Here is a 60,948-nt window from a genome sequence, read left to right on the forward strand (position 1 = left end):
AAGGGCCAATCTGGGTCCAATTCCGGTAACACAATTTGGGAAAGTGGGGAAATCCCCATCCTTTTTGCCTGCAGAAATACATAATGCTAATGGCACCACCTAGGAGCCGAAAGGCACTATTGCACAGGGGATTTTGGACTATTTTCACACGGAGGTTTTCCTGCAGATTTGGAAACCCGCAACAGTGTGTCTCCAAGCTTCCTCGCATCCTCATTTTTCATTTGTTGTCTTTCATTGTTTCCCTCGTTGTTTCCCCGTGCTTTCACAAACTGCTGCCGGGCGGGCTTGAGAAAGAAGGGGGAAATGACATTTGTAAAATGTCCAGGAGGATCTCCTAAAACTGAGTGAGTAGGAAACAATGTGACAAATGAAATTCAATGTTGTTTAAGTGCAAGGTGATGCCCATTGGGACAAAAAGAAATAATCCCAACTTCAGCTATAGGCTAACGGAGTCTGATGTTGCTGAGAGTAAGAAGGAAAGAGACCTTGGGGTCGTAGTGGACAGCTCAGCATGTCAAACCAGTAAGCTGCAGCAGTGAAAAAGGCAAACTCTGTGTTGGGGGTTATTTTTGTCAAAGGGATTGAAAATTAAATGGCCAATATTATATTGCCCCTGCACATATCTCATTTGGAATACTGTGTGCAGTTCTGGTCCCCGTATCTCTAAAAGGACTTGGAGGAGGAAGAGGAGGAAGAAGGGGAAGAGGAAGAATTGGTTTTTATATGCCGACTTTCTCTACCACTTGAGAGAATCAAACCGGCTTACAATCACCTTCCCTTCCTCTCCTCACAACAGACACCCTGTGAGGTGCAGCTGAGAGAGTTCAGAGAGAACTGTGACTAGCCCAAGGTCACCTAGCTGGCCTCGTGCGCAAGAGTGGGGAAGTCAACCCGGTTCACCAGATTAGCGACCGACCACCGCTCACGTGGAGGGGTGGGGAATCGAACCGAGAGGATTAGGGGGTTTGAGCACCTTCCCTATGAGGAAAAGCTGTAGAGTCTGGGACATTTCAGTTTGGAAGAGAGACGACTAAGAAGGGACATGATAGATGTTGATAAAATTCTGCACAGGGTAGAGAGAGTGGAAAGGAAGAACTTTTTCTCCCTCTCCCAAAATACTGGAACTCAAGAGCATCTAACGAAGCTGATGGGCAGCAGATTCGGGACAGACAAACAGGAAATACTTCTTTGCACTAATGTTAAGGCCCTACGAGAACCAATGTTAAGGCTGTTTACTCTATCCGTAGTTTATTATTTAATGGCCGCTTTGAAGATATGCCAAAAGTTATAATCAAGTTACGCCTCAATGCTCATTGGCACACAGATGCTCTTTTTGCACTGGAACTTCTTTACAATGAGTGATTAAAATGTGGCATTTGCTGGCAAAAGATGTAGCGATGGTCACCGGCGCAGGCAGCTTTGAAAGGGAATTAGGCAGATTCATGGAGAACAGGTCTATCAGTGGTGACTAAAGGGAACCTGCATGTTCAGAGGCAGTAAACCTCTGACTCCAGGTGCCAGGAGGCAACATCAGGGGAAGGCCTCGGCCTCTATCCCCTGTTGTTGGGCCTCCAGAGGAACTGATCGGTCACTGTGCAAGACAGGATGCTGGGCTAGATGGACCACTGGTCTGATCCAGCAGGGCTCTTCTTAGGATGCTGGACTAGATGGACCACTGCTCTGATCCAGCAGGTCTCTGGTTATGTTCTTAGGATGCTGGACTAGATGGACCATTGGTCTGATCCAGCAGGGCTCTCTTTATGTTATTATGCAACTTGTTGGGCAAAAGTGTGCATGATGTGTGTGCGTATATAAAAAACTGACAAAATAGTACATTATGTTATGTGCATAAACACACTGATAACATATGCATGAGTGCTCTTATTATTTTAAAAATATGAAATGCATTATGTATAAGTGTACAGTTTTTGTCAGAATTGCATTAGGCTGTTCTCAACATTTCTAGCATTTTCTGAATATTCGGAAACTTTCTACTTAATACCATGAAGGATATTTCTTTTCATATACAGCATCTCTGGTACAGCATCTCATCTGGCTTTGCTCTTTATTATGTGTGGACATCTGCAGCAGTTGAAGTTACTTTAATGCCACATGTGAAGTAGACTATATTTACACAGTGCCTCTTGCTTTAAAATAGCATTTGAATGACCCAGAAGGGCCACCGTTCTTCAGAAACTATGGTTTTCAAATAAATGGAATGGTATTGCCTTCACCAAATAAATGCAAGCCACTGGCCTACAGAAAAGGTGGATCTATCCAACTATAGCTAGGTTATCTGCTTCTCCCACAACACAAACTCCCGTTAGAAGGAACCAAGGCCACTGCAGAAGGCAGACAAGAACGACATCTAGTAAAGCCAGATTTGAAGATCTGTAAAACTCACAGAAAAACCCACTTTCCAGATTCTGGCTAAAATAACATCTAGAAAATAAGGGCAACATGCACAGGGAGAATGAGGCAACCTCTTATGGGTGGAAAAGGCACGCATAATCAAAAGGAAGCCCCGAAGCAGTTGTGGGGGGGGGGAGTGACTGCGGGGAAACATCCCTGCATAAAAGGGCTATAGGAGCAATCTGAAACAGAGTTATACCTTTCTAAGCCTATTATCTTCAATGGATTAAAGCTCCCTTCATCAGATGTGGACTTGTCAGCTCACTGGGAGTGCTGCTAGGCATTATTTCCATTGGGGGAAAATAATGTGTAGAGGAAGAGAAGGAGGAGAGTTGGTTTTTATGTGCCGACTTTCTCTACCACTTAATCAAACCGTCTTACAATCACCTTCCCCTCCCCACAACAGACACCCTGTGAGGTAGGTGGGGCTGAGAGCACTACGAGAGCTGTGACTAGCCAGAGGTCACCCAGCTGGCTTTGTGTGTAATAGTGGGTTCACCAGATTAGAGTCCACTGCTCTTGACCACCGCTCTTAACCACTACACCACGGTGGCTCTTGAGGCTGGCGAGCATCAGGCATGCTTTAAAATTCCAGTGTCCAATTTTACTTCTGGATGGTTTGTGCAGCTGTATTGGCTTCTCTGTGTCCATTCAGAGAACAACAGTGACCCACCCATGGTTTACATACACAAATGACAACTACCTATAACATACATCAGCATAATTTGTGGCACAACGCCTAATAGCAATTTCCCTAAAGTCCATAAGTCTGGCACAAAATCTTTGGCCCAAAGGCTACTGGTATCCAGGCAGGAACTGTAAGGGTTGCAAGCTGTGAGCTGTATCAAAAGGGGTTTGCATAGGAATACATGCAATATGGAACCAAAGAAACAGCAAAGAACGAAAAACAACTGAAGAAGTAGTCTGTACGAAATGGCTTGAATGCCTCCGGAGGATATTTTCCGTCTCGTGCATGTTCTTTGTGCATGTTCTTGTGTGTGTGTTAAGTGCCGTCAAGTCGTTTCCGACTCAGGACGACCCTAAGAATCAATGTCCTCCAAAGTGTCAGCCTTGTTCAGATCTTGCAAATGGGCCGTGGCTTCCTTTATTGAGTCAATCCATCTCTTTTCATGCTGCCTTCAACTTTTCCTAGCATGATGGTCTTTTCCAGTGACTCTTGTCTTCTCATAATATGTCCAAAGTACGACAGCCTCAGTTTAGTCATTTTAGCTTCTAGGGTCAGTTCAGGATTGATTTGATCTAGAATCCCGATTTGTTTTTTTTGGCAGTCCACGGAATCCGTAACACTCTCCTCCAACACCACATTTCAAAGGAATCTACTTTCTTCCTATCCACTTTCTTAATTGTCCAGCTCTCACACCCATACATAGTAACAGGGAATACAATGGCATGAATTAACCTGACCTTGGTGGCCAGTGACACATCCTTACACTTCAGAATCTTTTCTAGCTCCTTCATGGCTGCCCTTCTCAGTCTCCTTCTGATTTCTTGGCTGCACTCTCCCTTTTGGTTGATGAATGATGTTCTTGGTTGATGTTCTTGGTTGATGTTCTTGGACTGTCTTAAATAAGACTTTGGACTGATTTGGTTACATATATAGGCTTTGAGTCATTAGTGGAGATTTTGTGCCAGACTTATGGACTTTTGGAAAATTGCTATTAGGCATTGAGCCACAAATTACGCTGATGTATGTTATATGTAGTTGTCATTTGTGTATGTAAACCATGGGTGGGTCACTGTTTATGTATGTGTTCTGCACATGCAGAATATATATTTTGTTACAATATTATGGCAGTACTGTGCGATTTATTGTCACCTTGTAGTAGTGCATAGATAGGTGTATAATTTTTGTCATTCAGAGGACAAGGCAACACCTTTGGGAAAACAGTGCCTCTTGGAATGAACTGTGCTAGGTCTATCCATAAGATCTGCTGCCCAGTGAAGCTTGATGAATTTTTACAAGTTGTACGATAAGCACTTGGGCTGGCTCCACACAGCAAAGAGAGACGGAGCGGTGAGGGGGGACAACCAGAAGTACTCCACCACGCTGTACTGCACGTAGCCCATGGCCAGTCCAAAGATCACATCAGTCACGTGGTGTCTGCCCAGCATTACCCGGGAAATCCCCACGACGAGGGCCCAGAGGACCACCAGGACTTGCAGAGGGGCAGCCATCGTAAGGTGGTGGAGAATGAATCTGGAAACCATGGCCGCTCGGGTGGTGTGGCCCGACGGGAAGGAATATTTGTCTACGGAGACGGTGGCAAACATGTCCATCTTGTTGTAGGCTGGGCGCTTCCTTCTTACCAGCCCTTTCAGCACCCCCACCAAAATTAGATCGAGCACCAGAGCTGGGAGACAAAGGGATAAAGAGATTTCAGATGTTTTAAAAGAGCGACATTGTAAGCAACAGGAGACTGACAGGGCAATCCTAAAATGAGTCACACCCTTCTAAACTTACGCACTTCAGTGGACTTAAAGGAATTAATTCCACTTAGGACTGCTATGGAGCAAACTTACTGGCCTTTTGTGCATGGCTATTTCCCTCGCAGTCACCCGCCCCGACTAGTTCGGGGCTTTGCTTTGATTTTGTATGCATTTTTCGACCGTCAGAGGTCGCCTTGCTCTCCCCGTGCATTTCTGCGCGTTTTGCCTGTGTTTTCTGGACACTGGCTAAACAACAAAACATGGACAAAATGGGCAGGGAGAGTGAGGTGACCTCTCACGGTCAGAAAATGCATGCATAATCCAAACAAAGCCCCAAAGTAGTCGGGAGGGGGGGGGGAGGTGAGCAAGAGGGAAACAGCCATACATAAAGCCCAAACCATAAGACAGCTCCTACTTGTTGGATGCTAGAAAGCTCTTTCCAATGAAAGCACAGAACATGGTATAGGACAGTGGTGGCGAACCTATGGCACACGTGCCAGAGGGGACACACAGAGCCCTCTCTGTGGGCACGCGCGCCGTCACCCCAGCACATCTAGAGAGTTGCAAATCCAAGACAAAACCTCCCGTGCGTTTTGGCCATTTGGTTCCCTCCCCTTGCCCGCCGGCTGCGCTAAGACCCTGCGGGATCCGCCCAGGCTGCCTCCCGCCTTCCTTTCCCCCCTGCTTCCCGGAGCCTCCCGATGGGCCTCCAAGCGACTCCAGAGCAGCAGCAGCAGGCGGCAGGGCGGGCATGGAGCAGCGATACAAAATTTCAAATGGCTCCTAACCACACTCGTATTGCTGGATATTTGGAGCAGGTTTTGTGATAAATGGATAGTACTTTTTTGATCAGAATAGTAGTGTGTATGCAATAGATTAAATTATTATAGTACATTGACTAGTGAGGAATAAAAGGAGATACAGATCAAAGCATAGATAAATTTGAAAGAAGATAATAAACATAGCAATTACTCTTTATAAATTAGGGAAATGATTAAATATAAGTCTGGTTTTGCAAGGCTAGAGGGGAAATATCAGTGATCTCTCCAAAATCAGAGGAGCATGCCGAATATATTAGGAGCTGTGGAGCACAGGCAGGATGGTGCTGCTGCAGTCTTGTTTGTGGGCTTCCTAGAGGCACCTGGTTGGCCATTGTGTGAAGAGACTGCTGGACTTGGTGGGCCTTGGTCTGATCCAGCATGGCCTTTCTTATGTTCTTATGATGTTCTTAGAATAGATTATTAATTAAATAAATCTTTACTCAAATATAGATAGTATTAGAAGGCAATATATATACCGATGCCTTTGGAAGTTAGATTATGCTGTATGTATGAGTTAGTGTGACTGTTTTGATCTTATGCAATGTATAATTTTTCAATAAAATATTTAATATAAAAATTTAGGATATTTCTATGCCGCTTCTTCAGAGTCGTGCTTGAGGCAGCTTACAATTAAATAAAATAATGTAATGATAAAATTGCATGACGATAAAATGATTAAAAATGATAAAATAAAATAATGTAATGACAAGCCATTAAAGACAATATGAAGTGGCAGAGAAGAAGAGGAGGAGTTGGTTTTTACATGCCAACTTTCTCTACCTGACAATCGCCTTCCCTTCCTCTCCCCACTACAGACACGTTGTGAGGTAGGTGAGGCTGAGAGAGTTCAGAGAGAAGTGTGACTAGCCCAAGGTCACCCAGTTCTCCAGATTAGAGTCCGCCGCTCATGTGCCAGTTAGCCAGAGGACAGCGTGCCCCGAGATCAGAGTCCGCCGCTCATGTGGAGGAGTGGGGAATGAAACCCCGTTCTCCAGATTAGAGTCCACCACTCGTGTAGGAGTGGGGAATCAAACCCAGTTCTCCAGATTAGAGTCTGCCGTTCATGTGTAGAAGTGGGGAATCAAACCCGGCTCTCCAGATTAGAGTCCACCACTCTTAAACACTACACGCTTTTAACCACTACACACAAGGGAATCAAAAGCAGAATAGAACAGCTAGATTTGAGTCCAGTAAAGACCAACAAGAAAGCTCCCTTTGCCTGATATGTCTGACAAAGGGACCTTTGATTCTCAAAAGCTTATACCCTGAAAACCTTGTTGGTCTCTGAAACACTACTGGACTAAAGTCTAGCTGTCCTTCTGCAGAGCAACATGGCAACCCTCTGAAACAATCTTCACGGATAACAGAGAGGCCAAGTGCATCAGGAGGTCGAGGGGACGAGGATGTCTTACCAAAGAGCAAGTTGATCAGCACCTCTCTGCCTGCCGGACTATCACTTATGTAGAGGCCACACGCGGTGCCAGCTAGCCAGAGGACAGCGTGTCCCGAGACCTCTAAGATCCTCATGAGTGGACGGGCACTAGCCCAAGCCGAATCCTCTTGAGCGCACACCCCCAGCTGTTTGGAGGCCCAGAGGTCGGCGGCCAGCAAGGAACGCAGGAGAGCAGACACAAAAGATGGGTTTGTATGGTCCTCTTCGGGTAAAGCTTGAAGGGAGGTGCTGACAGAGGCAGAGTCTTTGGGAAGAGACGGGCTTTCTGGGGTCACCAAATTCCTCGGAGGCATCGGTGATTCCCCCCCGGTGCCCTGATTTGGTTTCTCACAACTAACCTTTGGGCTGCTCCTCAGGCCGGGCATGGCAGCGCTGACCTAGGAGACAGAAAAGGTTGTCAGAAAAGGACACCAAATTATTTAGGGTGGTTAAAACAAAATCGGACTGTGAAGAGCTCCAGAAGGATCTCTGCATACTGGAAGAATGGGCATTAAAATGGCAACTGAGATTCAATGTAAGTGTAAAGTGATGCATATTGGGACAAAAAATCCCAACTTCACATATACACTGATGGGATCTGTGCTGACAGCGACAGATCAAGAAAGGTATCTTGGGATGGTAGTGGATAGCTCAATGAAGATGTCAACCCAGTGTGCGGCTGCTGTAAAAAAGGCAAATTCCATGCTGGCCATAATTAGACGAGGAACAGAAAATAAAACTGCTGATATCATACTGCCCTTGTACAAATCTATGGTGAGACCACACTTGGAATACTGTGTACAGTTCTGGTCACCACACCTAAAAAAGGATATTACAGAGCTTGAGAAGGTGCAGAAAAGAGCAACCAAAATGATTAGGGGACTAGAGCAATTGTCCTATGGGAAGCGATTAGGAAGCTTAGGGCTGTTTAGCTTGGAAAGAAGGCAGCTAAGGGGAGACATGATAGAGGTCTATAAAATTATGCATGGTTTGGAGAGAGTGGACAGGGAGAAGTTTTTCTCCCTCTCCCATAATACTAGAACACGGGGTCATCTGCTAAAGCTGGAGGGTAAGAGATTCAAAACAGATAAAAGGAAGTATTTTTTCACACGACGCATAGTTAAATTGTGGAACTCCCTGCCCCAGGATGTGGTGATGGCTGCCAGCTTGGAGGGCTTTAAGAGGGGAGTGGACATATTCATGGAGGAGAGGGGTATTCATGGCTGTTAGTTAGAATGGATACTAGTCATGCTGCATACCTATACTCTCTAGTATCAGAGGAGCATGCCTATTATTTTGGGTGCGGTGGAACACAGGCAGGATGGTGCTGCTGCAGTCGTCTTGTTAGTGGCTTCCTAGAGGCACCTGGTTGGCCACTGTGTGAACAGACTGCTGGACTTGATGGGCCTTGGTCTGATCCAGCAGGGCCTTTCTTATGTGGCAGTCTGGATGATTGCAAAGTTCCAACCACAGAGTTATGAAGCTCATCAGTTACCAGCGTGGCGTAGTAGTTAAAAACAGTGTGTTAAGAAAGCCAGCATGGTGTAGGAGTTAAGAGCGATTGTTTGGAGCAGTGGACTCTAATCTGGAGAACCGGGTTTGAGTCCCCACTCTTACACATGAGCGGCGGAGGCTAATTTGGTGAACCGGTTTGGAAATATATTCGTAATATCATTCGAATATATTCGTAATATCATTATTGTAATGTTATTTCTGTCATGCTTGTGCTACTATATTATATTTGTAACCTATTCCTTTAAGACGGTTTCTTGCAATCGCTTGCAATTGAACCTGCTGCCAATTACTGCATAAAATAGAGGCAGTTTCATATTGTAAGTAAGATCGCTAGAAGCTATCCCTTGATCTGTATGCTACATGCTTTTCAGTGTTGGTATGTAAAATTCGTTATATTGCCTTTCTTTTACATTGGAATATTGTATATACATTGAATCCTCTTATATTTGTATTATAGAGGTAGGCGCCATCTCTCACTGTATTTCACTTTCCCGATGGATAAAGCCACGGCGAAATGGGTCTTACCGGTCTCCCATCTCGGGATAAAGTAATTCCTAATATCTTTTGCGGCTAAAATTGATGAACTGTTTACTGTGAACGGAACTACACAGTTGAGTGGTTAACACGATGAAAATCCACTCCGGGTTTTCCATCATTCATCCAGAGAGCTGACTTGCCTCCATTATGACAGCAGCCGCTTCGCTAACTGTGCCTTACTTGTTCTGTAAATATTACAGTTGTCGGGTTCATTCTTGTAATTATATTATATTGAAAAGGATATTTTCATTACATATACTTTGTGCCATCAGTGCTTGTTCTTGTTTGTTAACGTCCTAATTAAGCACGAGGTCTTGTTTAGATAATAACCTCCAGGTACTAGCTGGAGATCTCCCGCTATTACAACTGACCTCCAGCCGATAGAGATCGTTCACCTGGAGAGGATGGCTGCTTTGGCAATTGGTCTCTGTGGCATTGAAGTCCCTCCCCTCCCCAAACCCCAACCTCCTCAGACTCGGCCCCAAAAACCTCCCGCAGGAGACAAAGGACCAATATGCCGATAAAGGTATTGAAATTTGAATTTGACAAAGGACCTGGCAACCCTAGGCAAACTTCACCTTTCCACCTCCAACCTGCTGTCCTCACCCCTTTCCTGCTTGGAGAGTTATTGACAGACGTTTTGCAATCCCATTCCTTGCCCCTGCAGTCGTTTCCAGCAGTGCAAACAGATAGGCAGCCAGACCGACAGATTCCCTTTCCCTTCTGTAGATTCCTCGCACCCAGACCCCTGCCCCATGTTGCACTATCTCCCGTTTTTATCCGGTGCTGCTACCAAGCAACCTTGGAACCTTCTCCTCCTGCTGCAGACTCAGCCAAGCTTCCGCGTTCTGACACCCCACGGGTTTGCCAGGGCAGAACGAAGCCAGGCAGGGAACATGCGCTCTCGGGCAGGGGAGTGCGGTCCGAGGAATAGCTCTGCCAAGGGTGTTTACCGTACCTTTGCAGGCGGCTTTCTGATTCCGTCCTCCGGCCTGGAAGTTTCCTAGCTCCGCAGCCAGAGTCGGCAGCCTGCTCTCTCAGCCCCACCTACTTCACAAGGTGCCTGTTGTGGGGAGAGGGGAAAAAAAAGGTAAAGGTCCCCTGTGCAAGCACCGGGTCAGTCCCAACCCATGGGGTGAGGTCACATCCCGACGTTTACTAGGCAGACTTTGTTTGCGGGGTGGTTTGCCAGTGCCTTCCCCAGTCATCTTCCCTTTACCCGTTGTTCTCTGGCTCTTCTTGCAAAGCGATTGTCTGGTCTCCAATAAAGTTAGCTCAGACTTCAGACCTCGTGTTACCTTTGGGCGAAGAGAGTCGTCAGCAAGGGAAAAGGCATGTTCTGTCTCGGATCCAGCACCTGTCGCAGATGTGGCAAGAGTTAAAGGGAGCTTGCCTTTGGCGTTTCGGTTTTCCCCATGAGAAGCCCTGGAGTTGCTGTCTGTAAGCTTCGGCAGCACCATATTTAAAAAGATAATGCCGGGGATTTAGGTCATGCAAGTCTATTTATACACCAGGGAAGGCAGACTCAGGACCAAGACCAGCTAAGCATGCTTTGCCACCTCAGAGGACACCCTCGTTGCCTTGGGCCAGTCACACAATTTCAGCCTAACCTACCTCGCAGGGTTGCTGTTGTGAGGATAAAATGAAGAAAGGGAGAATTTTGTAATCCGCTTTGGGGCCAACACTGGGGACAAGAACCGGGTACAAATGAAGTAAGTAAATAAATAAGTTAAAAATATTTCACACCACTGGCTCCGAGCCATTTCAAAGGACCTTTCTTTTTTACAACGTATGCTGAAGAAAACCAGAGGCAAACTTAGGGTTGCCAACCTCCAGGTACTAGCTGGAGATCTCCTGCTAGTGCAACTGATCTCATCAGATCTTGGAAGCTAAGCAGGGTCAGCCCTAGTCAAGACTTGGATGGGAGACCACCAAGGAAGTCCGAAGTTGCTATGCAGAGGCAGGCAATGGCCAACCACCTCTGTTCATGGTGTAGTGGTTAAGAGCGGTGGACTTTAATCTGGGGAAATGGATTTGAATCCCCACCACTCCACATGAGCAACGGACTCTAATCTGGTGAAGCAGGTTGGTTTCCCCACTCCTCCACATGATGCCTGCTGGGTGACCTTGGACTAGCCACAGCTCTCTCTGAACCCTCTCAGCCTCACCTCCTTCATGAGGTGTCTGTGGTGACGAGAGGAAGGGAAGGAGATTGTAAATTGGTTTGACCAGAACCAACAGGTTAAAATTAAATCAGAAGAGTTTCCATCTAGACATCAGGAAGAATTTTCTAACAGTTAGATCTGTTCCTCAGTGGAACAGGCTTCCTCGGGAGGTTAAAAACCTTCCCTGGAGGTTTTTAAGCAGAGGCTAGATGGACATCTGTCAGCAATTATGATTCTATGAACTTAGGCAGTTCATGGGAGGGGGGGCATCTTGGCCATCTTCTGGGCACTGGGGGTGTGTGGGGGAGGTAGTTGGGAATTTCCTGCATTGTGCAGGGGGTTGAACTAGATGACCCTGGTGGTCTCTTCCAACTCTGTGATTCTATGATTCTCCTTAAAAGGTAGAGAAAATCAGCATATAAAAACCAATTTATTGCCAAATCGTACATCAAGGTCCTATCTACAGAAGATAGTAGCAAAGGAATTGAGTGCAAAGTTAGAGTGCAAAGGAATTGAGAAGATCCAACCGGGGACGGGGGGGGGAGACAAGTGGTTAGCCAGATAGGGCTGTTAGGCCAGAGATCTTTCCATTCTACCCAAACTTCTTGTCTGTCCTTAGACTGCTATTCATACGCCTAACAGCCTGCTTCTTCTCATAACTCTCTCATCAGTTAGTCAGAAGCGCGCTCTCTTTGCTTTCTACTCTAAACATATTTCAACAATAGAGTAACTTTGTTTAATCAGTGAATCTGGAACATCTCTGCGTACTTTGCCAACACTATTAAATGCCTGGACAGAGTGCTTAACAGTGCAACCACATGGATCCTGCAAGTTTTTTACATAGTGTCCCCCTTTATATTCAAGACCAAAACACAGATCACATCCACGTCCATTTCTTGCATCACAGAAACCATGGATCTACCCCCTTTGTGACATCGGCATGGATCTGAAACACGGGTTCTCATGGATTCTAATGGTTTTTCCACATGGTGTTTTACATGAAGCCCTCAAGTATCCATTGTTAATTCATATATCACCACTGAAACATGGATTCTCCATTCTGTGGACTGCCATGATGCAAAAAAGCATGGATCAATATGGATCCTTGTGATTCTGAATCCTGCCCCCCATACACATACTGCCAAATCAGACATCACATTCATTTTGATAGAAAAGCCCTTAAGAAACTTTGCATGATTTTTGCAAGGGCGTCCACCATCATTCACTCCCAAATTGGACATCCACAGTTTGCTCCACAAAATATTTAGATCCACAGATTTGCGGCACCCCCACAGAGCAAAAAGGAAATTAACCCCCCACACAGATCTTCATAGTTTCATGATTTTCATTATTTCCCCAATTTATTGTGGTGAGAGCGAGGCAGCCGATGACAGTCAGAAAACACAAGCATAATCAAAGCAAAGTCCCAAACTAGTCGGCGGGGTGACTGCAAGGAAACAGCCATGCATAAATGGGCACCGTCTCCCTTCCAGATTTACCAACTATTTTATTTTTACTTTATTTATACCCCACCTTTCTCTCCTAAGTGGCTTAAATTGTTCTCTTTTCCATTCTGACAACCACCCTGTGAGGTAGGTTAGGCTGAGTGTGTGTGACTGGCACAAAGTCACCCAAGCAAGCTTCCATGGTATGAGTGGGCATTTGAACCCAGATCCTAGTCTGAAACTCTGACCACTAAACCACACTGGCTCTCCAACTATGAACCCAAGCTTTAGTAATTCCAAATACAAATGCCTCAGAGTTCATAATATGCACTCATGCAATTTTTATATCTGCACATAGGACTTTGCATAATTTGATGCAGAATTATTTTGACAGTTCTCTTTCAACATAAAAGAACAGCATGTGGGGTATAGGAGATTTGCCAAACAGTTTATCTCAAAATCAGTTCATCTGAGACAGTGTGGTGTAGTGGTTATGGTACCAGACTAGGATCTGGGAGACTCAGGTTCAAAACCTCACAAGGCCAGGGGTAACCTTGGGCCAGTCACACACGTTCAGCCTAACATATCTTTCAGAGTTGTTGTGAGGATAAAACTGAGGAAAGGAGAATGATATAAACTGATATGGGTCCACATTGGAGAGGAAGGCGAGAAATAAATAAAAAAGTAAATATTTGAGAATAGATTCCCCTACAAGTTCACATTCTTACAGTGCAGACCTAAGGAGAGTTACCCCAGTCTAAGCCCATTTAATTTAATGGGCTTAGACTGCAGTAACTCTGCATAGGATTGCACTGGTAGTTTATGGATTTAAAAAAATTAAATCACGTTTTAAAAATGGGCAAAGTCTAAGTTTTGGGTAGGCATAATTTATACAACTACGGAGTTCTACAAAACTGCTTAAACACAATCATAGAGTTGGAAGGGGGCAGACAGGCCATCTAGTCTAACCTCTTGCTCAATGCAGGATCAGCCTAGAGCATCCCTGACAAGTGCTTGTTCAGCCTCTGCTTAAAGACTGCCAGTGAGGGGGAGCTCGCCACCTCCCTAGGTAGCCCATTCCACTGTTGAACAACTCTTACTGTAAAACATTTTTTCCTAATATCCAGACAAATTTCCTAATTTCCACATGCAATTTAAACCCATTATTGCGAGTCCTATCCTCTGCTGCCAACAGGAACAGCTCCCTGACCTCCTCTAAGTGAGAGCCCTTCAATAACCTAGGCAATAATGAAAACGACAAACGATTAATGTTGCACAAGGTACATCCCTTTATTACTGTAATCACAAAAATCTTGATTATGTACAGGAATGTGTATGTGAACATTAATAAATGCAAATTGCTTCATAAAGATCAGGTCGACAGAACAAACATATACCGGAAAGAACAAAAATAACCTTCTGGCCTCGCATCGCACCTTCGAGTGCAAATATTAAGACACGATAGTGTTCAATTCAGCAAGTATTGCAGAATGTCATGCCACAAGAGAGGCAGGACATGCAGCTGCTGAGAAAATGCCGTGGTATATAAAAAAGCCACATGTTAATTCATAAAATATATAGTGGTTTATTTGGATGATTTTATAGTGATTTCACTGTGGAGTTTAGCTCGGTTGGGACGGACACCCAGAGAGTCTTCATACGAGAAACGGTCTTCTTGCTAGGCGATGGCTTTGGCTTCAGGTAGGAATGCCTCCCAATATTTTATGAGCTTGGGGGAGGGGAAAAAAAGAATGCAGTAAATTACAGGTATGCAAGATACTATTAAGAGGCTGTAAGTATTAATTTATTTGTTTTTATTCAAACATTTATATCCCGCCTTTCCTCTTGATTCAAGGTGGCTTACTATAATAGGCACTAGGGTAGGGGTGTCAAACATCCAGCCCGGGGGCCGGATCTGGCCCCTTGAGAGCTCTTATCTGGCCCATGAGCCAGCCAATCCTCCCCTCCCCAGCCCTGATCTGGGCTGGCGAGCCTGGTGCGGGCTTGCCAGCCGAGGCAGCAACCCACCCAGTTCCGATCTGGGCTGACGAGGCATGGCCCGGCCAAGTGACATTTATGTCACATCCAGCCCTCGTAACAAATGAGTTCAACACCCCTGCGCTAGGAGGTTCTTTCCTGCATCTTTTACATTTCACGTTCTCTTTAGAAGATTTCTTTTCATTCATAGCAGAAGCGCACAAAACTAGGATTGAAGTAAGTTGCTTCTTTTCCCTTCTTCAAAAGAAGAGACTAACGGAGGTGGTCTGTCATTGCCTGCCTCTTCGTAGCAACCCTGGACTTCCTTAGTGGTCTTCCACCTAAGTACTAACCAGGGCCAACTCTATTTTTCCCCATTTATTAGAAACATGTAATCTTATAATAAAAGAAAAAGGAAAAAAACTCCTAGATATAACAATTCTTAAAAAAAAAACCACTGGTAATACAAATGATAAAAAAAAAACTAAAACAGCGCTAATATAACTAAAATACCCATAGCACTTAATCAAATAATACTGTATTTATCTATTTAACTAAAATCCGCATTATTATTATATTATTCCCTCTTTACAATTTACACATTAGAATGCTTTCTCCAGCCTTAAATTTGTTGAATTCCAGCAAGCGTCAAGTTCTTCGGTATTTTTATCGTTATTAGAGTACGTCAGCCTAATTAAAGCACAGGTTTCTTTAACCTTGTCGAGCCAATTCTTTAAGTCAGGGAATTTATTGATTTTCCAGGGCCAACTCTAATGAGATCAGGCTAGCCTGGCCCATCCAAGTCAGGGTTGGCTGTAAATACTCTGAACTTATGGAAGATACAGCTATACATTTTCTCTTGGTGGTAGAAAGTGCCGTCGAATCACAGCCAACTTATGGCGACCCTGCAGGGTTTTCAAGGCACATTCAGAGGTGGTTTCTCCTTGCCTGCCTCTGCATAGCAACCCTGGGATTCCCTGATGGTTTCCCACCTAAGTACGAATTAGCCACAGCCAACTCTGCTTAAAGTTTGAGAGCTGACGAGATCAGGCTAGCCCATCCAGATCAGGGCAAAGAGGAAGTTAGGATACAAACAGATTGTAATCTGATGTAACAAACTTCATTTACACAGCAGTGTCCTGACATTTATTGGTATCAGCTGGTCACACAATTACACTAAGAACATGATTCACAGTGGGTAGCCGTGTTAGTCTGTCTGCAGTAGTAGAAAAGAGCAAGAGTCCAGTAGCACCTTAAAGGCTAACAAAAATATTTTCTGGCAGGGTATGAGCTTTCGTGAGCCACAGCTCACTTCTTCAGATACAGCTAGAAAGCGAATCCATCTGTCTTTAAGTAGAGGAGAGTGAATTCAGACAAGCATTAGTATGTAAATGTTAACAGTATGTAAATGTGAATAGCAGGCGTGATGGGATTAGGTGTGGTTAGCGTAACAACCTAATCCCATCATGCCTGCTATTCACATTTACATACTGTTAACATTTACATGCTAATGCTTGTCTGAATTCACTCTCCTCTACTTAAAGACAGATGGATTCGCATTCTAGCTGTATCTGAAGAAGTGAGCTGTGGCTCACGAAAGCTCATACCCTGCCAGAAAATATTTTTGTTAGTCTTTAAGGTGCTACTGGACTCTTGCTCTTTTCTACCATTAAGAACATGATATTTCAAAAATAAAAATACATTTTACCAGGGTTTTTATGTTAAAAGTTAAAGAACGTCTTCATGCCAAGTCAAACACTAATGAAGCATATTAAAAAATGCTAAAATTATTTGCCCGCTCCCTACTGAATTGGCAGTTTCAGTCACTGATGTGCGAAAGGCAACATGTTAGAAGCAGAGGCTACAGAGCAGAAATACTGGTCATTGCCCTCCACCCCCCAAAAAAAAGCCTTGCTTTGCTGTAAATTTTTATCTGACTATCTGTTAACTTAGGGTTTTCACATTCATCCCTAACGGTGTAAACTGCCTGGCGACCTATAAAATGAACGATAAATCCCTGAGAAGTTAGCTTACCTGCTGTTGTGTTTGTACTAACGATTCCAAATACTTGATTATAACAGTTTTGAAATCTCTCACACGGTCTTTCTGTGGGTGAAAGTGAGAAAACATTTACCTACAATACAAAGAGCACATTTGCCGCCAATCAGAAATCGAGAGCATTTAAAATATATACGTGCCTCGAATCTTCCTACTTCTTTACGTATTGTTTTGGAGATTTGTTCAAAATCCCGCTCTCCTTGTTGAACCTTGGATTCCCACTGAAGAAAAGCAAAAACAAAGCAAGTAAGGCTTTCTACTTTGGGAAACGGCGTACAGCTCCCAACAGTGTAACATTGGTTCCATTCAAGGTAATTCCCTATCCCTCAAGCCAGAAGTACTTGAAGGGCTGTCATAGACAGGATGGTGCCGAGTTGTTTTCTGTTGCCCCAGAAGGTCGGACCAGAACCAACAGGTTGAAATTAAATCAAAAGAGTTTCCGTCAAGACATTAGGAAGAATTTTCTAACAGTTAGAGCGGTTCCTCAGTGGGACAGGCTTCCTTGGGAGGTGGTGAGCTCTCCTTCCCTGGAGGTTTTTAAGATGGCCATCTGTCAGCAATGCTGATTCTATGACCTTAGGCAGTTCATGAGAGGGAGGGCATCTTGGCCATCTTCTGGGCATGGAGTAGCGGTCCCTGGGGGTGTGTGGGGGAGGTAGTTGTGAAATTCCTGACTTGTGCAGGGGGAGGGACTAGATGACCCTGGTGGTCCCTTCCAACTCTATGATTCTATGATAATGGGATTGTTTCAGAGGGTAGCCATGTTGGTCTGCAATGGAAGAGCTAGATTTGAGTCCAGTAGCACCTTACGCACCCACAAGATTTTTGAGGTATGAGCTTTCAAGAACCAAAGGTATCTGAGATGGAAGCTTTGATTCGATAGCCCAAACCCAAAAATCTTATTGGGTTGTATGGTGCTACTGCACTCGAATCAACCTCTAACAATGTGATTTTTCTATACTTTCATGTGGAAATTTAAAGTAATGTGGTACAGGTTGAGTATCCCTTATCCAGACATCGGATATCTGGGCTGACCTAAAAACTAGACCTTTTGAGCGGGCATGTATGCAGATACGTTCCGCCCAGAATAGGGTACAGAGGAGACAGGAAGGAGGATGGGAATGGGTGGGGAGACTAAAAATAAAGAGGGAAGCCAGCTTTCCTTCCGGGGAGGAGACTACTGCTGGCATGCCTGCTAGAAGCTGCTAGAAGTTGCTTCACTCTCTCTGCCTTAGGCTGGGGACCAGATATTCCAAAATCCGGGAAGAGCCGATCTACGGACCACTTCTGGTCCCAAGCGGTCCAGATAAGGGATACTCAACCTGTATGAACCTGGAAGCCCTTGGTTCAAAAGTCTCAGCCAACTCCCAAAGTTGCTACAAGCAAGCCCTTGGTCCAATGTGCCTCCCCCCTCCGATTTCATTACAGTATAGTTGAGCTATTTTTAGAACAGCCATTGCAATGATTACTGAATATGTGACCAGCCAGGAACAAAATGCTACATCTATGCCCTACACATGCGGCAGAATTTCGCAGTGATAATGCCAGCAGATACACCTTCCAACGGTGGATCCTTCGAAGTCCAGCTGAGCCTGAAAACCTGTTTGTCACATAAATGAAATGTACACAAGAACTTTAGAGAACGCCTACTAGGGTGCTTCCGAAGAGTTCTAGGAAAGGCTGGTATGTGACAATGAGCCTAAAGCTCAAATCTGTAGAGAAGGGCTTTATTGCTTTGGGAGTCCAGTGAAGCAAGTGACAGCAAGACACACAAATGGACAATTACCAGATTTAGCGTACATTCAAGTTATCTTGTCAGATTCATGAATATTACAGCATTAAGCCTAAGTTTGGAAAGGAAGTAATATAACAGGCTGCTGGAAAAGTACCTCGATGCTTGGCATTATCATATATAAGCTGGCCCCTTGAGAGCTCTTATCCGGCCCACGAGCCAACCGCGGCAGCCACCCCTCCCCCCTTGATCTGGGCTGGCAAGGCATGGCCCGACCCGACCAAGTGACATTAAAGTCATATCCAGCACTCGTAACAATTGAGTTCGACACTCCTGTACTACGCCATCCAATTTAAACCAGACCTTGCATATTAGTGTGCACATGCACATAGCTTGAGACCAGTTTTTCTAGGATTGTTCCGCAGTTTGTCTAGGCCGTGGCTCTACTCAAGCGTACGCACAGAGTTCCTGTTGATACAACTGGAATAGGCAAGGGGGCTGAATGTTCCCTTCTCCTACCCACCTCAGTGTGACATCAGCGCTGATGTCAACCATTTAGTCATTGTTCAAGTTAATTAAGGTACACGGTGAATCACGGTAGCAGTCTCCGAACTCTGGTTTAAGGTGGAACCATCGTGAGCTTACTATGTGCCAGTCCAATGCTTCAATGTGATTAACCCCAGAAGGAAACTATCGTTATCCTCTAGACCAGACGTTCTTGAACTTTTTCCACTTGCGATCCCTTTTTGCCCAGGAAATTTTTACGCCACCCCAAGTATATAGGTATATAAAATAGGTATACAAATCAAACATTTACTAATAATAAATCATAAAGAAACTTATCTTAAAACAATTCTTTTGTATACATGATTTTACCATTTACTGCTGCCAAATTTTTCACAACCCCCACATTCAGTTACTCTACCCCATATGGGGTCGTGACCCACAGTTTAAGAAGCTTTGCTCTAGTCCACCCCCGTTCCTTAACTAGAGTTGTGCAAAACCGAACATTTCTGTGTATACCAGCTCAATGAGAGCTGCCGCTTATAGAACTGTAGGGAATTCAGGCTCACTGACTGGAGGCCAGACCAAGAAGAAGGAGGAGTTGGTTTTTATATGCCGACTTTCTCTGCCTTTTAAGGAGAATCAAACTGGCTTACAATCTCCTTCCCTTCCTCTCCCCATAACAGACACCTTTTGAGGTAGGTGAGGCTGAGAGAGTTCGGAAAGAACTGTGACTAGCCCAAGGTCACCCCAGCCAGCTTCATGTGGAGGAGTGGGGGAACCAACCCGGTTCACCAAATTAGAGTCCGGCACTTATATGGAGGAGTGGGGAATCAAACCCAGTTCTCCGGATTAGAGTCCGCCGCTCTTAGCTACTACACCACGCAGAGAATAGCCTTAAGGAATTTATTGTGTATCGATACACAAGGAGACGTCAGTCCCACCAGGGTGGCTAGAGGAAGAGTTCTCACTGTACTGCAGATTTCATAAGCATTTTATAGCATGAGATAAAACCAACTGCTGCAATTTCATAAAATCCTTGCAACAGAGGACATTTGGGCAGCTACTACATGGTGTCTCTGTCTCTTGTAGAATTTTGGTACTGTCTAGCGTCTGCCCAAGCTGGAAAGTTTACCCAACCTTTGAATACAGGGTGACCCATTTTATCATTAACCCTTGTTTATACATGCAAGCAAGCTCAGAAGCAGAAACGTATGCCTGGCAAATGTGTGTCATAGTTTACTGTAGACAGTGATGGTCTGATGGCTAACTTTGGCCAAGTCAGAGGCCTGGCTTTTATTAGGCCTGCTTCCTTAAGTTTCCTCAGGGTTTTTTTCTTCCTTCCCCAACAGAGGCACCAGGCAGCCCACAGGACTCGCACTGGAGAAGCTATTTTGCTAACATTTTTCATTTTACAGAAGACTGCCATAGTATTTCTTACGTAAATTATTGGTGCAAAACTCAACTACTCTGCGCTAACACAACAGCTGGAACAGGGAAAAAAGCAATATGGAAGTTACCCTACCTCTTCAATTTCCTTAATGAAAGCATGACAGAAAGAGTGCATAGGTTATGGCAACTTCAAAACGTTTTGACAGTTTTATGGAAGTCGTACCATCACATACGCACAAACACACGCATGCACACACAGAAGAAACGGTCACATGATTAAGTAAAACATTGGTCTGATTGTGTATCATGATTTTACACATTTCAGTGAGCTGGATCCTGCCTTGTGGTTCTGCCAAATACAGTACCCTCTGACAGAGCCAGAAGAATGTTCTACATTTAGCTGGTCGCAGCGGTAGAACCCAATTCAACGTACTTTGGAACTAAGAGTTGGTTTTTAAATGCCAACTTTTCCTACCTTTTAAAGGAGAATCAAACCAGCTTACAATCACCTTCCCTTCCTCTCCCCACAACAGAACACCTTGTGAGGTAGGTGAGGCTGAGAGAGTTTGGAGAGAACGGTGACTAGCCCAAGGTCACCCAGCTGGCTGCATGTGGAGGACCGGGGTATCAAACCCAATTCTCCAGATTAAAGTCTGCTGCTCATGTGGAGTGGGGACTCAAGCCCGGTTCTCCAGATTAGAGTCCCCCGCTCTTAACCACTACACAGCACGCTGGCTAACTGCCTAGCACAATAAACCCACCTCACTCACTACTTTCCCGTTTGTGTTACAATTCCCCACTCAGTATATCAGAACGACAAGATACATTTCAGAATTCATGCAGACGACTCATGAGCAACAGTAGAAGAAGAAGAGTTGGTTTTTATATGCTGAATTTCTCTACCACTTAAGGAAGAATCAAACCGGCTCTACAATCACCTTCTCTTCCCCTCCCTACAACAGACACCCTGTGAGATAGATGGGGCTGAGAGAGCTCTAAGAGAACTGTGACTAGCCCAAGGTCACCCAGCTGGCTTTGTGTGTCAGAGCGGGGAAACAAATCTAGCTCACCAGATTAGCCTCCGCCGCTCATGGGGAGGAGTGGGGAATCGAACCCGGTTCTCCAGATCAGAGTCCACCGCTCCAAATCACCGCTCTTAACCACTAAACCACGCTGGTTCTCACAGAACCGAACCACTCACCGTTCTAAAGTCACAAGCCAAGATTTACAACCCACGACAAAGTAAAGCATGAAGCCCAAGGAACAGAGAAAGAGGGACAGCCCCAAAAAACACACGGCGCTCCGGCTGCTGGTTTTACCTCCTTGATTTCATCCTTGGCTTGCTGCAGCTTGTCCGGTTTGTTGGCCAGCTGGAGCTTCGCTTCGGCTTCCCGTTTCTTCTGCAGCATGACCTGCGCGTCCTGCCACTTCTGCCAGCACTTCATCCGGTGATCGAACACCCCCTGCAGAGCGGGACACAGGGCAACCATGAAAAGGCTGATGGGCCCTTTTAAAAAAAATCTAGCAGACATTTCTCTTGAAAGGCAAAACACGCCGTGTGAGTATGAAACTGAGCTTTTTTTGACTTAGCATCGTATACTAAGGCCAGCAGCAACACAACTGGAATCGAAAGACACCTTTAGGCTTACCCAAGACATATGCATTTTGCATTTACTTATTTATATATCCCACTGTTGAGACTCAAAGGGGTTTAGAACATCATTGTTCTCCCCCCCTTCCATTTTCTCACAACAACCTTGTGAGGTAGGCGAGAGTGCGAGTCTGTAAAGAAGAAGAGTTGGTTTTTATATGCCGACTTTCTCTACCACTGAAGGAAGAATCAAACCGGCTTACAATCACCTTCCCTTCCCCTCCCCACAACAGGCACGCAGTGAGGTGGGTGGGGCTGAGAGAGCTCTAAGAGAGCTGTGACTAGCCAAGGCTTCATGTGGAGGAGTGGGGAAACCAATCCGGTTCACCAGATTAGTGTCTACTGCTCATGTGGAGGAGTGGGGAATCAAACCCGGTTCTCCAGATTAGAGTTCACTGCTCCAAACCACTGCTCTTAACCACTACACCACTCTTTTTCACACCAATCAAACCAGCTTACAATCTCCTTCCCTTCCTCTCCCCACAACAGACCCCTTGAGAGGTAGGTGGGGCGAAGAGAGTTCGGAGAGAACTGTGACTAGCCCAAGGTCACCCAGCAGGCTTCCTGTAGAGGGGAAACCAACCTGGTTCTTCAGATTAGAGTCCACCGCTCCTAACCACTACACTACGCTCCACCCAGCGAGCTTCCATGGTGGCAGTGCGGATCTGAACCCGGGTCACCCAGGGTCCTAATCCGCCACTCATTCCAAGTGGGCTTCTCAAGACTTGGCATGCACCCAGTAAGTTCTTTTTCTGTGTCTAGGTGGCCCCCATTCCGTATTAAGCTCTTTCAAAAGGGAGCCATATCCTTGTTGGAGCTTAACTGAGACCGCAGGACATTCAGCTCCATGATTAGAGACTAAGCTCTGTTTCTACTGCTGTACCCTTTGCATTCTTATATCAGTCCAATGTATAAATTCTGCCTCTGCAAAAAAGATCAGGTAGTTTATTAACGGGGGCTTACTTTTACCGCACCGATAAGGCGAATATAGTCACTCAGCAGCTCGGAAAAGACATAGAAATCAGCAAAAGCTTGCTCTTGATGCAATTGGTCAATTTTCTCCTCCACTTCAGCCAGCTGCGACAAAGCTCTCGATAAAGCCGTATGGTCTTCAGAGTTTCCCAGCATGGCGGCGCTTTTAGCAAAGGCAGCTGTGTTGGCTGAAAGCTCTGAAAAAGAGAGAGAAACCGCGTTGATTCGCCGCTGGGGAGGGAGGCAACCTTCTGAATGATCGCTGGGAAACTACATTGTCAAACAGAACCATCAGCAAGCCTTTACACCAGGGGCATCTAACTCATTTGTCACTTGGTCAGGGAATGCGTACTGTAAAATTTAATGCCAGGTACCAGAAATACAAACTTTATAGAAGACGCAGGCAAAGCCAATTAATGATATTATTGTTTCACTTTATTTTTTTACTTAAAATAAAAACATGCTTAAAACAATAACACTCTTAGGGTATTTTGTTTATTTAACAGCCCATGATCACTGACACCTCGGGACTGGGGGAGGGCTACCTCTGTCAGTGGGCACACTTCGGGCCCACCAGCCCAGATTGGGATTGGGGGGGGTGGCTGCCTGGGGGGCCGGATAAGAGCTCTCAAGGGGCCGAATCGGGCCCGTGGGCCGTATGTTAGACACCCCTGCTTTACACCATTCTCAACCCCCAAAACAATCTCCATTACTTTTTTCACTATCGCTACACTGTCCTCAGCTGAGGTTGTGCGTAAAGCTAAGCTTCCGTGCTGAAAAGGTTAGAAATATTTATTTTTTATAAACTTTTTTAAATTTTTATATTATAGGATACAGAAAGAAGAAGGGGGGGATGAAAAAAAAAAACAAGGTATAGTTTCTAATTTAACAAACATTAATCTCTGGATAGTATTTCAGGCCCGTGAGTAATAATCATATCAAGGTTGCCATTTTATCTTAAATTCTTCCATTTAGTTCATTCTTATCAACATCAATGCAAAATCAAACAATTTATTAATCTGCGATGTCTGGAAGCAGGCTAGATTTCCAATATGTTGCATACAGAATTCTGACGGCGTTAGTTGCATATTGATAGAGTTCTTTGTGGGTTGAGTTCACTTGAGGGGGTGTTATGCCTAATAACATACATTTAGGATCTAGTTCGAAGTTCACCTGAAGAATACCCTGAATGTCTTTATGTACTTTGCGCCAAAAATTTTGACTCTTTTTACAGGTCCGCCATTGATGGTGAAAAGTTCCAAGGTTAGAAATATTTAGACTGGTGGTGGAAAGTGCCGTCAAGTCGCAACTGACCTAGGGCGCCCCATAGGGTTTCCAAGACGAGAGACGAACAGAGGGGGTTTGCCTTTGCCCGAGTCTGTGTAGCAACCCTGGACTTCCCCGGTGGTCTCCCATCCGAGTACGAACCAGAGATGACCCTGCTTAGAGTCCGAGATCTAAAGAGATCACGCTGGCCTGAGTCATCCAGGTCAGGGCATGTTTAGACCGAATGGCTAAATTTCGCACAGCTCACTTCTGAAAGTTCGGTATAAAGATATCTACCTTTCCTGTGGCAGACCAAGGCTTCCACGCTGCCATGAAGCTTCCGAAGTTGCTGATCCAGATTTTCAAATTGTTGCTGCTTTTCCTCAAACCACTGGAGAGAAGTGAAATGGTCAGCCCATTACAAATTATCCTCCGCTTTAAGCAAGCAAAATACAGAATCATAGAATCACAGAGTTGGAAGGGACAACAAGGGTCATCTAGTCCAACCCCTACACAATGCAGGAAATTCACAACTACTTCCCCCCCCACACACACACACACACAGTGACCCCTACTCCATGCCCAGAAGGTGGCCAAGAAGCCCTCCATCATGTGCCTAAGGTCACAGAATCAGCATTGATGTCAGATGGCCATATAGCCTCTGCTTAAAAACCTCTACATAAGGAGAGCTCACCACCTTCCGAGGAAACCTGTTCCACCGAGGAACTGCTCTAACTGTTAGAAAACTCTTCCTAATGTCAAGACGGAAACTCTTTTGATTTAATTTCAGCCCGTTGGTTCTGGTCCGACCTTCTGGGGCAACAGAAAACAACTCGGCACCCTCCTCTATATGACAGCCCTTCAAGTACTTGGTTATCATATCACCTCTCACCACTCCAAATATAGGGGTCCCTCATGCCATTCCCAAGGGTTCCATGGCACCAGACACCTTTCCTGGCTCCTGCCAAGTGTTTATAGAAACTGGATGGGGTTTTTACCCTGCAGGTCTTCTGATCAGCTGCGTAGGTTTTTTAAAAAACATTGCTTCGGCGGCAGCTGCCGCTACAAGACAAAGATCTTCTCTGTGTGACTGAAAGTAAGCCGTGTGTATGCATGACAACGTTTTTAAACAATATGCTCATTCTGAAAGTCATCCTGTTAAGCAGAGCTTCTAACCTGAAATGTTGAAGAGTGACCATTAGTCATGCAGAACCTCACTCCCTGGCCTTTTACGCATGGCTGTTACCCTTGCGGTCACTCCTCCCACAACTTCGGGTCTTTGTTTTGATCGTGCACGCCGTTTCCGGCTGTCAGAGGTCGCCTCGCTCTCCCCCTGTGTTTCCCTGCATTTTTAGGGACCTGCTTTTTCTCAAATTTGAAACGCAGGGGGAGAGCGAGGCGACCTCTGACGGTTGGAAGCAGCACTCATTGTCAAAATGAAGACCCAAAGTCATCGGAGGGGTGACCGCAAGGGAAACAGCCATGCATAAAAGACCCCTGGCATTTTGTGGTTACCTCAGCTTCCTGTGGCAGCCATTCATTCTGTGGTTCTGCCCACCACCCTGCGTCAGAATTCCAAAGGTGCCCGCGGGCTGAAAAGGGTTAGGGGGGCCCCTTGCGGGATACCCATGACAGCTGAACCAACACAGCTGAGAATCCAAGCTAAAGTAATATCCAGTTTTCTATCCCCGCAGCCTTAAAATGCCACTGTTGAGCCTCATGAACTCATCTCACCATTAAAGCGGGGGGGGGGGGGGAAATCAGCCCTTACCGCATCTGATTCGTTCATCTTGATTGTCATTTTGTTAACGGCATCGGCAGCCTTGTTGACCATCCTCAGCAGCCCCGCTCCGCTCAGGGCCTGGGTGCTCACTGCTCTCGGCAGCTGGAATTGAAATGACAAAGAAGGATTAAGAAACCAATGTTAAAGACTGGAGGTTTACCTGGGCGGCAAAGGGATGTCGTGGTTCCCCGTATCCCCTCAATATATTTCAATGGTTTCTTGAATTGACAGCTTTTACATTCTCAGCGGAAAACTTTAAACCCAGATTTGCTTTTCTTCTGCACCTTTACGTTTAGATGTAGCAACTTTGACAAACGTCGTGTGTGTTACAATACCACCTGTACAGCAAAAAGAAAAAGCATGGGCTTCAAGAATTAAGTTCTATTATTTATTATTTCAATTGAAATTGAAATTTCATCCAAAACCCCAGGTGCCACAGCACAGCAAAACGTGCAGGATAAAATACCAAAGCCTTCTCTTTGTGACAAATTACAGCACGGTGAACAGTCAACGCAAGCTATTTTATAGCGCTGTTGTGTTACAAAAACCCAGCCTTAGAAAATGTCCATCTCCAGAACAGCTGGGTTTTGAGACAGGGATGCTAGGAGAAATCCCTGAGATCAAAAGATGGAGAGAGAAAATGGCTGAATATGCAGTGATGGCAAAGTTGACACATTTGCTGAATAAAAGACCTGTCGGGGAGTTCCAGGAAAAATGGAAACCATATTATGATTATGCATAATGTAATCTTAATATTCAGCGGTAGAATAATTTGATAACAATCAGATAATAAGTAGATAAAAACAATGAAATGTAGGAAATATAGGTGTGGTATTGGAAGCAATAGGTAATAGTGTTTTACTCGATTAAATATAAACTTATCTTAAAGGATAATGATATATAAATAAAAATATAGTATCTAATTAAGCATGAAAGCTGGCTACTAAAGAGACCGGTAGAGCAGAGATTGAGGTGAAATAAGAAGGTATTAGGCAGTATAAAGGGATTAAAATGTAAATTATAAGTGTATTTAGTGAGTTAGGCATTTTTGATTATGGTAGATGTTACTGATGGCAGCTATAAACGGCGCATTAAGGAAGGTTGATTTGTAGTATGTATGATTGGCGTATGTATGATTCGTTGTTTTTTCTTTATGTTAAAAATAAAAATTATGAATTTTAAAAAAAGAGATAGGGATACAATTTGTAAAAGAGCATTCCGGTGAGCAAAGGGGCTCGCTTGCATTACATCAGGGGCCAGCTAAGTATTTCAAGCTGGGAAAAGTTCCACTGAGGGTGTAAATGCAAGTTTTAGGTATAAGATTTTTCTGCGTAAGATGACAGTGTTTCTTTATACAAGTTCCACAGTAGATAGAAAGACAAACAGGAGAATATACCTCAGAACTTTCCAAAAACTGCCTTAAATCAGGATCCTGTAACAAGGTTGGGTGTTTTACTGTTCGTTGTAGATACCTGCGGTTTTAAAAGTTAGATGACATTTAGTGTTCCTGACGGTACTGCAAAAATATTTGCTATCCACAAATCATGCACAGGGCTACAGCCTCTCACTAGCTGGACAACAGTTTTAAAATCAGATTGGTGGGTTAAATTTAGAGGACATTTATCTCAATACCTCCGTTCAATCTTTTCTCTTGTTGGGATACTACCAAATGCGTATTTGGTTAGCCAAACCAGAACAGTGACAAATGCCAAGACACTACCAAATTAGCCAATAAGCAATAGGTTTGATTTAGGATTGCATTTGACTAATTTAGTCTTTTTTAAAATTTATTGTGATTTCCAACTGCCTTCTATGTATTTTCTTTAACAGCTGTTTTATTTACATTGTAAGTTGCCTTGAGTTCCACACGGTAGAAAGGGGGCTAATAGATGTTTCAAATACGTAAATCAATATCACCTGCTCTTTCTTGCCTACCTCAAGCAAGCAGGAAGCAAAGAGTAAATCCATGCAGTAAACCCAGAATTGCAAGCCAACCACACAATATTAAACATGCCATATAAATCATAGATGAACCGCAAGGATACATTACCTTTCTAGCGCTGCTCTTCTTTTTTCTACAAATTCTGTTGACGATGAATCTTCTTTGCCTACTTTTACCTTGGTCATGCCTTTGAAGAAAGTGACATACCAATTTTTACGTTTTGATAAGAATTTAAGATTGTCACAACGTGTAAACAAAAATTCAGAAGTCCTCAAACAAACCAAGAATGAATCTTTCCAACCTCCCTGGGATGGGTTTGTTTGATTCAACAAAGCTTGCTGGCAAGGGCTGTCTGATCGTCAAGACCAGAACCAACATGTTGAAATTAAAAGAGTTTTCAGCTAAACATTAGGAAAAACCTCCTGAGAGACAAAGCAGTTCCTCAGTGGAACAGGCTTCCTCGGGAGAAGGTGGGCTCTCCTTCGTTGGAGGATTTTAAGCAGAGGCTAGATGGCCACCTGACAGCCATGCTGATTCTGTGAATTCAGGCAGGTCATGAGAGGAGGGCAGGAAGAGTTGCGCCAGTGTTTGGCTCTCGTGGCCCTTTCTTACATGGCCCAGGGAAATGCTGATCGCCACTTTGGGGTCAGGAAGCAATTCTCCTCTAGGCCAGAGGATCCTGGAGGGTTTTTTGCCATCTTCTGAGCATGGAGCAGGGGTCGATGGGGGTGTGGATGGGAGATAGTTGTGAATTTCATGCATTCTTCAGGGGGTTGGACTAGACGACCCTGGAGGTCCCTTCCAACTCTATGATTCTAAGTTAACCATGAAAGGGGGGGGCGACACGGAAGGGAGCTTACACTGAGGGAGAAATATTACCTGCTTGCAGGTGAAATGTCAGGATTTTGTTTGTGTTTGGCTTCTACCACCAACACTGCAAGTTAAATGTCTTATCATAATCAGTTACAACCTTCATTAGTAAACCTACACAGTTATATATTATCCAATGAGCCCTGCCTGTAGTTCACCAAGACACATACTTTTACGGTCAGAAATCAGACCCAGCTTTCCTTTATGCATGGGCTTTTTTTCTTTACTAAAAATTTAGACAGCGAATGGCTTGTTTTACTGTCTAGATTAGTGGTTCCCAAAGCGGGCAGTACCACCTCCTGGGGGGGCGGTGAGATTGCCTAGAAGGGCACTAAGAGGCAAAGGGCATCAGGGGGGTGCTAGACGTGGAATTTGGTGGAAACTGTCGGAATGTTTTTCCAGACTTTGAAGAGCTGGTACCACTGGATCAAGTTCATCAGTTTTCTTGAATAAATTTCAACTAAAACGTTTTAATTTGATTTTGAATAGACGTGCAATTAATTGTTACTGTTTTTAAATTTTATTGTTCTTATCTTTAGTGCGTCATGCAAACCCCTATTTTGAATAATGCTTTTTATAGGATAGGGTAGGGGGCGCTGGGGTTGAATTTGTGGAACCAAGGGGGCGGTGGCCCGAAAAATTTGGGAACCACCGGACTAGATGATCCAAAAATGAACAATATAAACGAAGCTACCCAAAGCTGCTTTTACTCAGCTGAACTCTGGGCACCAAGATTCACTGGGAAGAGCTGTTGCTGGCACAAGGGACTCACAATTCACCAACAGAAAATCAGGAAGGTTCGGTCTAAGCAAGAAGCACATGTGCACACCAAAATGAATGACAAAACAGAGAACACATTGTTTGTCAAGTTAATTGCAATGTTTGTTCTGAGAGAACATGTCCCTGAGTTCAGTATTTTTCTCCCCTTCCTAGTTTCGTTTTAGAGATCAACAATTACTAGAGAGATACAAAGAAAAAAAGACAATCAAACAGACATTCCGGCATTAAAACAGCAACACAATCTGTTCATGAAGAGGTGCTTACCGACAATACTTTTCTCCGGCGCTGGAGGCACAATGTACCCAACGTGCAGGTATTTTGAAGTTAATTTGCTGTGCAAACCAAGGAAGTCACTGAATCTTCGTTTTACAGAGAACTCATTTTTGTGAAACATGGACAGACTAGTCTAAGAAGAAGAAAAAGCTGTTTTAAAATGTCCAACACTTACAGGGTGCAGAAGAGCCCAAAATTCTGTTGTCAAAACAGGTTACCTTTGTTGTTACTCTATAGGCCATGTAAGCATTCATACCATCACCTAAAGGAACAGGTAGAAGAGTCACAGGTCAGTTCTTCTTTGGACATTTAACTACTCACACAACAAGTAACTTGTCCCCAATGCTTTAACTGTTGCTTTCATCTTTCGTGCTTACTCCAAGCTCTGGTTTTAACTTGTTTTAATGACGTATGTGTGCATTGGTTTTTAACAGCTCTGAAGGTGAGATTTTGCTTTGTGTGTTTTAACACATTAGCTGCCTTGGTAAGCCCGAAAAGGGCAGAAAGGTGGGGTAAAAGTCTTGTTAATTAAAAAATTAGCTTGCTACTTGATTCATAAATCCCTTTTTATAACCCCAATGAAAATTAAAGGTATGCTAGAACGATTGCTACAACCCGCTGCTTTCAGACTCACCGACTTTCTCTGGGTCAGACACATTAATTTCAATATCGAACACGTCCCCATTGGCCTCCTCTTCAATCTAGGGAGACAAAATACAGTGTGATCAAGTTCCCTTTGATGATTATTGAAGGGATAGCATAAGAACATAAGAAAAGCCATGCTGGATCAGACCAAGGCCCATCAAGTCCAGCAGTCTGTTCACACAGGGGCCAACCAGGTGCCTCTAGGAAGCCCCCCAAAAAGACAACTGCAGCAGCAGCATCCTGCCTGTGTTCCTGGAGAGAATAGGTTTGCATCATGACTAGTATCCATTTTAACCAGTAGCCATGGAGAGGCCTCTCCTCCATGAACATGTCCACTCCCCTCTTAAAGCCTTCCAAGTTGGCAGCCATCACCACGTCCTGGGGCAGAGAGTTCCACAATTTAACTATGCATTGCGTGAAGAAATACTTCCTTTTATCAGTTTTGAATCTCTCCCCCTCCAGCTTCAGCAGATGACCCCACGTTCTGGTATTATGAGAGAGGGAGAAAAGCTTCTCCCTATCCACTCTCTCCAAACCATGCCTAATTTTATAGACCTCTATCATGTCTCCCCTTAGCCGCCTTCTTTCCAAGCTAAACAGCCCTAAGTTGCAATTTGCTTCTGGTTAGTAACTGGGTCGACCATGCACTGAGCTAGAAGCCAAAAGACGTTATAACGATCATGGAACTTCATCAAAAACGTCTCTCAGATATAATTTCTATTAGAAAGGCAGGAGAAGTTTACACTGTCTCTTAACACAAATCCCATTGTTGCTCAAACTACTACGGGGGAAGATTTACTTACCAGGAAGCAAAAGGGGGGGTACAATTGCCAAAAACATGAGCGATTTTCAGACAGCAGGAAAAAGCAGAGGATGAAATTTCGATGCAGTTAATTGTTGCACTCTTATGCAAACCTAACTCACAGTGCTGCCATCCTGCCCAGAGGTACCACAACCCAAAGATTACTTGGCACTGCTCGGAAAATGCAGCTTTTCATCTACTTAGTCTTCAACTAATATATTGTAGGAATAGTGGGGAGACGCTTGCCTTGAAGGAGTCTAGCAAAACCTCCCCTGGCCCTGCTGAATGGGAAACGAAAGTTATAAGAACATAAGAAAGGCCATGCTGGATCAGACTATCAAGTCCAGCTATCTCTTCACAACAGTGGCCAACCAGGAGCCTCTAGAAAGCCCACAAACAAGACGACTGCAGCAGCATTGTCCTGCCTGTGTTCCACAGCACCCAATATAATAGGCATGCTCCTCTGATACTGGAGAGAATAGGTATGCATCATGACTAGTATCCATTTTGACTAGTAGCCATGGATAGCCCTCTCTTCCATGAACATGTCCACTCCCCTCTTAAAGCCTTCCAAATTGGCAGCCATCACCACATCCTGGGGCAGGGAGTTCCACCACATCCCTAGATAGTCGATTTCACTGTTGAACAGTGAAAATTTTTTTCTAACATCCAGCTGGTACCTTTCCGCCTGTAATTTAAACCCATTCTTGTGAGTCCTATCCTTTGCTGCCAAAAGGAACAGCTCCCTGCCCTCCTCTAACCAACAGCCCTTCAAAAGAGCAATTATTTCCCCCCTCAACCTCCTCTCTTCCAGACTGAGCATTCCCAACTCCCTCCGCCTTCCCTCGTAGGGCTTGGTCTCCAGGCCCCTGATCATCCTCGTCGCTCTCCTCTGCACCTGCTCTATTCTGTCCACATCCTTTTTGATGTGAGGCCTCCAGAACTGCACATAAAACTCCAGGTGCAGCCTGAACAATGCGGTGTACAGCGGGACTATGACATTGTGCAATCTGGATGTTATGCCTCTGTTGATACACCCCATAATTCATAACTCAGCTCAGTCTCACAAACATTAGAGCATAACGAAAACGGCATGAGAAAATCAATACCTCTTCTCTGGATCTATCGAAATCCACAGGGACTGCTATAGTTTTGGACTCCATTCTGGGTGCTACTAGTGTAGGCGTCACGGGAGTAACAGCAGGAGTAGAATCTGAAGAGAGTATCAGTTCCCTTTCTGGGCTATCCAGAGAAACCTCCTCTGTGGCTTCTAAACAAAGAATAGTTAACAAGCATATGCATGAACTGATATACTTCTTAACATCTTGATACAAACATATGACTAATGGGACACAAAATAATTGTCTTTTTATTCCAACACCTATTTTCAATGTACTGCTGGGTAGGATCTAAAATCCAGAATATCTAAAGTGACAGCGATTTGCTTAATTAGTCACAAGTCTATCTCAAAACGATGAAGCACAGCAAAGGTATGTGCATTTATTATTTATTTACACCCCGCATCCTCTCCCCACAGGAGACTCGGGGCAGCTTACAACATTTTAAAAAATACTAAAATACAATAAATACGAATAAAATAGAAGTAAAAGCAATAAATAGAATAAAACCAATTAAAATATCAACTACAGAACTGGTTATGCGGATCTCCTGCAAGATAGCACCCCAGAACTCTGCCTGTGGTTTTCTAGACCCTGCCCTCAAATTTCACGTTTTCTTATTCTTCAAAGAACTGTTTCGTTTGGCATTAAAGAACAGCGCCTTGGCTTTTAACCAGGATTTGTATCCCACCTTTGTCACATGCTCAAGGTAGCTTGCTCAAGTCAAACACAATCCCCAAAAGCAATCAGTGGAACACTCGAACAAAAGCAATGCTCCGTAAAGAAATGACAGCCCAGTTAAAAGCAAGTACTGTAAAACAGTAGAGAGCCCCATGGTGCAGAGTGGTAAGCTGCAGTATTGCAGGCCAAGCTATGCTCACGACCTGAGTTCAATCTCACCAGAAGTCAGTTTCAGGTAACAGGCTCAAGGCTGACTCAGCCTTCCATCCTTCTGAGGTCGGTAAAATGAATGCCCAGTTTGCCAGGGATGAAGTGTAGACGACTGGGGAAGGCACTGGCAAACCACCCCATAAACATAGTCTGCCTAGTAAATGTTGGGATGTGACGTCACCCCCATGGGTCAGGAATGACCGGGTGCTTGCACAGGAGACCTTCACCTTTACCTACTGTAAAACATCCCACTGCTGTTCTAAAAAGAAGTTTTGTAACCTTTCCAAAACCTGATTGTTTACCTCGACTCTATGGGAAGCAAGCATAATTCCTGAAAACATCCTGTCTCTTGCCACATTTGTTCTAAACCCAGCCACAAGAAGAAAAGTTGTTTTTTATATGCCAACTTTACCACTTAAGGGAGACTCAAACCGGCTTACCATCACCTTCCCTTCCCCTCCCCACAACAGACTCCCTGTGAGCTAGGTGGGGCTGAGAGAGCTCTAACAGAGCTGTGACTAGCCCAAGGTCACCCAGCTGGCTTCGTGTGTAGGAGTGGGGAAACAAATCCAGTTCACCAGATTAGCCTCCGCCGCTCATGTGGAGGAGTGGGGAATCAAACCCGGTTCTCCAGATCAGACTCCACCATTCCAAATCACCACTCTTAACCACTACAAGTGGAACCATTGGTAGTCACGGACAAGTATCTATAAGAATATGTAGGCCCAATATCACCGCTGCCTCCCTCAGTACTCTAGCGCAATAGTTCCTAATCTTTTTTCTGATGGTGACCCCCAAGTCCAAATTATCTTGGCAAGGTGGCCCATCAATTGATTTGCAATTGCCAATCAATAATACCGCAAAAGCACAAAAACCCACTTTCACAGGTTTCTGCGACCCACAAGCTGAGAAATGCTCCGGTGGACTATCGTCTACCCACCTCCCCAGTCCTCCGGCAACACCACAGAAGGACGAAGAACAGTCGTGAGCAGCGCCATCCTGTCCAGTGACAACTGAAACCAGTTGCTACACTTGCTCTGCAACCACCCTTCTGGGGAAGTGGCTACACACACCCTCAAACAACTGTAAGCATGACATCAGCAGGACCACTCAAGAACTGGGGCGGGGGCTTGCGTCCCTTCTGAATCTCTGACAGGGTCACGGACAAAGAAGAAGCACTTGCAGCTTCATTTATTGGTGGTGAAAAAAGCCAGTGTGGTATAGTGGTTAAGAGCGGTGGTTTGGAGCGCTGGAGTCTGATCTGGAGAACCGGGTTTGATCCCCCACTCCTCCACACGAGCGGCGGAGGCTAATCTGGTGAACTGGGTTGGTTTCCCCACTCCAACACACGAAGCCAGCTGGGTGACCTTGGGCTAGTCACAGCTCTCTCAGCCCCACCTACCTCACAGGGTGTCTGTTGTGGGGAGGAGAAGGGAAGGCAATTTGTAAGTCGGTTTGATTCTCCCTTAAGGGGCAGAGAAAGTTGGCATATAAAAACTAAATCTTCTTCTTCTAAGTTGCAGCCGACTTAAGCAAACCCCTCATGGAGTTTGCAAGACAAGAGACATTCAGAGGTGGTTTGCCATTGCCTGCTTCTCTATGGCAACCACGGACTTCCTTGGTGGTCTCCCACCCAAGTACTTATCAAGGATGACCCTGTTTAGCTTCCGAGACTGGACTAACCTGGTTATCCAGGTCAGTCCTTTTTGAAACTAATTCTTGGGGTTTGCAAGGCAAGAGATGTTCAGAGGCCGTTTGCCATTGCCTGCTTCTCTATGGCAACCACGGACTGCCTTGGTGGTCTCCCATCCAAGTATTTATCAACGACGTCCCTGCTTGGCTTCTGAGACTGGGTTAGCCTGGGCCACCCAGGCCAGTCCTTTTTTAAAACCAATTCTTGTTTTAAAACTATTCCTGTAAGATTGTAAACTGGCTCAGGTGCCGAGAGAGCCAGCGTGGTGTAGTGGTTGAAGTGTTGGACTAGGATCTAGGGGGATCACAGGTTCGAACCCCCACTCTTTGCTGGGGAACCCTCAGCCAGCCACACGCTCTCAGCCTAACCTACTTAACAGGGTTGTTGTGATGATTAAATGGAGAAGCGATGATTAAATGGAGGATATAAACTTCTTTGTGTCCCCGGCCAGCAACTGCCTGAACACTATTCAAAACTTTATAGAAACTGCTGGGTCTCTAGCTACAGGTTCTCACTCTGTCAATGAAGCATATCAACTGAAAAATAATGGAAACCAGCCATACAGTAATAAAGTATCAGGCCTGCTTTCTTCAACGAGACAAACATTGTTTTAAAAGCAAGACTATACATGAGCGCTCAGGCAATTGAAAGCCTAGATTCTTGGAGCCCTGCTAGCGTGAAGAAGCAGGTCATATCTTATTCAGATCAATCTGCTCTAAGAATTGCAAGCCCTTCTCTTGCTGGAAAGCACTTGGTTCCAGAAATCCATTTAAAATTTTACTCCAGCTGCTCATCTTCCTGTGCCAAAGTCCAACTGTTGTCTAGAAACGGCACATCAGAGAAAACACCTAGAAGGTACAAGAAAGCATTGGGGGGAGGGGGACTGCAGGAATTTGGTTTTTTTTTTTTAAGGGCGAGAATTACCAGCAAAAAGGTCTTCCCTGTCGTCATCCAGGATGATTTCCGCAGGCTTCGGACCATTCGAATTTGTGCTGATGTCTTCGGCAGGAAGACTGGCTGGTTCTGGAGATGACGGGCTGGACTGTGGAAAAGCAGCAAACAATTGGAAAAGCGAAGTGTCAGCACTCAGATTCACTGGGATTGTCTATCAGTCGTCCAACACAGGCGCAAAATACGAAAAACAGCATGTAAAAACCAGCCGTGTCAGCGATCTCCGTTTCCTACCAGTTGCACAATAACATCCTAAGGAAACATTAATCATCAGCTCTCGCTCTAGAGGGATATCATGGTACATACTTTCACTCCATAACCTTCACATGTGTTCCTTGTCCATGTAAACCGTCTTAAATCAAATGGTCTTCATAGTTACTGAAACTAAAAAATTCCTTTTAGTGACCGTCTGGGCGACGGTGGAGACAGGGTAGTTGAAACTTTAGATCACCTGATCCTCTTTTGTAAGAAATGGGAAGCAGAGAGAACCCGAAGGATTTCGCCTATTTTAGCAAAGTATGGCCTCCCATTAAAACCTTGGATTATATGGTTCCTTTTATCAGATCTAGACTCAGATACTGAGAAAGTCCATCAGATGCCGAAATACCTAGCACGTGTAATGGCCCTAAAGCTATTAAACAGCTCTGATAAAGCAAGTTTACCCTGCACCACAAATGGAAAAAATATTTCATTGCGTTTATTCTAAAATTGTAAAACTGTTCATTTCTTTGCTTCTCTATATTATGAATGCTTAAGACTTTGTCAATGAGCCAGCGTGATGTAGGGGTTAAGAGCGGTGAAGTCTGATCTGGAGAACCGGGTTTGATTTCCCACTCCTCCACGTGAGCGGCGGAGGCTAATCTGGTGAACTGGATTTGTTTCCCCACTCCTCCACACAAAGCCAGCTGGGTGACCTTGGGCTAGTCACAGCTCTCTCAGCCCTACCTACCTACCTCGCAGGGTGTCGGTTGTGGGGAGGGGGAGGGAAGGCGGTTTCATTTTTCCTCAAGTGGTAGAAAAAGTCGGCATATAAAAAACAACTCTTCTTCTTCAATAAAGATTAATCAAAGCTACTGAAGCATTAATTCAGTTTTTGTTTCAAAGTGTACCTAAAGCAGGTATTTCTCCTTCTGGAAGGCCATGTAGTGCTACAAGGGTTCTGCCTCCATGGGTGGACAAACTGCCCTTTTGGCAGATCTCATTAACAGAGCGTTCTAAGGCTGCAATTATGTACGATGACTCTGGAACAAGTTCCACTGAGCACAGCGGGCCTCTGGGTAGATCCACACAGGATAGACTATAAATTGTTAAGCAGTTACCAATTACAGAAACCTAATAAGTTCCCATCTGTACACAGCAGAGTTTTCAAGAAAACCTTGCGACAGATCTTGGGCGTAAAACAGAATCGTTTCATTGCAACACAGCTGAGAGAGGCGGTTATCCTAAAAATGCCAAGTTAGCTGAACTCAGACAAAGATTTTTCAGCAAAAATATTTAGTAACTGGATTGCCAGTAAATGGAACTTTAGGAACTGGATACCACAAAGCCAGCATGGTGCAGCAGTTGGAGTGCTGGGCCAGGAACTGGGTTCAAATCCCCCGCTCTGCTGTGTAACCTTGGGCCAGTCACGCACACTCAGACTAAGGTTACCTAACAGGGCTGTTGTGAGGATAAAATGGAGAAGAGAATTATGTAAGCTGCTTTGGGGAGAAAGATGGGGAATAAACGTAGCAAATAAATAGCATATCGAGGCCCATTCTCTCCCCCTCCCTGCAACACTTTTCAATGTTGACTCATTTAAGCCAAGTTTACTGTTTCAGACAGCATGGACAAAATCTGACTTGCATATGAAGAACTCAAGCCTGACTAAGTCTAACCTGCTTCCTCTCCCTCCCTTCGTGCTTACAGGAAAGAACGAAGACTCCATAAACCAGGTGATTTTAATTACAGCTTGTTCTGATGTTCAAACTCAGGTAATTCATTGTTTCTTGACCATAACCTGAGATTGTAGTCCATTGTATAATCCTGGTTTTGAATCCTCATCGTGCACAAGAAGCAGGCTCCAATTATCAAAGTGATCAGATCTGGAGATCCTCCCAAACCGGTGACACTCGGAAGGAAGCCAGACCTAGAAAGCCTTCAATCTCAATTCTGTGTGCAAGAGAAAGCACAAAGATGAGCCAGAAAATAGGCCAGGCGCAAGCTCACCACGAGAATATTTAAATGTGTTTGCGACGTCTGAGTACGCAGTCAAGACTCCAACTGACGGTAGGCTGACTTAAGGGTAGCTCAAGGGTATCCCTGTTCCATTTGAAGCTCCCTCAATTCTGGACATTTTTTTACAGAATTACTAGGATTTGTTAAAGGATAACGTTAGAAGACCTTTGCCTGGTCTAGGCATACTCTTTCAACTGGGGCCAGATGGGTCCCAAGGGACGTCTACCAGTAGAGCAGGGACAAAGGCAGCAACTATTTGCCCTCTAGCAACTGATGGTCAGAGCGGCACCATCTACCCCTAGGAGGAGACGTTTTACCTATCAGCTAATAATCTGCCCTGACCTGGACAGCCCCAGACTAGCCTGATCTTGTCAGAAGTATTTGGATGGGAAACCTCCAAGGAATATCAGGGTCCTGAAGTGGTGGCAGGCAATGGGAAACCACCTTTGAGCGTCTCTTGCCTCAAAAGCCCTATGGGGTAGCCATAAGTCAGCTGTGTCTTCATGGCAAAAGAAGAGTTGGTTTTTATATCCTGCTTTTCTCTACCTTTAAGGAGTCTCAAAATGGCTTACAATCATCATCCCTTCCCCTCCTCACAGCAAACACCTTGTGTGATAGGTGGGACTGAGAGAGTTCGGGAAGAGAGAGTTCGGGAAGACTATCCCAAGGTCACCCAGCAGGCTTCATGTGGAGGACCGGGGAATCAAACTCGGTTCTCCAGATTAGTCTGCTACCAGCGTGGTATAGTGGCTAAGAGCGGTGGACTCTAATCTGGAGAACTGGGTTTGATTCCCCAGTCCTCCACACGAAGCCAGCTGGGTGACCTTGGGCTAGTTACAGTTCTCAGAACTCTCTCAGCCCCACCTACCTCACAAGGTGTCTGCTGTGGGGAGAGGAAAAGAAGGCAATTGTAAGCCGGTTTGAGTCTCCTTAAAAGGTAGAGAAAAGTGGGGTAAAAAAACCAACTCTTTTTTCTTCACCGCTACACAATGCTGGCTCTCAAAAAAAGCTAATAATCACTGATAAGTGTCTCCTCCATGAATTTGTCTTCTTTTATATTTTTAGCCATCTCAGCCGTAAACATGCATTACAGCAATACAGTCTGTTAATGATGCAACGCTTTGGACTATACTTCATAAACCCTGGATCTACTGCATATCACTTTCATTGCTCAATCTCAATTTCTTGCATTTCAAGAGAAATTTCTTTCTCTAGAACGGTCATTTTTCCTCAAAAAGCCTACACACGCTGAATGAACAAGACAGCATACACACAGGACCTTCCTTATTGGAGGAAGCATCATAATCTGGTACACCCAGAGGATATTTTACTGTTAATGAGGTGAACAGAGAACCCATTCCTCACTTCCCGTTAAAAATTCCTAATTAGAGTCATGGTACGCCTTCCTTTCCCCCTTCCCACCTATAAGCAGTGGGCAGTGGGGGAGGGGCTGTAGCTCAGTTTGTAGAGCATCTGCTTGGCATGTAGAAGGTCCCAGGTTCAATCCCTGGCATCTCCAGTTAAAGGGACAAGGCAAGTAGGTGATGTGAAAGACCTCTGCCTGAGACCCTGGAGAGCCACTGCCAGTCTGAGTAGACAATACTGACTGACAGACCAAGGGTCTGATTCAGTATAAGGCAGCTTTGTGTGTTCATGCGTTCACTCCAACACTGGCTCGCTAAGCGGAAGGAAAAGCCTTGATTATGGAGGGCAGCTGACCCATGCATGTGTAGTTTGCACAACAGAGCTACCCCCATGTGACTTATGGCAACCAAGTCACAGAAGAGACACTTTGTCCAAAGACTTCCCAAGAATGGCTACTGTTGATCTAAATTACAGGAGAGGCCATTCATATAAACTAGCCATGCAGTTAATTAAATATAGTTCAACCTCCCAGAGGCCTTCTCATTCCAGGAAAGCATACGAACTTCATTATGAGAGACTTTTGATGGAAAACATTTGCAATGGACGTGTCTTCCACATATGCATACCACTTACTGACAAGCTAGTTCAATGGTATCACCTGGAAAGCTTCTCAGTGCAAGTTCAGGGTGCTTCAGCTTATCAGAGTGAGAAAATATCCTCAGACGATTTTACAGTGCCTCTCTTCTGCACAAGCGTAAGTGGATATTGGGGGGGAGGATTACAGGAAAAGTCGCTCAGCAGTGGAATCGGCTGTCTAGGGAAGTGGTGAGCTCCCCCACTGTGGTGTAGTGGTTAGGAGCATTGGACTCTAATCTGGTGAACCGGGTGTGATTCCCCACTCCCCCACGAGTGGCAGACTCTAATCTGGAGAACAAGGTTGGTTTCTCCATTCCTGCACATGAACCTTGCTGGATGACCTTGGGCTAGTCATAGTTCTTTTGAACTCTCTCAGCCTCACCTACCTCACAAGGTGTCTGTTGTGGGGAGGGGAAGGTGATCGTAAGCCAGTTTGATTCTCCTTAAAAGGGAGAGAAAGTCGGCATATAAAACCCAACTCCTCTTCTTCGGCAGTCTTCAAGCAGCTGCTGGACAGACACCTGTCAGGGATGCTTTAGGCTGATCCTGCATTAAGCAGGGGGTTGGATTAGATGGCTTGTATGGCCCCTTCCAACTCTGATTTGTACACCACACAGCCAGTCCTGGCCAACTCCCCTGAAAAGCATCAGTGGAGACACATAGCAGAGTGCTTTTGAAACGTAAAATGATAGTACAGGTAGAGTATCCCTCATCCGGACTGACCCGAAAACAGGACCCTTTGAGCTGGCATGTAGGCAGATCCGTACTGCTGGCTTTCAATGTTTCCTCTCACCTTAACAAATAAAATACCGTGTACACTGCATTGTAGGTGGAGACTGAAAGCCTGGCGTTAGTTTTTGCTGTTGTTTATCAGCTGATACAGGTACTCTGGTGAGACAGTTACACATTTGCTTTCTGATGGTTCAATGCACACAAAATTATTAAAAATATTGTTTAGAATTACATTCAGGCTATGCGTATAAAGTGCATATAAAACATAAATGAATTTGGGTCCCATCCCCATCATGATGTATATGCAAAAATTCCAAAATTTTCCAGTATATGGAAAGATCCAAAATACGGACCACTTCTGGTCCCAAGTAGTCCAGGTAAGTGATACTCAACCTATATACAGCTATATGGCATTTTATTTAACTGCTCAGAGCACTTCACTCTCCTTACCTCAATAATCCTTGCCAAAACCCAGTAAATTAGGGCAGTATTACGAGGTCGCTGAACCGAGTCAGACCGCTGCACAGAACAGTTTAATTAGCAACAGCTCCCCAAAATGTAAAAAAGTGCAAAGCTTACAGATGGTGGCTTCCCCACAGCTGCGCAACGAGCACATCGCATGGCTGAGATACAAACTCAGAGATCTGAGACTCATCTCATACCCTGAACCCCTGTACAGGTCAGCTCCTGCTGATCGATCGATTACATTTGAGGCATAACCCCATGCTACCGTATCTTGTTCCCTATAGATTGGAGTGCTTTCATATTAACACCCTCTCAGTCAAGAGCATAAAAAGACAAAGGGCAGAGATTAGCATTAACCATGGGTTTGACTAGGGGTGTTAAACATAAGGGCTGGCGGGCAGATCCTTCCCCCAGAGCTCTTATCCAGCCCATGAGGCAGCCACCTCCCCCCCTGATCTGGGTTGGTAAGGCATGGCCAGGCCAAGTGACATTCATGTCATATACGGTCCAACACCCCTGAGTTTGACTACTATTTCACTCCATATTTAATTTACAGTTCCATGTCACAGAAATAACTTCGGCTACTATACTTCCACTATGTCACATCATTCAGTTTCAAGAACCAAACTCCCACTTATGGGATTAGAAGAAGAGTTGGATTTTATATGCCGACTTTCTCTGCCACTTATGGGAGAATCAAACTGGCTTACAATCACCTTCCCCTCCCCACAACAGACACCCTGTGAGGTAGGTGGGGTTGAGAGAGCTGTGACTCACCCAAGGTCACCCAGCTGGCTTCGTGTGTAGGAGTGGGGAAACAAACCCAGCTCACCAGATTAGCGTCAGCCACTCGTGTGGAGGAGTGGGGAATCAAACCCGGCTCTCCAGATTAGATTCCACCGCTCTTAACTACTACACCACGCTGGAACTATATGATGCTCATCATTTTTAGTTTGGCTGCTAGTTTTATTTTAGGGTTACAGTTGTGATTTGAAGTAGCTGTTTTTATTGCTCAGGTAATTGGGAAAAGCAAACAAAAACACATTTCAAACACCCGTCGAAGCCTTTACTGCTCATATATAGCTGTAGCTTCTACAATTTTTCAGAAGTTTCAGTCTTATCTCCCTTCGCAAAAGCCTAGCACGTCCCCATTGTCAAAGCAAGATAAACTGGACGTAGGGTGGACACCCTGACCCGTTCATTTACAGTTCAGGGGCAGGAAGCTTTCCCCAACGAAAACAGGAACGCTTAATTTTGTGCCAGATGCTTCCATTTACAATACTTTTTTCACCAAGGATATATATGGGAAACAAACTCAGGACAGTCACAGGAGACAGAAGGTCCTCAATTTAATAGTCCCTAATCACTACACACAACACCTTTATTGGCATATGCACTAATCATTACTGTATGGTACATTTACGTCAAACTACATTTGTGTCATACTAGAGAGCCAGTGTGGTGTAGTGGTAAAGAGCGGTGGTTTGGAGTGGTGGACTCTGATCTGGAGAATCGGGTTTGATTCCCCACTCCTACACATAAGCGGCGGACGCTAATCTGGTGAACTGGATTGGTTTCCCCACTCCTCCACACAAAGCCAGCTGGGTGACCTTGGGCTAGTCACAGCTCTCTTAGAGCTCTCTCAGCCCCACCTACCTCACAGGGTGTCTGTTGTGGGGAGGGGATGGTGATCGTAAGTTGGTTTGATTCTTCCCTAAGTGGAAGAGAAAGTCGGCATATAAAAACTAACTCTTCTTCGTCTAACCATGCAATCCTGAAGGGGGGAGGGGAGCTGCATAGGAGCCAGCATAACCCCAGCGCTGGCGTCCGTACCACTTGCGCCATCCAAAGTGGCACGGACGCCAGTGGAGGGTGACTTATGCTAGCTCCAGGGAGCAATGCACAGCATGAGCCTCGGGCGTCAGCGTTACCTCCCTGGCAGCATTTTTCTGGGCCAAATGCTCATGCCACCATCTAGAAGGGCGTTCCCAGGGGCGGAGCTGCCTTTCGGGCCAGAAATGCCCCCTTTTTGAAGGCGTCAAGTTATGCTTGCAAAATAGGTGGCATAGCCCTGTGGGACTTTATGGGGAGTTCCATGAGGTTTTCTTTTGAGGTGCTTTTTTTCAGCTTGCTGCGCTGGCACCAAGCCACTCTGGAGGCGGCATGGTCCCTGGGCACCCCCCCATCTACCTCCCCTTCAGGATTGCTCTGTAAGATCTGGGAGACCCAAGTTCAAATTCCCACTTTGCCATGAAGCTTACTGGGTGACCCTTAGGCCAGTCACTTTCTCCGAGCCCAACTTAGCTTACAGGGTTGTTAGAAGTGCAAAATGGAGGAGGGAAAAACAATGTACCCCACCCTGAGAAAACAAGATAAAGTTTGCTAAATAAATTAAAGCAAACAAACACTTGGCTTCGCATAAAGAGGTTGAATTTAGCTTGACCTGCATAAAGGCATCATATATTAACTCCCCAAAGGATTGGCTAAAGACTTCAAAAGCCTGTTTGTTTAAAGAAACACGAAATCTGATTTGGAGAGAATGAGTGAGAGTCTCAGTGAGAAAGACAGATCATAGATAAAGCATTTAAAATAAATTTAATAAACCAATTTTAGGCCATGGAAATGTACTCTACCACCTGTGACCTGGGGTTACTACTCTACTGACATGAAAGGATGGGATTCCCTCCCCCCAACATTGCCATTAAGAAAGGGGGAGTGACTCTTAAATCACAAACCACTTATTAAAAGACTAACTTACTTCCTTCAGTACTCTGAATTTTAGATAACAAAACCCTTCAATTATAGCTAGTAACAGGCTGAAAGTATTTATTTATTTGCTTCATTTAGACACCACCTTTCTCGCCAGTAGCGTCCTAAAGCAGCTTACATCATTCTGTTCTCCTCCATGTATCCTCACAACACCACTGCAAAGTAGGTTATGCTCAGAGTACGCAGCTGCCCAAGGTCACCCAACAAGCTTCCATGGCAGAGTGGGGATTCAACCCTGGGTCTCCCGGATCCTTGTCCAACACTCTAAGAACTGGGTCTCAATTAGGAGATTCTCTGTGTGTGTTAACTACAGCCAAAAAGTCGCTTCTGACTTATGGCGACCCTATGAACGAATGCCCCCCCAAAGTCCTATCGTTAACAATCGCTCAGGTCTTGCAGACTGAGGGCCGTGGCTTCCTTTACAGAGTCAATCCATCTCATGTTGGGTCTTCCTCTTTTCCTGCTGCCTTCAACTTTTCCTAGCATAGGAGATCATGCTGAATACATTTGAAGCAATAAGGAACAAAGATACTGAAGTGGGCTATTTTAACCTCTAAAAAATAAATATAAAAGGGAAACCAGGTTTTCGCTAACCCAAAAAGCACTCGTCATGCTGCTCCCCACCCCCACCCCAGAGCACACATCAAGCCTGGTCAGAAAAAAGAGGAACTCCTTACAACTTTGCAGAATGCATCTAGATTCACACCCAGTAGGACCAACAAGATTTTCGGAGTATGAGCTTTCAAGTGTTAAAGCTCCATTCATCAGATACGAGTAGGAATGGATATCTCTGAGTCTTTATATCCTAGTTAGAAGGTAGGAGGAGTGTTGCAAAGACAGGAGTCAGGATACAAAGGGACAAGGCAAGATGTTATCCCCTCCCATCTTCTGACTGGGATATAAGGACTGAGGGATATCCATTCCTATTCATATTTGATGAAGGGAGCTTTGACTCTTGAAAGCTCACACCCTGAAATTCCTGTTGGTCTCTATGGTGCTACCGGACTGGAATCTTGCTCTTCTACTGCTGACCAACACAGCTGCCCTTGGAAAGTGCAACTCTATTTACACTACTTCAGGACAGAGGAAGCCTCCTGCCTAGGGGGCAAGGGCTCAGAGAAAGAGGTGGGGTCTTGAAGCTCCATGGTCGGAAGAAGCAATGGACTGGTAGGCCACTGTGGCATCAGACTAAAGGTGGGTGGGTAAAATACAGGTAGGCATCTAAGGCAAAGGCTTTGGAGATACTACCATGGAAGTAAGGGGAGGACGAAGACACAAACTTGTGGATTTGGAGAAGTGACAGAGGGTGAGGGCTGCCAACTTCCAAGTGGGGCCTGGAGTTCTCCCAGAATTAAACTTGTGGATTTGGAGAGGTGACAGGGGGCTACGGTTGACAGCCTACAGGTGGGGCCTGGAGTTCTCCCATAATTAAACTTGTGGATTTAGAGTAACAGAGGATAAGGGTTGCCAACCTCCGGGGGGCCCCTGGAGTTCTCCCGTAATTAAACTTGTGGATTTAGAGGAGTAACAGAGGATAAGGGTTGCCAACCTCTGGGGAGGGGGTGTCTGGAGTTCTCCCATAATTAAACTTGTGGATTTAGAGGAGTAACAGAGGATAAGGGTTGCCAACCTCTGGGGGGGGGGTGTCTGGAGTTCTCCCGTAATTAAACTTGTGGATTTAGAGTAGCAACAGAGAATAAGGGTTGCCAACCTCCAGGGGGCCCCTGGAGTTCTCCCGTAATTAAACTTGTGGATTTATAGTAACAGAGGGCGAGAATTGCCAACCTCCAGGTGGGGCCTGGAGCTTCCCCTTAATTAAAGTTGTGGAGTTGGAGAAGTGACAGAGAGCGACGGTTACCAACCTCCAGGTGAGGCCCGGAACTGAAACTAACCTCCAGACGACAGGGGATCAGCTCCCCCGGGAGAAACGCCAGCCTTGGAGGGTGCCTCCGGCTGCGCACCGCACCGCGCTCCCTCCCTTCCCCATGCAGCGTCCCCAAACCCCAGAAGGTTCCCAAGCTGCAGTTGGCAACCCCGGGCAGGGCTCCAGAGGGAGGCGCCGCAGCTGCAGGGAACAAACAAGCGCCGGCCGGCCGGCCGCTCACCTCCAGCGTCGACACGGTGCTGGTGAAGAGGTCCTCGCCGTCCTCCAGCTCCTCCGCCTCGGTCTGCCTGCCGTCCCCCAGCGGAGGGGGCTCCCGTTCCGCCGCCATCTTATTCCCCCTCCCGCCTGTCCTCCCGAGGCGCGGGACTTCCGGCAGCGGTCACGTGACACCCGCCGGCCCGCCCCCTTCGCCGCCTCACGTGACGGCAAGGGGCGCGCGAGCCTGTTGCCTCCCGCTGCAGCGGCTCGCGCAAAGGGGGCGGGGCCGCCGCGTGGTTATTGACAGCCGGAGGGGAGTGGGGGGAAGAGAGGCGCGCTGATTGGTCGCGCGGAGAGCGGCGGGAGGAGGAAGGAAACGAAGCTCCGGCGGGGTGCGCGCGCACCCTCTAGCGGCCGTTGGACGACGGTTAGCGGCCGTTGGAGGCGGCGTTCTACGCGGCCGCTTCCGGTGCGCCCCCCCCCGGCTGGTTGCGCCCGCTGTCAGGGCGGCGGCCGCGATGTCGGACAAGGAGTTCATGTGGGCCCTCAAGAACGGCGACCTGGACGAGGTGAAGGACTACGTGGCCAAGGTGAGGAGGCGGCGGCGGCGGCGGCGGCCCTCCTCGCGGGGCGGGCGTGCAGGGGGAGGCGAAGGGACGGGGCTCTCACCCTCACCCCGCTTGTCGGGCTGGGGGGCGAGGGCAAGAGCGTCCCAGAAGCAGAACCATTTTTATTTATTCCCTTCATTCATACCCCGCCTTTCTTCCCAGTGGGGATCCAAAGGGGCTTGCCTCATTCTCCTCTTCCCCGCCTTTTGTCCTCCTGACAGCCCTGTGAGGTAGGTCAGGCCGAGCCACCGGCCCAAGATCACCTAGCGAGCTTCCAGGGCACGAGTGAGGATTCGAACCTGGGTCTTCCAGAGCCTAGTCCCACACTCGTATCCACTACTACGCCGGCTCTCTTTATTCCTGGGGGTGGGTAGGTGGGCTGGAGGATGAGGAGGGGCCGGGCTTTGCATCCCTAGATGCGTGAGACCGCTTGTGGAATACACTCTGCATATGCTCAGGGGTGGTCTGGTGGGTCCTGCCGCAACCGTCTCCATTCCGCGAATGAAGATGAGCTTCCTTCCAGCTGCGATCCTTATCCTCGGGGCAAAAGGCGGCCTCGTTGTGGGCGTGGTGGCTGGGCTGGCCAGGTGGAGGCGTTTCAGGAGCTGCGCTCCAGGGAGAAGCCCAGCCGTCTTTTCAGGTTGAACACATGAAGCTGCCTTCTGCTGAATCAGAGCCTTGGTCCATCAAAGTCAGTATTATCTATTCAGTCTGACAGTGGCTCTCCGGGGTCTCAGGCAGGGGTCTTGCACATCACCTACTTGTATGGTCCCTTTAACTGGAGATGCCGGGGATTGAACCTGGGTCCTTCTGTATGCCAAGTAGAGGCTCTACCACTGAGCCACAGCCCCTAGGTTTAGCCTAGATTTTCTAATTTTGCAATGGGGATCCTAAAATTACTTTAGCATTAGCCAGATTTTTTTCAGCCCTTTCATCCTTTAAGTCATAATTATTTCTGCTGCTCAAGAGCTTTGTTTCATTAAGTTTCAATGGGAGAAAGGTTATAGCTTTAGCTTGTGGGGGGCAGATGAAGCGTTTGTTTTTATACCCCTATTTTCTCTACCTTAAGGAGTCTAAAAGGGCTTACAATCTCCTTCCCTTCCTCTCCCCACAACAAACACCCTGTGAGGTAGGTGGGGCTGAGAGAGTTTGGAGAGAACTGTGATTAGCCCAAGGTCACCCAGCTGTCTTCATGCGGAGGAGTGGGGAAACTAACCTGGTTCTCCAGATTGGAGTCTTAACCACTACACAACGCTGCCTCCCAGAGACAGAATTGTTCAGGAGGGCATCCTAAGCGTAAAACTGCAATGTAATGCTGCTAGTTCAGGAAGTGGCTTTTGTTAGGGATAAAGTCTTTCCTACATTGATGATCTTGTTGCTTTAAGCAGGTATGTTTGTATGCACACGCCCCCCTCCCCATTCAGCAATCCCAGGCTAAGTGCATTATTTTGTCTTTTGAAGTGCCTTTTATGGTAAATTGAAATGCTATCATATGTTGTAATCCTGTTACTGACTGAAAAAAATATTTTTAATTATACACGTAATCCACCTTGAGTAGTAGTGAGAAAGGTGGACGATAAATAAAGATATTAACCACAACAATGCTGTGTTGTTGCAGTCTACATTTTAGACCAGGGAGAAGGATGCCTTCCCACCTTACTTAACTTTCTCTCTTTTCTCCCCCCATTTGAAAACCCTCTCATTAAAGAACAAAAGAAGAGCCCCGCTGGATAGGAAAAATGAGGGTCCATCTAGTCCAGCATCCTGTCCCACACAGCAACCAACCATTTCCTCTGGAAGGCGGAACAAATAGGGTGCAGAGACCAAGGGCTTCCTCTGATGTTGCCTCCTGGGACTGGGATACAGAGGTTGACTGCCTCTGAACTTGGAGGTTCCCTTCAGTCACCATTGCTAGTAGCCTCTGATAGACCTGTCCTCCATAAACATGTCTAATCCCCTTTTAAAGCTATCAATGCCTGTGGTTATCTCTCCATCCTGTGGTAGCAAAAACTCCCAAAGGAGGGGGGTGTACCCTTGCTCTCATTTATTTCCAGTCCATGATTACTGGTCCACCTACACTTTGTCAGCGGAACCAAACAGGAGTCTAGTGGTACCTTATAAAACTAACAAAATTTGTTTCAGCCTAAGCTTTCTAGAGTCAGAGTTTACGTCTTCAGATGTGTGAAGCCTGCATCCGTTAGGTGGATGCTTTTATGTTTGCAAGATAAAGGAAAGCCCCACCCAATAGTTCTCAGGCAGACTTCAGCTGACTGCTCAAGAAAACGGGTGCTGGAACAAAATCTGTTAGTCTCTAGGTTGATGCTGGACTCTTGTTTCATTTTGCCTCCGCAGACTAGCACAACTGAACTATCATAGAATTGTATCCCTGCTTTTGGCTATAACTGTCTCAAAGGTGAAATGGGCCATTTCCATCAGCTAGTTGGCTGCATGTTTTGCATTAAACAGCCAGGTTAAGAAATTGAATGCACAGAGCTGCCTTATGCCATCTCAGACCTATCTAGTGACTGAATGGCATGGGTTCTCCAGGGTCTTAGAGATAGAGGTCTTTGCCAGGCCGTCTGATGGGAGATGCTTGTGGTTGAACCTGAGATTTGCTGTATGCGAAATGTGCTCTGTCACTGGGCTATGACTAAAAACTAACCTAGAAAAGTACTGCTGTGTGAAGATGTGCTTCACTGACTATACTTTATACTCCTCCATCACCCAGTTGTAGATCTTGATTAAAGAATTGGGGGATGCCATTAAGCATTGCCCTGACCTGAATGGCCTATGCTAGCCCATTCTCAGAAGCTAAGCAGGGTCGGCCCTGGTTAGTATTTGGATGGGAGACCACCAAGGAATACCAGGGTTGCTGTGCAGAGGAAGGCACTGGCAAACCACCTCTGTTCGTCTCCTGCCATGAAAACCCCAAAAGGGGTCGCCATAAGTCGACTGCGACTTGACGGCACTTTACACACACACAGTACTTGAATGGGAGACCACCAAGGAAGTCCAAGATTGCTACACAGAGGCAGGCAATGGTGAACTGCCTCTGTTTGTCTCTTGCTTGAAAGCCTTTTAGGGTCACTTTAAGTTGGTACTTTCCACTGCCCATTAAGCACAAGGGTGGAAGCCCAAGGACTGGGTGGCAAAGGAGATCCACCACCTTTCCCCCAAAATATTACTGCCATGTTGATAAATAGCTCACCTGTGGTTCAGAAAAGAGCTGTGCAGCCTTACTGAAGATGGAAAAAAATCAGTGGTTCAGTGGAGCGCTTTCAAGGTCAACAAGTAAGGCCTAGCTTCAAAGCTCTGGTTAGCCAGGAATGTGTTGTACTTTAAAAGTCTAGTACATTGCCAATGTTACCCAGGTGCAGCAAGTGTTTTGATGGCCTACCGCTACTAGATGCTGGTTGGACAGGTATCTGGAAGACCCATTGTGTGGTATCATGGAAGCTTGCTGGTTGACCTTGGGTCAGTCACTCTAAGCCTAACTTACCTCACAGGGTTGTGGTGAGGATAAAATGAAGGAGAGGAGAATGATGTAAGCCCCTTTGGGTCCCCGTTGGGGGAGAATGGTGGAGTGTAAATGAAGAAAATTAGATTAGCAATGGAGTTTTGTTATAACTTGGGACCAGACTGAAGATGATAGCATCTGTTCTGGGTTTAAAAAGAGAGTAGTCCTAATCATGTAGAAAGATTAGTTTTGGTATCTGATTATTATTTTTCAAGTCAACAAAATCAGCTCACAGGTGAGAAGAACTGACCCCCTCCCCTCATTGAGTGTTTGTCTCCTTTTAGCGTCTCTCCCCAGGTGCAGAAAGGCAAGCAACAGGGCACGGAGTTCTCATCATGCTGGGCATCATGCCAGAAGGTCCCAGGTGCAATCCCTGGCATCTCCAGTTAAAGGACTTGAGAGTAGGTGATGTAAAAGAGCTCTGCCTGAGACTCTGGAGAGCCACTGCAAGCCTGAGTAGACAATACTAACTGTGAGCTGCTTCCATTCTAAAAACATGCAGGTGTGGTGTATCCACTCCGTCCTCCCCTGCCAGCTCCTTCAGTTCCTCCCCCACCCTTGGAGACTTCCTCTGCCCTTTCGCACTTTATTCCTCCTCCCCCTCCATGCACACAGCCAGCTCTGTTTCCTTTCCACCTCATCTGTATCATGTTTCTGATTTTCTTCCCCCTCCACAGCTCCAGTGCCTCTCTTCTAGCCCCTGCTCCCACTTCCCCAACCCTGAACCATCCACGCGTTCCCAGTGTTCTTGCTCATCACGACTGCTGTTCTTTGTGACCTGGCATTGGAGCTGCATCACAACAGACCCGATCGATTTCCAGGTGTCATAATATCTGTGCCTGCCGATCTCCTGCTCAACTTTCCATGGACAGCCAGTGCTGCTATTCTTCCTAATCCTTCCCTCCTCGTACTCCTTTGCTCCCCCAGCAGTTTCCCAAGCCCTGTCCTCTCCCCGCTCCGCAGGGCCACTGTGTGCAGGCTTTGTGCTTGCAAGCACATCCATTGGCTACTTTTCTGGCATCTTCGACTGTGTACGGCACAAGTGGGAGTGTAGAGAGACGCTAAGAACTGAATTGCCCTTTATAAAGGCCACATTCAAGTTAGGATAATGTGACTATAACTTTTTTCTATTCTGCAAAACTTGAGAGTGCATCTGTTGATTTTACAGCTCAAGCATGGTGTAGTGGTTAAGAGCGGTGATCTCTGATCTGGAGAACCGGGTTTGATTCCTCACTCCTCCACATAAAGCCAGCTGGGTGACTTTGGGCAAGTCACAGCTCTCTTAGAGCTCTCTCAGCCCCACCTACCTCACAGGGTGTCTGTTGTGGGGAGGGGAAGGGAAGGTGATTGTAAGCCGGTTTGAGTCTCCCTTAAGTGGTAGAGAAAGTCAGCATATAAAAACCAACTCTTCTTCTTCTAAATGGGGGATTGATCGGATGGCGGTGATCACTTTAACACTGAAATTCCTCTGTGGTGGCTTGGATGAGCTTTGGGATTCTCCTGGCCAAGCACATGCCCCTCAGTCTCTGTGTGAATGGTAACATGGGCTAGCAGAAGTTATGAGGCCCTGCCTGCCATTCCCAGAGCCGCACTACCTATCATTGCTCTTAAAAGCCTTCATAATGCAGCATACACCGCTTCAGTCGCGTTCCCTTCCCTGTTCTTTCCCTCGGAAAAGTGATCCCGAGCCTCTGCGCTGCCTAATTGCACATGACAGAAATATGTTCCTAAGTCTGCTTGTCCGGTTTGTTCAGGTAGTCAGGATTCACGGGTTGAGAGATCATCTTTCTATTTTCTCCCTTCCCCTTGTACTTTAAACTTCCTAACTCCCTCGCCCCTCAAGTCTTTAAAAGCCCCAGTCCCCCAAATGTTCCTGCCTTTCTCTGGAAGAAAAGTTACACTTCTCATAAGTCCATTTTGTACTTTTTCTGTTTCCGCAGTTATCTGTTTACAAAAGGCCTGAAATGCAGCGTATTGCATATACTTGCAGTGGTGCCTTGTTCTTTGGTGCCCCAGTATGCTAAGTTGCTGGCGTAAGGGAGCTCGCTACTGTGACCCACAATATCTTCCCTCTAAGTAGTTCCAGCAAACGCAAGACTCTGTTTGTGCGTATCAGAATTATTCCACTGCTTGGTAGTTTCCAGTTACCCTGAGGAAATGTAAGACTTCTGTGGCAATGTTCACAGACTTCAGACACTTAATTCAGATCCGGCTGTTCATTATTTGGACCTTTCCCTGAAGTCACAAACTTTAAGAAGGCTTTATTTTATTCATTTATTCATTTTATTTGTGTCCCGCCCTCTCTGGCAAAGCCGGGCTCAGGGCAGCTCACACAATCACAACGCAACTACAATAAATCACATTTAAATTTTGCTAAAACAATAATTATAAATAAGACCAGCCCCATAAAATCAATAGTTAATAACAGTGTGTATCCGATGGTGTACTTATTATGGCATATAAGCTGCAGTTGGGCCCCTCACGTAATAATAATAAATTCGTGGGGGGGGGATAGGGGGGCCAGCATGAATGGAAAGAAGCGTAGCTGGCCTCAACCATAGGCCTGGTGGTATAGCTCTGTCTTGCAGGCCCTGCAGAAATCCTTAAGTTCCCGCAGGGCCCTGGTCTCCTTAGAGAAACTATTCCACCAGACGGGGGCCAGAGCAGAAAAAGCCTTAGAATGAATGTACTTGTTTCAGTTAGTTGGGTTTTCTGATACTAGTACCACTTTATACGTAATCTAGATGAACAGCGGGGTTAGTGTTGGACTGAAACAAGGTTGTAAGTCGCATGTTGAGGGGAAGATTCATGGTGGTGGTTTGTCTCTTGCTGTTCAGGATAAGAATAGGTGGTATCAGGTGGTAACGCATGAAGTTAGCTGGGTGACCTTGGGCAAGTCACATTCTCTCAGCCCCACCTAACAGGGTGGCTATTGTGGGGAGGGAAAGGGAAGGTGATTGTAAGCTGGTTTGAGTCTCCCTTATATGGTAGAGAAAGTCAGCTTATAAAAACAAACTCTTCTTCTTAAAATGGGCTTATACCACAGTGCATTGAATGGGTACAGACAATAAATTGAATTAATTCTTCTGATTCCAAAATAATACATAATACATAAATAATACATAGTTAAATTGTGGAACTCCCTGCCCCAGGATGTGGTGATGGCTAGTCAAAGTAAATACTAGTCATGATTCATATCTATTCTCTCCAGGATCAGAGGAGCATGCCTATTATATTAGGTGCTGTGGAACACAGGCAGGTTAATGCTACTGCAGTCGTCTTGTTTGTGGGCTTCCTAGAGGCACCTGGTTGGCCACTGTGTGAACAGAGTGCTGGACTTGATGGGCCTTGGTCTGATCCAGCATGGCTTTTCTTATGTTCCTAAAAGCACCCACCTACTCAACTGGGTCAGGGATTCCTGCTGGAAGTAGAGGATACACCTAGGGTCTTTTCATATGGGTTATGGTAAAATGTTTTCAGTTTCAGGGTTTTAGAATTAGTATTTCTAAATCAGTATAATTAGTGCTTTGCAGAGTAATTTTATTATATATCTTTTAATTAGTGAGTCACCTTGGTGGCCTTTGTGAGGGTGAAAGCAGGGTGTGAATTTTGTTAAATAATTATCAAAACGCGGGAGTAATTCAGAAAATTTTGTTTCTAAGGAGCAGGAAGAAAAGTATACATTTGACAAACAGGTTTCTCTTTCAGGAATGTTTAATATATCTTTTGACTTAAATACTAATTTTACTTAAACAAGCTTATCCCGGAGAAGTCACTGTGTAGAAGAATTATGAAAAACACAGCTCCCAAAACCACAATGCTACTAAATGACATTTTTCTTAGGTGCACGTTGTCATTTCATTTTTGTTCTTGGGCTATGGTTAGAACCATTTGGGTTGTTTTTTAACATCGTTTCTTTGCCTGTGGAATGGAATGAATGTAATACATTCGACTTTATCCTTAACTTGAAGCTATATGCCATGGCCTGGAGGTGAGAAGTATGTAGCTAAAAATAGCTTTGTGCACTTATGCTTTCCAGTAAGCCACTGAAAGGCTGTTTCCAGGATACCTAGCTCAATAATAACTGTTCTGGTGGGAAGGGGAAACATTCTTTGCTAGGCCGTCCCAAACGTATTCAGTTGACCTGGTAATGCTGAAAAAGAACTAGGTGACATGATCTGACTAGCAGCCAGGAAAGAGGTGGGTGGTTGAAAGAGTGGGGGGGGGGATAAAACTGTATTGTGGCTAACACTGAAGACTGTGTTTCTTGAGTAAAAAATCTAACCATTCTTCCTGATTCTTGAACCCAGATGTGGCTCTGTTGCTGTAAGATCTCTGAAATGAGTACGGGACACAAGAGTAGGAACTGCTGAAGTCTGGCTTGAGGGATGACGTACCCAACGGATCCTTGTTTTCAAACGTAGCTTTGAGTTCTCATGGATGTTTCTTCCTGTCAAAGGGTGAAGATGTGAATCGGACACTGGAAGGTGGGCGGAAACCTCTTCACTATGCGGCGGACTGTGGGCAGCTGGAGATCCTGGAGTTCCTTCTACTGAAAGGAGCTGATGTTAATGTATGTTGACTACAATCACTTGCCCCTGCAAACACTTCGTGTGAATGGCTAACTGGAGGCAGGTTTTTTTAGAGATCCAGCTTGTACGGAAGAGGCTTTATAGCCCCGTTTCTTTTGTTTTATCCTGAGTTTTGCAGGCATTTGCATGGTATCAAAACTTTGTGTACTAAAAGAGATGGTGGAATGAGTATATACGCAATGAGTAACAATGGTCTCTTATGCCACTTGGCGCTTTCAAGAGCTACTCATTCTCCAGCCTGGCTAGTCCTCCTGGTAATTGAAAAGAACTGATCGGGTTAATCTAGGTGACCCCAATTAATTTGATTCTGCCGCGTATCAAACCAGCTGTGTGAATGCCCGTTCCCCTTTCCTTCTGTGGTTTTACATAATGCCTTGCCAGAATGGCTCATGTCAGACCAAGTACAGAATAAGTCGATCTGCTTCATCATTCAGATGTCAGCGTGCCCATCTTCTTGAAATTCTGTTTGTAGGATATAAGTGGCCTGCATGCAGCCATACATTCTGAGCCTTAAAGGCACTTAAGTTTTCAACGTGTGGGGAGAGGATGATTTCCACCAGTACCCCTTCTGCCACAAACCCTCACTTTGTCCCCATAGCTGTTTGTGCGGGTGGGTCCTCTGACCCCCAAGAACAGAGATTCAGTGAGCTACAGCAGCAGGAGGGGGGAATTAGTGGAAACGTCCGCTCCCTCTCCCCAACCGTAAAACTATAGATTATGTCTTAGATACAGGCCACTGTTTATTTGGATTAAGTTCTTTTATGCCCTTTCAAAATAACCACCATGACCTTATTAGTGTATTATTGTGAGCACTTGTCCCGTGGTAGTCCCACAAACAGCATCCAGAGACAAAGAGTCCAAAAGAGAGCTGATTTAATGGACAACACACAGGTATTGCAGAGCTTACAGGTACATTGGCACGAATGGCAATTGGGAGCAAGGGGTAGGCCTATAAGGGAAAGTATTAGTCACAACAGGTCAAGGCGGCCCCCCTTCCACTGAGGAGTTGTTCCCACTGGAGATAGCACTGGAACAGGAATGCAGCAGCTAGCAGTTTGGCCTTGAGAGGCACCTGATAGAATCGAAACTAAAATGGTCAGAGTCTGACAGGCTGCTTAGAGCTGTGGAAAGCAGGCCTGACATTTATAAAAGCAGTCTGGATGGCCCAGGCTAGCCTGATCTCCTCAGATCTCAGAAGCTAAGCAGGGTCGGTCCTGATTAGTATTTGGATGGGAGACCACCAAGGAATACCAGGGTTGCTGTTCAGAGGAAGGCACTGGCAAAACACCTCTGTTAGTCTCTTGCCTTGAAAACCTCCCAAAAAGGGGTCGCCATAAGTTGGCTGCGACTTGATGGCACTTTACACACACACACACACATAAAAGCAGTCTACTCCAGGTGGAGATCTGAGTGTTTTTCATCCAGCGTGGTCTTTCTCTTTCCAGGCTCCAGACAAGCACAGTATCACTCCACTCCTTTCAGCAGTCTATGAAGACCACTTGTCTTGTGTGAAGCTGCTTCTGTCCAAGGTGAGAACCAGGGGGGCTGCCTAATAATAGGGTTTTGGCATGACCACTTTAAGACCTCCATACAACAACGAGGACATGCAGGTGATTATTCTGGAGAGCAGGAGCGCGGGACTAAGGGGCCCTCTCAGAAAAGACGGAACTTGAACCCCCTTACCCATTGCAACAGCCGGGATGTTGGTGACAGCAGGCGAAGGAAAACGTGATGAGCCAGCATGCCCAGTTTGAATGACCAGCTGCATTTTAGAGAAGTGGGAATCAATAGCTTTATATAGTGAAAAGACATTTAATTATAGTGAGTGTTGAGTGGCCTCATCCAGAGGCCATTCAGTCAGGCGCAACTGTTTTTAATTGTGTGGGGTTTCTCTCTGTACTAATTGGCCAGCCCCCCCCTCCCGAGATGTTCAGGGAAGGGGCTCAGCGATAGAGCAATGGCTTGGCACGAAAAACTTCCCAGACACAATCTCTGGCACATCCTGGGAGCAGCTGGGCTGGATCAGGCCCCCACGGTCCATCCAGGTGACCCCAGGTCACCATCCAGGTGGCCCCAGGGGCCCAAGCAGTAGTTTCAACTGAAAGGCCGTCCATTTCAGAATAAACCTCTCTATTGTCGTTGATGGAACAGCCCGTGCCCATAAATACCAGGATGATGGAGGTGCTAAAAGGGAGTTCTTCTTAAGATTCTATAGTCCATGCCACAAAATGTGTCAAAAGAAACCTCTGACTAGGTTTGGGCCTTGTGACTATCCGTCACCCGCTGCTGCTTGTCTTCAAAAGTTATTTCCTGTACCAAGCGAGATGCCGTTTTGGCTTAGTATTAAATATTTTGCCCACATACTTGGGTACCTGTGTGCGAGATGCCATAATTTTCTCCCTTGTGAAAGCTTTTGTGTGAGCCTCCCAGTGAATTTGTCTGGAGGGGTTCCAGTAAATTTGGTAGTCCTGTATGTGTGGCCTTTGGAAAGCATTGCGCATGCAGTCGCTTAACTTCTTGAACCTTTGCCCATTGCCCTTTTGAACCTGCTGGTACAGGGAGGATTCTAGTTTTGCTTAAGGTTAGCAATTGAAAGTGAAACATTTAATCCACTGCTTGCTAAAATGATAACTATGAACAGAATTCTTCTAACCAAGACCACAGTTACACAGCCCGGATAACCTACAAGAACCAATGAACTCTGACCGTGAAAGCCTTCGACAATATTATTTTATTATATTTATACCCTGCCCATTCCTGGCCAGTCCCAGGGCAGCTTACAACGCTTCACTGCAATGACATAAAATCATAGGATAAACGTATAAAAGTGTAAAATCTACAATTCTATTCCTCATTAAAATCCTAGAAAAAATGGGGCGCTCTAACTTTAAAAGCATAAAATATAAATATAAAAATATATTAAAAATACAAAAGCATGAAATCTACATTTCTATACATTAATATCCTAGAAAAAACAAGGGGCGCTCTAACTTTCTCTCCGAATATGGATTTGGAACCAATATTATCCAATATTACCATAAGGGGGGGATCAACAGACCCTAATAAGCGGTGACACTGGTGAGAATAAAATAGAAAATGGGGACCAAAGGTGGTGAGAGGGGTGTTGAGGGAAGGTCCAACAAGATCAGCAGGGAGGGGAGAGGCAGGCCAGAGGTTGTATAAGCTGCCTCTGCCCTCAATCGTAGGCCTGGCGGAACACTCTATCTTAGAAGAAGAGGAGTTGGTTTTTATATGCTGACTACCACTTAAGGGAGATTCAAACCGGCTTACAATCACCTTCCCTTTCCCTCCACACAACAGACACCCCCTTAGAAGCCCCAATTCTGTTTTCCACTCATTTGGACTGGGGCATGTTGTCGCAATGATCTTCTGGTTGAGGAGGTTGTGTGTGTGTGTGTGTTTGTGTGTGTGTCTCTGTTTCTAAGCAATCTGCTTTGTTTTGAGTTACGTTTGCCCATTTTTAATATTGTGTAGTTTTGTTCTTTTCAGGCTGCTGCTAACTTTTTATTTTGTTGATCGTATGTTTTGGTTTGTTTCGGTTATTGCTATTTTACTGCGATTCAGTTCTTACTTTAGTTTTGTCATCGCAAGAATTATTTCATACAGGTTTGAGGTACAAATCCCTGAAATAATTTTCTGACCTTCTGTTTTGTGCTTAGCATGTATTTCAACACATTACGAAGATGAGTGGCTACTCATAGTTGACTACCTTTTCAGAGACTGCAAGTGGCAGTTATTCACTGCTAAGTAGCTTAGCATTTTAAGTATTTTATGTAGCTGCAAGTGGGAGTGAAGAGAATTATATGCAAGTCTGATTTTATAGTGTGCTTCAGAAGGTCATGTGTAGGTGGAGGGACCAGTGTTGTTTGAATTCCACTGTTGGCCTTCAGATACCATGTGGATTTTGAGAGAGATCCTTGCCGAAACAGACCCAAGATCCTTGGGAGTAAAGTTTTATTTACTTATCACAGAGTTTCAACGCTGCTCTTCTCCCCTAAGGGAACCAAAGCAGCTTACAGAAATTTCCAAAATGAAGCCAATGCATGTAAGCACACCAAACAAACATACCCTGGGCAAGTCTTCCTTCGCTGGTCATTGTAGGCTACAGGCTGTTTGCCTCGGGAAAAGAGTCAAGGGGTCAGAAGCTTTAAAACTGTGCACTGGGTTTCAGTGGCTGGGGGATAGGCTTGGTTTGAATGGGGATTTTATCTAGAGCAGGGGTGTCAAACATAAGGCCCGCGGGCCGGATCCGGTTCCTTGAGAATTCTTATCCAGCCCATGAGCCAGCTGAGGCAGCCACACACACACACACCTCTCGATTTGGGCTGGCAAGGCGTGGCCCGGCCCGATCAAGTGACATTATTGTTGTATCCAGCCCTCGTTCACAATTTGAGTTTGACACCCCTGATCTAGAGGCAATTGCAAAATACTATGAATTCAAGCATGTTTGAGATGAACCAGTATTTCCATCCTGCCTGTAAAGACAGAATGAAACTTTGTCATCGCTGCACCTGCAGCTCAGTATTCGCATTGGATTGTGGACTTCCTCAAAATTGGTTTCTCAAAAATCAGTACTTTCAAACTGATCTTATAGTGAAACATACTAGAAAGCTAAAAGATTGTTTGGATGTAAAGGATGACAATATCGTCATGAATTATGGGATTTACATAAGCGAAGTAACGGTGAATGTAGTTCTCGTGAGAAAGTGCTGCTGGTGTGTACACCTGGGCCTTGTATGCAGAGTGACAGCCGCTTTTCTCCTCTCTTTTCAGGGTGCCGATAAGACAGTGAGTGGACCGGACGGGCTAACGGCCGTGGAAGCCACTGACAATCAGGCGATCAAGGCGCTTCTCCAGTGACGGATGGACTGAGATGTCACGTTTCTCTAGTGGCCTCACACTGCTGCCTGTCTGTTACTTTTTGTATCTTCCAGCTTCTTCCGCTATTGGGTGGGGAGGGAGGGAAAGCCATCGCAGTAACCCCAATTTGTTAGGGTTCCTCTAAAAGAGAGAGAACGCCCACCTGGAGAGAGTAGAACTCCCTCCAGCTGGTTTCTCCTTAGGACTGCCTTTTCAAGGCACCGTCTTTTCCCCATTCCAGCGAGACTGGACATCTGCTAGTAAAAGGGAGAAGAACGTGGTCTGAAATGTGGCCTCTACACTTTTCTAATTCTTCTAAGACTTGCGGAATTTTTTTTTAAAAGGTAGCACTATTCTCATTTTGTTAAGGCAGTGGAAACCCCACACTTCATTTCAAACCAAGGGAATGGGGCGGCTTCCATAGATATCCCAGTCTTTAGTAATCAGATGCCACATTAGTCCTGGACTGTTTCCACAAAGAAAATCATGTGCGTGCTCCACTAACCAAGACTTTCTAGTCAAGAACCAGCCAGGTTGGCATGTCGTGCCTCTTCCTGGGGAAAACAGTGTTCTTTTCAGGCCTCCGATTGGGAATGCTTTGCCTGCGCATCATAGAATGTGCTGGAATGAAGACACGGCTCCAGGCTCCTTGGTGCTTAGAAGAGGCTTGCTTGGCTCTTTGTGATTGAGACTGAAACATCTTAATTAGAAAGCAGAAATGCCTCTCGAACTTCGAGGCTCCTACCCATTTTTGTAGAGAAAGCTGGAGTGTTCTTTGCTCTCGCTACCTCCTCACCACATCAATCTTACCACTGCTGCATGCCCCTTTGGAATAAGATCAGAGCCACAATTTTAGTGTTGTCTTTGAAAACCAAGAAGCTCCGTACCACAGTCAACACTCATAGGATGGGCTGCAGTTCCTGTCCCAGAAAGGACGCTGGCTCATACAGGCTCCTTCCCCCAACGGCAGCTTTCTTAGGGACTGTCACTTACCTTTGCGTTAGGCTA

At 45.6% G+C, this 60,948-nt stretch overlaps 3 protein-coding genes across 3 annotated transcripts; 1 reads left to right on the forward strand and 2 right to left on the reverse strand.

Annotated features, from left to right (window-relative positions):
* Positions 1-4,389: 4,389 nt before the first annotated feature.
* Positions 4,390-7,499, reverse strand: LOC130474927 (polyisoprenoid diphosphate/phosphate phosphohydrolase PLPP6-like). Its single transcript, XM_056846619.1, has 2 exons — positions 7,094-7,499; positions 4,390-4,784 (listed from the first exon to the last, which is right to left on the reverse strand). The coding sequence occupies exons 1-2, from the start codon at positions 7,497-7,499 to the stop codon at positions 4,390-4,392; spliced, it is 801 nt and encodes a 266-aa protein (XP_056702597.1).
* Positions 7,500-14,330: 6,831 nt separating this feature from the next.
* Positions 14,331-46,485, reverse strand: SNX2 (sorting nexin 2). Its single transcript, XM_056845937.1, has 15 exons — positions 46,365-46,485; positions 36,049-36,166; positions 32,532-32,692; positions 30,610-30,676; positions 30,194-30,237; positions 29,967-30,108; positions 28,161-28,239; positions 27,507-27,582; positions 26,099-26,212; positions 24,625-24,718; positions 23,053-23,258; positions 21,758-21,901; positions 16,947-17,031; positions 16,787-16,854; positions 14,331-14,504 (listed from the first exon to the last, which is right to left on the reverse strand). Exons 1-15 carry the CDS (start codon positions 46,470-46,472, stop codon positions 14,454-14,456), a joined length of 1,557 nt encoding a protein of 518 aa, XP_056701915.1. The 5' UTR covers positions 46,473-46,485; the 3' UTR covers positions 14,331-14,453.
* A 343-nt stretch (positions 46,486-46,828) lies between these two features.
* On the forward strand, positions 46,829-59,940 carry LOC130475606 (myotrophin-like). Its single transcript, XM_056847424.1, has 5 exons — positions 46,829-46,940; positions 50,211-50,217; positions 54,927-55,040; positions 56,505-56,588; positions 59,854-59,940. The coding sequence occupies exons 1-5, from the start codon at positions 46,861-46,863 to the stop codon at positions 59,938-59,940; spliced, it is 372 nt and encodes a 123-aa protein (XP_056703402.1). The 5' UTR covers positions 46,829-46,860.
* Positions 59,941-60,948: the final 1,008 nt, after the last annotated feature.

The sequence above is a fragment of the Euleptes europaea genome, chromosome 3, assembly GCF_029931775.1.
Source record: "Euleptes europaea isolate rEulEur1 chromosome 3, rEulEur1.hap1, whole genome shotgun sequence".
Lineage (NCBI taxonomy): Eukaryota > Metazoa > Chordata > Lepidosauria > Squamata > Sphaerodactylidae > Euleptes > Euleptes europaea.

Coding starts and splice junctions, on each gene's coding strand:
- LOC130474927 (XM_056846619.1), bottom strand. CDS start 7,499: ATGCCCGGCCTGAGGAGCAGCCCAAAGGTTAGTTGTGAGAAACCAAAT. Junction 4,785..7,093: donor GCTGATCAACTTGCTCTTTG/GTAAGACATCCT, acceptor TTTGTCTCCCAG/CTCTGGTGCTCGATCTAATT.
- SNX2 (XM_056845937.1), bottom strand. CDS start 46,472: ATGGCGGCGGAACGGGAGCCCCCTCCGCTGGGGGACGGCAGGCAGACC. Junction 32,693..36,048: donor CAGGGAAGACCTTTTTGCTG/GTAATTCTCGCC, acceptor TTCTTTGTTTAG/AAGCCACAGAGGAGGTTTCT. Junction 14,505..16,786: donor TAGTACAAACACAACAGCAG/GTAAGCTAACTT, acceptor CCCTCCCCCAAG/CTCATAAAATATTGGGAGGC.
- LOC130475606 (XM_056847424.1), top strand. CDS start 46,861: ATGTCGGACAAGGAGTTCATGTGGGCCCTCAAGAACGGCGACCTGGAC. Junction 55,041..56,504: donor TGAAAGGAGCTGATGTTAAT/GTATGTTGACTA, acceptor TTCTCTTTCCAG/GCTCCAGACAAGCACAGTAT. Junction 56,589..59,853: donor TGAAGCTGCTTCTGTCCAAG/GTGAGAACCAGG, acceptor CTCTCTTTTCAG/GGTGCCGATAAGACAGTGAG.